Below are 72089 nucleotides of genomic sequence, written 5' to 3'. Positions count from 1 at the left end.
ATTTTGTCATAGAATTACTTGTAGTGGATAATATTGAAAGACCACTCAAATTATTTTGTAACAATAAATCAGCAGTCTTATATTCCAATAACAATAGGAGTTCAACAAAACCTAAACATATAGATATCAAATTCCTGACTGTTAAAGAAAAAGTGCAGAGTGGACAGTTATGGATAGAGTATATTGGAACAAACTCTATGGTTGTAGATTCGCTTACTAAGGGACTGCCACTCAAAGTGTTTCATAAGCATACTGCTCGTATGGATGTCATGTTATTAAGTGATGTACAGTTTTAATGGGAGTTTGTTATTTTAAATATTTTTACAATATTTTTTTATTATTCAAGTTTTAAGAATATTTTATGCATAAATAAAATTTGTATTTATTTACACTCTAATTTTTGTATGGTTTGATCTCATGAATGTTTAAGGTGAATCAGTTAGAAATAGGCATGTTATGATCATATTACATGAAATTTTCATGTTACACATACACATCATGATTCATATCATTCAATTGTATCAATATATATTGATGTGATCTACACTTGACATGCGATCTAAACAACGAACACCAACGGTTTGGCAGCGAAAATTTGACCCAATATAATCCCCGAAATAGCGAATAATATTGATACTATCTCAACCCACTACTTAACGAATTAGCGAACCAAACTATAGGTAGAGGAACGCCACAACCAAGGAGTTACTTGATTGATAAGTTTACTTGAATAACTTGAGAAAGATTATCAAATATTCAAAGAACCTCTCTTGGAAAGAAAAAAGTGAAAACTCACAATTTTATTGATTCAAAAACTGATTCTGAAGGTCTCTTGCCTTGACTATATATAGCCATACACTGGAAAATCTAAAGTGAATTGGATTCACTTAAACTAGACCTAAAGTGAATTGGATTCACTTAAACTAAAAATACTTTAAGCAAATTTGGCTAGGCTAGGCCTTTGGGCCGAGATAAGGACTAATAATGGACTATCTAATATTCAGCCAAGTAGAAGGCTTTTTGGCCGAATTTATTGAACAATAAATAACTAAAAGAATGACAAATAAGCCTCGGGTTTGATTAAGGCACTTTGTAAGACTATTCTTCATTTGACTCTTCAACTTGGAGTAAGATGTATATTGTTGAATTTTCATTCTCCAAGCCTTCAACGATTTTCAAATTGTCTCCAACTCTCTTTTGGATAGTACATACAAGAGTTTGAGGAGCTTCGCGCATCTTCTTGGCACAAACTCTTGTGATCGGACCACTTGAACGGAGTTGTGGGCTAGAGTGGGGGATCCGGATTATATCGTTCCCCTCCTCTTGAAAGCGATTTGTCCACAAATCGACAGTGCGCTTAAAGGACAATAAGGTTGGAAATAGATGAATAACTACGAGCCATGTTGCATGTCGTTTGGTCAGCCTTATGATGCTTTTGAACAAAGACATTTTCCAAGACAAGAAACATCTTGTATAAAGCTTGTGAAAATTCCAGGTTTCACTCCAAAGCTCTCTAATCAACCTTTTGTCATGAATGGTCGAATTTGAACCTACACAATAAATCACACAATTAGCATTTATAGGTATAAAATCACTTGACAGCTTACCATTCACATTCACAAGATAAGGATCTTTATAGTGATACGCAATCAGGTTAGAAAAGTCCCGAATATGATTGTGTAAAGTTACAAATTTCGTTGCAAGTCGTTGTTGGTATGGCTTATCTTGCACAAATGGAGCAAGATCAAGACAGGCAGCTTTTGTACCTTCAAATTGAAAAATACAATCAGGTTGTAAGGAATCAGCATTTGAAACAATGAGGAAAGGATTATCACCAACGAAATAAGAAGGAGGTTTATAACAATTTTCAAGTGGAGAAACTCCCTTTGAAACTTCATTATTCCTCCCAACAAGAAAGTCAGGCTCATGGTTGAAATTGAACATCAATGGATAACAAAGACATACAACACTTAAGACCCAAATTCCATGAAAAGTTTGATATTGACCGATGGATTTAGAAATAGAACATGCCAAGATCAACTCAATTTTTTCTTACTTAACCTGCATAAAAGTAGAAACACTAAATAAAGTAGAGTTAAGATCATTAGAAAAAACGTAAGATCTCTTATCTTTTCTCACAATCAGCTCACTCTTAGACTTTTTATCTCTTTCTCACGCTCAATAGCTGACTTTTTCCTCTCATTACTTTCAACTCCCTCGGATTTGACTTTTTCAACTCCCTCGGATTTTACCTCGTCAGTTACAATTCCCTCATCTAGCTCTTTCTTCATACTATAATGCTCATGCTCACTTTTCATGTGTACTAGATCAATACAAAGCTGGTCATAAGTAAGTGATACAAGTGCAGAACGACAACCATTAAATAAGAAGGAATACTTATTAGTATGTCCATCATATTAACTTCTCGTCTCCACATCCATGCTTTGCCCAACAATACATGTGTCACTTGAATTGAGACTACATCACACAACACCTCATCCATATATTTGCCAATTTGAATGAGTACAAGTGTGTGTTTAGTAACCCAAACATCACCATGAGCACTCGACAACTTGTACGGTTGAAGGTGATCAATGGTTAGAAGATTTAATGTCTCAACCATGATAGCACTTGCAAGATTGACTTCACAACTCCTATCAATGGCCAAGCTGCAGGTTTTATCTTTGACACCATAACGAGTATAAAACCAGCCATGTTTTTGAGCTTTGACAGTTTTCAATTGCTCAGTTATCTCACGCAAGGCCATAACATTTACTTCTTTAGGCACAAGATGGTGGATCTCTAGTTGAGCATTCGTTTGTCTCATACTTATATTACCTGCAAAACTCAACAAACATTAGTAGAAAAGGCCTCACTCACTCCCTTACATGTTTCGCTCACTCTCGTGTATCATTCAAGTGTTTAAAACACTCTAGTGTTCTCACTACTCATTTCTCAAATCCCTTGATTGCTTCCTTTGAAGAAATCAGAAATTTCCTCCAAGTAGTTCAACCAAATTTCAATCAAGTTCTCCCCAAAAGTAGTGTATGAATAGCTGGAAATTTAGAACTGAATAATGACTCAAAAGGTAGCAAAGAACACAAGAAAACATGCTGGAAATTTACTGATTTTAGTCCGCAAAAGGTAACTCAAGCTTTGGTAGTATTTGACTTTGACAAGGACTCAATTTGGAAACTAGTAACTAGGTACAAGTCAAGACTGATTTGGACTTGTTGTGGAACCCTTATACACGAATTTAAAGGTGGAAAAGACTCAAAAAAAGACACAAATTGAAATGAGACAGATTGCACAACTCGACTCAAACAAGGGTAAGAATGGTAGAATTTTTTTTTTGGAACCCTAGATGGACTCTACCCAATTGCACTAGGCTGTATTTTTGGGAGTTGTAAACAAGGTTTCTTGGGTTGTTTTTGGGTAGTTTAGGTGCTGATTTTCTGGTATCCCACGTGTGCAAAGGTGACCAATCAGAATTTGACAATTTGAGTGCAACTAGGATTTATTTTTCAAACCCAAGTCAACTTGTGAGAACCCGTACTTTTCCCATTTTCTAGGGTTTTATTTATTTAATGGCTTGTTTTCTGCGTTTTCTTTAGTAGGGAAATTTTCTAGATATTTTTAATGAGCAGATATAGTTTTTGGATGATTTTTCTAGTATCAAATAGGTTTTGAGAAATTAAGAGTGTATACCGGATGTGGGACCCATTAGGGCGAAAAGTTCGGAAAAATTCGACCAATTAGGTTAAGTTCCGGATATTGGGTGAAATTTATCGGGTGTTAAGAGATAAGTAGAGGAGGTGAAGTGATTGATGTGAGAGGGAAAAAGAAGGATAGGAATGCATTAATGAAGTGACAAGTGTCACCTTAAGAGTGGTGGTCACTTATTTGACTTATTTGACTTTTTTACCTTTCTTACCAATTGATTAAATATCTCAAAATTACCACAAAAATCACTCTTTTCTTCACCATTATGGCCGGCCCTCTCTAGCTAAGAAGAAAGAAAAACTCTCCAAGATTCTTGCTTCCATCTTGCTTGAGTGTAATCATCCAACCATTTGATCTTGTTTCTACTCCATAAAATCTCTCCATTTGGTACTAGAAAGTGATTTGGTGAAGTGTTTAAGGAAGCTAAGGTGTCCAACAACTCTCCCTCTCTTGTTTACTAGGTGAGTGGTGATTGAACTTCCTCCTACACTTAATGAAGCTTAAGTTGTGCTTAATGGTAGCTAAAGTGATGAATTTGTGGTTTATTTCTTGGTTTGAGAGGAATTGGTGAAGTTTTCAATTTATTGATGAATTTTCTGGTTTAATTGTGATCATGATGTTGTGGTTATCTATGATGGTTGGAATTGATGGCTAATGACTATAGTAGGTGTACATGATTGGTAATTGTAACCAATTTTGGGTTTGGAAGGAATTTGAGAAAGTTAGGGTTTTATATCCCCAATTCTGTCTGATTTTGTATCTCATGGTTAGGGGCCGAATTGGCCTTGGCTCAAAACATGAAAGTTGTAGGTATTGATGTTTTAAAGGTGCCTGTAAAATTTCAAGTCAATTGGAGTAGTGTAGAATGAGATAAGCCAAAATTACTATTGCTGTTCTGGGTTCATCAGGATGTTAGAACTGCGTCTGAAATGGGTTATTTTGACTGGAATTGTTTTGGATTTGGGCTTTGAGGTCTTCTGATGAAATGTAGCTTGATGTCCTAGCTACCATATGCCTTTGGAATTTCTGCATTTGGACCTGTTTAGACTGAGTTGTACTGATTACAGCATAGTGTAATTTGTAAACCTGCAATTACGGTTCTGGTTTGGTATTTGGCATATTTGACTTAGTTGTGCTGGGATTTGGACTGAGTGACCTTCTACATTGTTGTAGCCCTGGTTCTTAGCTTCGAAATGGTGGGTCTTACACTCTAATCCGATAATCGTAGTGCAATTTGTGCCATTACCGTAAAATGAGGACAAAACTATTTTTTTTGTTAGGGCCACATTAGTTGCATTTCCGCAATTTCTGGTTGCCTATGATGCTTATACATGCTTATGAAACCCTATTGGGGTTGTGATTGGCATTGCTTTATGACTCGTTATCGAGTCTCATTGTATTTGTTTACGTGTTTTAGGACGTGACGAGGGTTCACGACGATCTTTTAACGACGGTGTATGAAACATCACTTACTTGAGTGGTGAGTGTACTACTCACTTGAATGTTAGAATGTGGCTTTGCTATATGTGATTTTGATGCCTTGAAGGCTTATTTGGCTATTGGAATTGATTGAGGTGAGGGTATACTTGACCGCCCTCACCCCTTGTGATACCGTTAATGACTGTTTACCGCTTCACTGATATACTGCACTTGCTATATGAGATATTGAATTCACTTCATGAAAAACTGATTTGGTGTCGTTTGGACGAGTATCCAACGGCCTTACTGTACTACTGAGCTCAACCCCGTTGGTAGTCAATTGAATCGAGCCGGCGAGGGCTTGGTCGTGAAAATTGACATGCCACGGGGACTGTACTGGGGCAATCTTGTAGTAATGAGACTCTTGATTCCGGTAAATTCGAATATTACCAAAAGCTACTGATTGGAGTGCGGGCCCGGTTGGGGTATGTTTGGTGGAAGGGATGAGAGTGAAGTGGGTTCTACGGTTGGTACTCATAAACGTTGACGGAGAGTCAATGAGATTGGATCAAGAATGTACGCGTGGAAATGGGTTCTTGAGAGCCGTCCGTATCCTTTTATCGACTTGTTTTATTCTTTCATTGTGTACTTGAAATGAAAGTTATGCTATATGCTCTTTGTTGCTTATGTGGTAGTAACTCACTGGGTTTAAGCTCATTCCGTTCTATTTGTTTTCCTTACAGGAAATGACCACTTTTGGAAAAGGTTGTGTTAGTTGGTTGTCAAGTTGAGCTCATGTAAATGTCTTTTGAATAGCTCTTTGAATGAAACCCTAATGTGTATTGGGTTCAATTTCTTTTGATTGGCAAACCGAACATGTATATCCATGATGAATCGTTTTGATATGCCGCTTTGGCTTTTGGCTTGTAAATGTTACATTTCAATGTTTGGTTGACATTTGGTTGGATTTCGGATTAACTCGTATTTCAAACGGCAAAAGAAAAATTTGGCTACTCTCGGCCTGGTATCCGGATTCTGACGTGGACGGTACTGTTCATCATCGGCTTCGATTTTCATTTTTTTTTTATTTTGTGATTTTGACTTGTTTTATTAGATCGACGTGAACTGATCCGTAGTCCTAGCGAGAGTTTGGCAGGCAGCCCACTAACCCCTTTGGTTCGCCTTAGGGGAAAGTGGGGCTGTTACACAACTTGATTTCCAAATTCAAGTTAGTTTTCTTTTTCCTTATGAATCCAACTTTCTTTTTTTCTTGCGTTCTCCTTTTTTTTTAAACGCAATCAGATTTCTTTTTCTTTTTTGTCAATTCGAATCACAACAAGGAACAAGAATTTCGTTTGTGATTTTTGCACAAGATCAGTCCCAACTTCAAGAAACAAGAATTAAGTTTTGATTTGGTCAATCTTGGCTTCAAGAATTTCAAGAACCAAACCACTACTTCAAGATAGATGTCAAGAATCCCAAGAAACAAGGTAAATTTGTCAAGAGGTTCAAGCAATAATATAACAGTCTCTTTTAGTGCAAGACACGACAAAATTCCCAACCCTCTTTGTTAAAAAAAAAAAACCCTACTTTTGATTTCGGCTTTCAAGAACAAAACTAGTGACCAGATTTTTTTTTTTTTTTTAACTCTAAACCAGCACAAGACTTCAAGAACAATATAACAAGACACCAAAACAAGAAAGAAACACAAGTTATGCAAAACAAAAATTTTTTTCGGATGAACAGTGTCGCTACAATATTTCGGATGAACAAAAAGACGCGGTGAATAGTATCACTACAGTAGCGATGAACAGTAACGATGCTACAGTACTTTTTTTTTTTGAATTGACACGTGAACTGATTTGGAACAAGAGTATGTGACTCAAAACACAAAAGAAAAGAAGGATATAACCTGGTGGTTGTCGACTAACTCTGATTACCAACTGATGTGATCTACACTTGACACGCGATCTAGACAACGAACACCAATGGTTTGGCAACGGAAATTTGACCCAATATAATCCCCGAAATAGCGAATAATATTGATACTATCTCAACCCACTACTTAACGAATTAGCGAACCAAACTATAGGTAGACGAACGCCACAACTAAGGAGTTACTTGATTGATAAGTTTACTTGAATAACTTGAGAAAGACTATCAAATATTCAAAGACCTCTCTTGGAAAGAGAAAAGTGAAAACTCACAATTTTATTGATTCAAAAACTGATTATGAAGGTCTCTTGCCTTGGATTTTATATAGCCATACACTGGACAACCTAAAGTGAATTGGATTCACTTAAACTAGATTTAAGGTGAATTGGATTCATTTAAATTAAAAATACTTTAAGCAAATTAGGCTAGGTTAGGGCTTTGGGCCGTGATAAGGACTAACAATGGACTATCTAATATTTGGCCAAGTAGAAGGCTGTTTGGCCGAATTTATTGAACAATAAATAACTAAAAGAATGACAAATAAGCCTCGGCTTTGATTAAGGCACTTTGTAAGACTATTCTTCATTTGACTCTTCAACATGGAGTTAGGTGTATATTGTTGAATTTTCATTCTTCAAGCCTTCAATGATCTTCAAATTGTCTCCAACTCTCTCTTAGATAGTGCATACAAGAGCTTGAGGAGCTTCGCGCATCTTCTTGGCACGAGTTCTTGTGATCGGACCACTTGAACGGAGTTGTGGGCTAGAGTGGGGGATCCAGATCATATCATATGTGACTATTGATGGGTCAAGTTATGAAAGTATAACAAAGGCCGTTTTGATCCTATGTTGGTGTAATTGATAGATCAAATTGGTTGTAGATGCATTTTGATAATGAAAGTAAAGTTGAACTCATACGGTTAATTGCAAAACATAATTATAAGGTTACACATATAGTCCAACTGAAAATTGTTGGATCTTTAATCCAACGTTGGATTTATATGTGAATAATTATATGTTGCAGACTGTCAAATAAGATTAAATCCAATTAAAGTGATCAAATATGGTTTGCACTTTAATATATCTAATAGGATGTGAGTTTTTAATGTGTAGAGACTTAAGAGTGTTTTCTATTTCTATGATGGGTTGAAATAGGAATCTAAAAGATAACAGAAAAGTTATCTATAAATAGGGTTATGGTCCCCAAGTCATACGTATCTTATTGTCATATTTTCTAGTACCACAAAATAGCCTTTCTCGATATTCCATCCTCAAGAGAGATACCAGAGAGAAACTAAAGTGCTCTCTTAAGAATTAGCGAATACATGTTAACCTGAAAGGCCACCCCAAAAATATCTTCAAGGATTCAAGTGTCAGTTTGTCAACATGAATCCAGATACGCTTTCGTAATTTTACTATTAATTTATTTCTTAATAATCGCCATAAAAATTTTGGATTTAATAGGTGATGTTTTTCACCAAAAACTAATATAAACTACTACCCAACAGTTTTAGAACAAGCCCTTAGTGTATTGGAATATATATGAATGCTAGAGAAAATACTATGAATAATCAATGTGTGACCATTGGCAAGTCCCTGCAGAGAAATATTTGTTCAATCCTTCTCTCTCGTGTGTGTGTGTATTTAAAGCTGACTGGGAATACATTATTAATTTTCAAATTCAAGCAATTTTAGAACAAGCCTTTAGTAGATTGGAATGTCTGAATGCGACATTAAATACTAAGAATATTTAATATGTGACCACTAGCAAGTCCCTGCAAAGAACTGATATGAGAAGCCATGAAACTGTCAATATAGGAAGGGATTCCATGAGCTTGTTGTATCTACTAATTGAAAAGCCTGAACTGCAGAGCATAGGATGTTCGTCTAGTTTATCCACCGTTGCTTTTGAGCATTTAATTCTTTTTACCCCACTTGCAGTTTTATATTCTAGAAAGAAATATTTTAATCTTTTTTTTCAGTGAAAAGAAGAACGGATTATACTACATCGATCTCTAACTTATATATATATTCCTATCGTTTTGAAAAAAAAAAGATCTCTAACTTAACCAAAGTCGAGAGATCAAGTTGATCATACACTCACATGGCTTGTATAATGACTCCAGAGGCTTGGCCCTGGCCTAGTTGAGCCTGGATTTTCTTCCAAATCCTTCATTGCAGGCCCTACTCTTTCCCACTCAAAGCATTAAATAAAAGTGCCCAATGGCAACACGGTTAGCAATATCGGCCGATTACGATGTGAATTAGTCGAGTGGTAATCAGAACGGAGGAGACTAATACGATACCGATTGTCGAATCGTGGATAATACTATATTCGTGATGCATGGTATCGGCCAATATATCTGAATCCATTCGGATATTTTTGTAGATTGTGTTTTTTTTTATTTTTTCTAATTTTAGTAATTTTTTCAGATTTTTTGAAAATTTTTATGTGCTATAATGTGTATATCACCCGCTATTCAACCGATATGCCGTGACAGATGTGAAACAACCACGACCGCGACCCGTGACGGCAAACCATGAATGACAAGGCAACTAACTTCATAGCCAAAGCAGCTCCTGAACAAGCTCTCTTCCCTTTTCCAAATGGAAGAAATTGTACCCTTCATTGCATCCCCCTTGATCATAAATCCCTTCAAAATTTTCCGGCTTAAACTTGTTTGCTTCTTCCCAAACATTAGGGTCACCATGGATCCCAGTTTTCTCCAGTCATTGTTACGTGCAACTCTTATTCTTTGACTTTTGCAATCAGGGCAAACTAAGATATTCAATTTAAAAGCAGTGCAATTACTACTGTACTGGTATAATGATTATTTTGTTTTGGTTCTTCACACCGTTTCCAGGCTCCCTGGTGTTCAATTAGATTGGTGAATAAATAAGATGCCTAATTAGGCTTGTGGGATTGTGTTTTCCATCTCCTTCTCCACAATGTAGAATTGGAATCATTTAAGGTCTGTTTGGTTGGGAGTAAAATGTTTTCCATGGGAAAATATTTTCCATGGAAGTATTTTTTCAAGAAAATAATTTCTTTTTCATCATTTTTGGGTGTTTGGTTAGCCTATTGAAAATATTTTCTAACTTCATTTTCTGGTGTTTGTTTAACATTTGAAAATATTTTCCAACTTTGGAATATGATCTTGCTTACCTCTACCTTTAGTTTTTACAAATTCTAACCACACATTCCTTCTACAGAGAATTGAAAAATCCATTCCATTGTTTAGCTTTAGTAAAAATCTTAGGAAATTGCATATATGAATAAAAAATTTCCTTAGTAGCAATACTAGTGGAAATTGATTTTTCCACTCAATGTATGTAGACATCAAATTTTTGTCAATTTTTTATGTGATGAGTCATTTATTTTCTTTCATTTTAATGTATATTTTTCTCATTTTTTTGTAGGTTTATTTTAAGAAAAGAAAATTATGAAAAGAAAAAATCAATCAAAATCAAAAGAAAAAAAAAAGAGATCAAAATCAAATCATGACTAAACTTACATATTTTCATCATTTTCCTACCAAATACACTTAACCCATTTCTACACTCAATTTTTTGACCTTTCTTTTCAGTTGGAAATTTCATCATTTTATCTCATGGTTCTTTCTTGTCTTTGATAAAAAAAAAAAACTATCATTTGGCCCAACCTAACACTCCAACTCTTCCCTCTATTGACTCTCTCGGCTGTTTCTTGTTCCTCCCAATAGAAAAGACACCATCAGACACCTAGAAGAAGGGGACTCAATCTCCCTCACTCTGCTCTCGGCTCTCTCTCAATTCTCCCTCTCATTTGGTTAACAGCAACACAAACAAATCTCACTCATTCTCGGCTCTCTGTTTTCTCTCAACTACACCAACAAACACCAACACAAAACCTCATTCTCTCCCTCTCGGTTCCTTTTCTCCCAACACACTCACACACAACAAAAAGAAAGAGGGGCAGCTACCAGTTGGACAATCAAAGCTTGGAATTTCCTCCAAACTCTAGCCGACGGACCGTAATTCTAGTTGAGGTATTTTTCCTTTTCTTTTTTCAATTTCTTTTTCTTTTTCTTTCCCTTTTTTTACTAGTTATATTTGAAGCATGTTTAGTTGCTGATTTGTCCCTTCCTCTTGTTGGTTTTATTGTTGTGGTGTTGTTGGGCAAGTCCAAGACTAGATTGAGGAAAAGAAAGATGATTTTTGTGCATGCATGCTAAACGTTTGATAAAATGCCAAAACAAAAAAAGAATTAAAGTAGTGAATTTCTATGCATATTTTTTAGTGAAATAGATGGTTATAACTAATGTGTGGCCTGAAGGACATTCGGTTATTCAAAATTTTGGAATTTTGAGCCTTAGAAGCATTGAAGTTTTTTTTTTATTTTTGAACTGTTTTGATTTAATTCATCATATTGTTGTTGTTTTTCTATTGATCTGAGTTTGTAGTTGTAATGTAGAGGTTATAAGGAGTGTTTTGGCATAAATTTTATAGTTTTTAGTGGTGATTATGGTGTTTTAAAAAAATAAAAAATCGGGCTGTTTTTTTTAACATTTTGGCCACTTTCGGGTCATTTTTTGTAAAAATTAACTTCAAAAATGGAATCTACGTGAAAAATCGAGTTGGGTGTGTATTTTGATAATTTTATGTGATCGGAAAAAATTCGCCCGCGACCGACGGCGGCGCCGCCTGCAGCCAGCACGGCTGCCATGGCCGCCAGAAGCGTCACCCTGCTGGAGAAGGAGAAAGAAGAAATGAGAGAAAGAAGAAATGAGAGAAAGAAGAAGAGAAGGAAAAAGAAAGGAAAGAAAAGAAAAATGGAATGGGCTAAAGTTTTTTTTTTTTTCTTATGGGCTTGTGGTTATTTTAGTTAGGTTTTTGGGAATGGGTTTCGGTTTATTTTTTTTGGGTTTCGGTTTGGGCTAGGAGTTCAGAGTTCATGTATTTTTGGTTGGGCTTGAGTGATAAAATGATGGGCTGGCTTGCTCGTTTGTCTTGGACTTTCGGCTAGGCTTAGGTAGTGTTCGGCCCAAAGAAAAAAATGATGGCCCGATAGCCTTTTTCTTGCCCAAATCAGAAACCGAAATTTGTACTTTAGCCCCTGATCTTTGGAGTAGTTTTACAGTGGCCCAAAACATTTTAAATTCCTTTCACTTAGGTCCTTAAATTAATTGTACTTAGGTTCCTGAACTTTATCTTTTGTTTAATTTGGACCCTAAACTTTAGAAAATTATATTTTTACCCCCAAAAGTTTTTCAATTTTGTGCAATTCAGTCCCTGGTGAATTTTGACTCTCTTTGTTATGATTGTTTCTTTTCTTTAATAGTTAATTATGTTACTTTTGAATATATTTAACTTGTAATTTTTAGATGTTCTTAAATTTCTTTACATTTGACATATTAGTGTGAATTTAGTATTTTTATCATTATTATTATTTTCAATTAAATTGGTGCCATGATTCTTTTGTTCATTTTGAGTATAAATAGGGCAATTTAACTTCCATTTAGTCACCACTTCAAAAGGAAGGTATCCCTATTATTATTCAAATGTCAATTACGTGCTCCTATGTGTTTATATTTTTTTGCATGCTTTGTTATTTATTTAATTCAAATGTTCATTCAAATTTTCTTATATTTGTTTAGTTAATTTTTATAATTATTTAAATACCTCAAAAATATAATAGATAGGATAATTAAATTTATTTTATTTTATTTTCCCATTTTAGACTGTAGTTAGGGTCCCCGATGTAATAGGTAGGTAGTGTGTTTATGTGGCTTATGTGTTATATGCTTTATCCATTTTCCTTAGGATTTTTGTATCTAGATATTATGTTTACGTGTTACGTGCTATGTGCTCTTATGTGTTTATTTGTTTTTAATTTATGCCTTATTTCTTTTATTATGTATTATTAATGCATGACGTCACCACACTAGTCCAACGCTAGTTGTGGTTTCTCCCTCCGTTTACTTGCTAGTCCAACACTAGTAAGGACTTTTAGAAATGGGTTAGTCCAACGCTAGACCCTTAGATTGTTCATGCGTTAGATTCATCTTTGTGTGATATTCATTATATTTTCATACATATTTTCATTTTTAGGATCTTTTCTCATTTGCATGATATTTCCTATTATATTATCCCCTATCCTCTATATGTGTTAATCATATCATTTAGAATTGCATTTCATTTAAGAAATTGTGGAATAAGTTAGTTCATTTACTTGTTAATATTAGGAGAATTATTCTTTGAACATGGATATGGGTGATTATAACTCTTTAGTTTAAATACCCCATCGATGCCTGTATAAGAAAATTATGTCACAAGTTTTTGTCTCCTCTACCCATTATATTGCATTCCTATTCTTTGGCCACTTGTATCTAGATATATAATTTAAGTTTCTTTTCTTTTCTTTTGTTTGAATTTCATTCATGCATATTCGTAACCCCTTCAAAGAATTATTTTAGCCTTCGTAATCAATGTGATTGGTATCAATTAAACCCTTGAATAGATATTTTGACCCTTTTGACATTTTTATAAATTTAAATTTGCATCCATGTAGGAAACATTCAAACGTGATGAATTTAAGGGTTAAATTGAGAAAATTTTTTACTAAACCTCGCAACTAGCTTAGATTAGGTTGAAAGGGTACCTTAGGTTTGAATTAATCGAACCTTTGCCTTTCCTTTCTTCAACCGTGATTCCCGAACACATTTTCTCTTGATTTTCAAAGACCCGGAGTTGTCGAAAAGGGTTTTATTTTATTTTATTTTGTCAAAAAACACTTTTTGGTAACTTGATACACCCAAATTCAATACCAAGTGGCGACTCTTCTTTTTTTTAAAAATCCTTTTAGATTAAATTTTGGACCTAAACTGTCGCATTCTTTAAAGTTCCATTCTAGGTCCTTTTTCACTTATTTTTAAATAAAAATCACATTTTTTGTAAACATCTTTTATTTTCATCGCAAAAAATGAGGCGCGACAATGTAAATATATGGGCAACACCTTTCTTCTCCTACCAAACCATCTATTGTCTATCTATTGTCAAGTGGTTCAACCATTCTTATTGGTTCCTGCATAAATACAACGAGTCTGAAAAGCCACCCCTTTTGCGCTTCAACGAGTCTTGTTGCTCTGCTTCATCAACTATGCCTTTCCAGTATCGAGTGAGCGAGAATTCTCTTGCGCTTCATGATTTCATGTCTGCTTTTGATTTCATCCCTACTTTTCCAATGCCAAAGTTTGTAACTATAATAGTATCCTCCCTGCTCAATCCACACCTTCTTGTACCATTCCAGATAAGTCATATCTATTTTTATGTCATTCAGTTTCTTTGTACGATCAAAGATATTCCTCCTCCATATTAGATAATCTTCCGTCCTACTTGCCACATTTGCTATCAGAGAGGTAGTCGTATGGTTGCCCTGTTGCTGTCTTGTTGAAATAAATACCCTTTAAAGAAAGCAGAAGAAAAATGAGAAAAATGACTTTCATCACGTGTTATGGTAAAGTAACTTGTAGTCTCTTGACTCCAATAGCTTCCAACTGTGTCATAGTTTCTGCTTAAGCAGTTTTCCACTAATGAACGCAAGCTTATTGGTCCTTATCCTAGACTATGGAGTGCAAGCAGCTAAACATGTCAAGATACCCTGTACATGAGTTTAAAACCTTTCAGCTGCTCCCTGAATTAGTAGATCCCTGAATTAGATGATCCAATAAGCATGAAAACCATTAGAATTGCTCTTACTAGATTACATACAACATCTTTTTTCGTCAAAAGAATCTCATATATTAAAAATCTGCATTAACGTTTTACAATGGAAGCAAAAAATATAATTTGCAGCATTTCAGATCCCTCAACAAAGATACGATGAACAGAAGTGTTCATATTAAGTCCTTTAGTTGCTTGTCTAGAATGAACTCCTTTTTAAAACTAACCACTATGACTTAGAGCAAAAACTGCATTAGAAGCTCTAAGTCACAGATATATACCAACAGTAATTGTAAATTGAGTTTCCTAAGAGTCACCACAAAATTCCATTCAAATGAAAAGCCAGGAAGATGTACAACAACTGTTGCATACAAATCACAAAACTCATCTGTTTCTCATCATCTAACCCTCATCATTTTTATCATTATACTGCCAGATGCCTTGTAGATGATATATGACTTGTTGATTATTGTATTAAAACGAAATTAAATAAGCCTACATTTCTCTGTTATACATGGATGGACATCAGAACTACGGGAAGCTTGGCCATTAGATGCTAATTGTTAATGACATGATCCAATTCATAGGCCGAACTACTACTCTTGGAACTGTACACATCATGTAATAAGACAACGACGACTTTGTACAAAAATATGAAGAAAGATTTCACCTTTCTTGTTTGAGTCATTCGTCAATCTCTGTGAACTACGCCAGTTGCTAGAAATTAAAAAAAAAATAAATAAACAATAAGCGTTGAATTGACATCACTCAGACCAAAAAACCCATTATATCCATCTGTAGCTGTCATTCAAATTCATCAGGATACTCAAAATTGGCCTCATACTGCTTCCTGTGCAATGGTAAATTTGAGTGCACTATTATTTACGCCTAGGTGAAGTTGATACAAAGTAAAGCATGACTTCTAAGTTGCAAAATCTTATACAAATCTCTCACAAAAATATGAGAAAAATTGGATTAGAGATAAAATGAAAGCGAAAGATACACAAAATTGGGGAAAAAAGGCTGCCAAGTGGAATCTCTCAAACATCAACTTGGTAAAATACATTCAATTTGATAGTGCAAATGGAAGTATAATCTGAAGTTCTTGAAATCAAGAGGAAGTCTCACCTGTCCCAAACAACTCATTCATCACCCAATTGTTGTCAACAGGGACAGCAGATTCCATGACCTTGTGAAGCATGCCAGTGCACCGTCTCTATCAGTTTCAAGAACAAGGCAACTTCCTAATTTACTCCCGCAGGCAATCCTCTCTTTTCCACATAATTTCTTAAGTTAATGACAATAAATTGGATCGGATTCTCCTCAACCTTTGAATTTTCTTGAATCCTATCACATGAAATCGTTAAAACCCCATACTGGAGAACCAAATTAACCATAAAGTTAAAAAAAAAAAGAAAAAAAAAGAGAGACTTGCATGTCACTGGAACCTGACCTGAAACATCGAACATGGTGCCTTTGTCGTTGCTTGTCGCCGGAGATGGAAACGAAGCCCATTGTGAATCGCTCAGACTCTCTGTCCTTTTAATTGTCGGGTCTTTCAAATTGGTTTCGTTAAATTGTGGGAACAATCGACTTCAGATCTGGGCACAAATTCGCGATAGCCTTGGGTTTGAAAAAGAGAATGGAGCCTTATTGTTATCTATAATATTTAAGGGATCGTACATGAAGATGAACTTCAACAAAAAATTTGAACCGATGATTTTTTCTCTCAAAAACTAAACCTACAACTCACGTGATAGTTATTCCGTTTGTCTTAATAGTCAAATTAGACGGAATGATGCAAAACATGCAATTTGGTTAATTGACTGATATTTTTTGCTAAGAAACTAGTTTAGTGACCTAAACTACTGCACAAGTGTATAGTTCAGTGACATTTGGCGTCATTTGCTCAAAAAGCAATGATGCGTGGCTGAGAAGTGTCCATAATGCGATACTTTTGATCAAAGTATTGTGAAAAGTTTAGAATTGTGACAAAAGTATGATAATTTAGAAAGGACAAGCAAAACTAATGTACTTTTGATCTTAATGTTTGGCTTTTATGTTAAATGGGTCCTCAATATCTCAATCAAAGTAAATTTGGTCCCAAACCTCTAAATTTTTTATACATTTAGGGCAATTGATATTGGCACAATACCATCGTTTAACCTAAAATGTTGCTCTTTATTAAACAAGTAAAGATTGGATATATATATATATATATACATTTGATATACAAATACAAAATTAGTATTAGAAAAAGCAAAATATATTATAGTTTAATATATATATATATATATATAACTTTATTAATTACTATTACAGAATTCTTGCATTACCAGTGGATGCAAGTTCCAAATGGTTGTAATTGTGATTATAACAACCATTGATTGTAAAGTACCAATTGAAATGTTTTTATGAATTTTTGAAAAAAAAATTCTTCAGTTTTATTGTTTTCCTACCTATTAAGTTTAATGTTCCAATAATAATGCTACAAAATAATTATTTTAAGTTTTATTCTCTCTCTTTCTCTCTCTCTCTCTCTCTCTATATATATATATATATATATATATTTCATAGGCTCTAGGACCATACGAGTCCTAATATTTTCTAAACCTTAAAAGAGTAGTATGTGACTTTAGGTTCCGGAATAGCAATACATTGTACTGTGAATTTGCTGAATTCAAGAACATATAGAGACAGAGAGATTTGCCTTTGCAATACAGCAGCAGTTCTTTGTCGTAACTAAATTGATTCCTTAGTGTTCTTTATACAACCTACATCAGCTTGAAGAGAGTTTGAACAGCATTTGTACTCTGATTGATATCAGGGACCCTCACTCAAATATTGATGCAATGATATTTGTTTAAAAGGAGCAAGGAGTTAACGTCTACTCTATCTCGATAACCACTACCAGTGATTTTTTGTTCAAGTCAAATAAACAGGAACCTCAGAGAAACAAAAGCTAACTGTTACAACATAATCTATCTACTTCATGATGTGCACCTCGTAATGAATAATCTCACAGGCTCATATCCAAAGCTAAGTTATAAGAAGCCATTTGCAGGCTAGCAGCAACGTCCCACACTCTTTTATCCAATTGAGCTGTCCTTTTGTACCTTCGGCCTTTCATTATGCTAGCCTTCAACCACAACCTACTTAGATCATGGATTAGCCAGTAGCCCCTTTCTCTTTGTAACTAGGAAGGGAACTTTGTGCTGTTGAAATGAGAATATCCACACCAGGAAGAAGTTCTTAACAGGCAACTCATGTAGGTGATAATACCGCCTCGAACGGTTAAAGAAGCAGAGCGGCAGATCTTTGCTTCAACTTTCATATTTAAGGTAACTTCTGTTAATCCACTGATACATGGTAGCAGTATACCAATTTACCTGCCAAGTGTAGAATACTTATTTAACATTAAAGACAAACAAACTACACAAGAACCTGGCCCCTGAACATTCAATTTTTAAGAAAAGAAATTGCACGCATTGAGCTGACTAAGAATGTTTAGGTACCGTACGACTTACCGCATGTTCGAACTATAGGAGGGAATATCTTCTTCAATGTTCTTAATGCCACTAAGACAGGGTGGCATTGCTGCTCCAAAGTAAAAGAATGCCATCATTCTTGGCAACTCATCTGCCGTTCGAATTGCTGAAGAAGCAAAAGGAAATAAAGTTAAATCACAATGATAGTTTCTTTTGAAGGCAATCATGAACTTCTTAACACATGAACTTTACATTTCTCGCGATGTAAGATTTTCCCTGCTTTAATAAATATGAACTCTGGGAAAACAGAGACTTGTAGAGCAGAGACCAAACCAAGCTCGTTAACACCATCAATTGCTACACACTATTTTGAAATACACGTATCAATATGCCGAACATGGTAAACTACCAAATAACCTAATAACTCAAAGCCTTCACTTACTCTTGGAGATGGTAGCCTGCAGTTCCATATGATATGCACAGCGTTCTCCAATTCATTCCTAATCTTTTCATTTTCCTTTGGTCTGCATAGATCATAAAGCTATGAGGAATAATGAAGAAATCCTTACAGAAGCAACCAATTATAGATCTTTTAAAATTCTTTCCTTTGGATTGCATTCTTGAGGATTTTTTCAGAAAAATCAGCACTTTCTCGTGGATGAAAAGGTGGTCGGCAAACTATAATGGGCATTGTAAAACGTGTTAGCAAAATGCTCCAAAAAATGTTTTGTCAATGACTATTTTGCTCAATATAACCCAGCTCAGAAAAAGTAGCTGCAAAGGGTGTCAGCAAAAGCCTTCCATCTGCATTTTCATATTACTATATTTTTCCAGATAACAGCTCTGCAAATATATATGTAGACAAATGCCACAAAGTTATCCAAAACCCAGAAAATTAGGATCAACAAGCAAGGGGAAGAGCACAAGAGGGGAGGTAGAGGATCATATCAATTCTTTCAAAATTTTGCTGTTCAGTAACTTTGCCAAGTCAAGCAACCAAGCATGCCTATGTAGGTGAATCAAATCAAATAACGCCAATTGCAATCAGTAAATTCTTGTTGGCATATTACCAGGACCTCAGTTCTATGTTTGCAAGTTATTCGATGCAAGGTAGAATATATAAGCAAGCCAGAGTTCAAAAACTGAGAAGACATAGTCACATAATACTGCGACCTTAAGATAAATCGACAAACACTTAGCTGGCAATAGCCTGCTATAAAGGTCAAAGTAACTCAACAAAGGCTATGCATATGCAATATCAATAGCATTTCTGGACAAACGTTCCTAAATGTTTAACCCAGGGAGGGACATATCACAGCAGAAGAATAAGAACTCAAAGAGATCACCTAGCTAAGAAATTGATAGCCAGAAATTATCCCAAAATGATTCAGGCACAGCAAATAGTCAGGCATCAGCACTAATCTACAACACTAAGCATCATATTAAAAGACAGGCAATTTGAGGTAACTAATCCCAGCAACATTTTAAAAAGAAAAACATGGACATTAAAACCAATTAACTTGCACTAAAAGAGTGCCAATGACAAAAACAAAGTAAAGCAAACAAACCTTTTATAACGGTTATGTACAAGAACAGCTAAAGGACTGATGTCCTTGAACACTGCCTCTTCCCATTCTGCAGATGTTATGTCCTTAATTGGACGGATATAATCATCATCTTGCCACACAATTTCATTTTCACTATCATAGTTGTCATCATCATCCTTCTTGACATTTTTAATGGTAATCTTGTTGAAGAATTGACCTAAGCTGAAACCCCAACCATCAGCATCTTCTGGCCAATCGGGGTCATCTTCCTCAACAACAAGAGGATAATCCGCCAAAAGCTTTTGCATCTTTTTTCTACGTTCATCAGGATCTACCTCTTCATCAATGGCAGGGTTCGTACTGATCACTTCCCTAATTTTTTTCCTCCATGCCTGCCTCTCTTCATCATCCATATCAAAGGCATCATCAGGTATAGAATTTTCACCAGATTTTTTGCTTCCTTTCTCCCTCCCATCCTCTGCCTCTGATACACCCACTGCTTTAGTAGTCTTTAACCTATATTCTCTGAACCCATGAACCTGATCAAAAACCCCTACCACTAAGACCTCCACAATGATATGAATTGACACACAAATGAATATTATGAAGTAGAAATAGACATTAGACACGGAAGGGAAATGAGAATCAGATGCACATACCCATGAAGGCGATCTGGATAGGCTGTTCATAGACATCCAGGTTGATGATATAAGAGTTTGGTTCTGTTTCTTTCTCCTCATAGAGAGATCACCATAGCATGAAGAAGAATCTTTTCTGCCTTTTATTTTAATAGGTGAGAACCAAGACTGCAGCCTCAATGCATCCATTTGTTGTAACCACGACTGCCTTTTATCTTAGTAGCTGAAGAACAACCTTTACTGCAAGGTCCTCTTATTGCAACCAGTGCTGCAAAATAACAGTGAAAACATTTTCAACTTGAGTAGCAGCAATAGTGGCCTCAATAGACAAGAAAAGACGCGTGTGCAATACAAATGCAGAAAAGAACCCAAAACAAATCCAATCTCAATATCCACGTAAAGGTAGAAGCTTTACTCCTAAATTACAATGGCAAATGTCAATGGTTAAACAGGCTATCTTATCTTTATTCCACGGAAACACAGTTAGCAATTCCTTCTTTCCAGTCTTCCAGGAAAAAAAACGAAAATAAGAATATATTTCACGAAACTTTTCGTCTGTACTTGACTTTGTGCGATCGCGTTCTTCTCAACCATCAGGGCAGAAGCATGAGATAAAGAAAGTATGATATATGAAAGGGCAGGACACTAAAAGATCCTTCGAAAAAAATAATCAGAATTTAGCAAACACCAACAGCAGTGGAGTGCTGAAAAATGAGATTCGAGCTAAATACACACTACTCATTCAACAGCCAACCCAGCAGCCTCAGAATGTGGAATTAACAAACAAAGCCCCATAGAGCAACCCCTTCCTTTGTAGCAGAAAAATGGAAATGTGCAATTTTCCAATGATTAAAAGAAAAGAAAAGGACAAATAGATAACAATAGAGAAGCTTTAAATTACAATTACATGAGAAGATGTCTCAAGGTTATCTCCATAGGAAAACTCCCACAACCCCTCACTCCCCAGTGGAAAAGATGCTGTCCACTTTTCAATTGAAATCACAGAGAAAGATTCAAACTTTGATTTGGGGAAAAAAAAAACGAAAAAAGGCAACATGCAGCAGGGAGGACTCGCATATATTTGTACTACTACTAACTCCCGATGGCATAGAAGGTACAAAAGTTTAGTAGTAACCAAGAAAGGGATTTGAAGGCGGGCTTCTTACCACTTACAATAGTATTTTGTTTTGGTACTGTGAAAAGCTTGAATCCAGAGAAGGAGAGATACAGAGGTGGAGTGCTGAAGTTCTTTGCTTTGCGGATGGAAACCGGTCTCCTCAATTCTTTCTTAGTTCTTCTTGCTGGTATTTAGTATTACGGACTACAAAAGATAGCAAACTTGGTATCCTGCTAATGTTTTCTACTCTAGCAGTGGCATGGCGAATTTCTGGAGCAAGGGATGATACAATAATAGGGATAATTTCAGAAACCGCCCGTGTGAACTTTTATAGCTGTTGCACTTGCACGACACACTTCAAAGTATGTTTATAGGTAATTTGCATCCAAAATCCACTGAAAAGTAACTAATTTTTATGTATCGTTCACTTTATCACTGAAATGATAACTGTATTCTCAAATAATAATTGAACAGATAAAAGCATCCTTCATGTCCGATTGGCCATTGTGTTGCATAGAGTGGGATGTGATGGTCCATAAAGTATCTAAATAATTTTGGAATATGATGTATGTAAAAAAAAACTATTGTTTGGAATATTATTTATATATCAATTATTTTTGGTACTTTTTTCTTTACTCTTTACCTTGTTCCATTTTACATTTTTCTTATTCTTTTCTGTCTTGTGTGACTAGTTATTTCAATTTTTTACTATCATTATTTATCTATTATTTTTAATGAACTTCAACTTATTCTCTTTTCATCTCTTTTTTATGTTCAGTTATTACTAGTAATAATAATTGCAAATATATGTTAGTTATGTGCAAAGCATATTTTGTATAGTATTCAAATTATTTAGATACATCAAAAACAAATGAGCCCATAATAAATCTAATTATTAATAGTAAAGTGACAAATAATAAGATTAAAATAAAAAAGAAAATATTAGTAGTAGTATATTATTGGTTAATGACTTTTTTTTAGAAATTTTTTACTCATTTGAGAAGATAAAATTTTCGTACTTTTTGTTTTCTTTTTGGATAACAAAATTATTTCGAATAATATTTTACTTGCATCACAAATACAATTTGCAATCAACTTTTTATCTTTCGAACCATCTTTTTTTTTTTTTTTTTTTTTGCATAGATCACATCCCAAAAAATACTACATTAGTTATTCCAATTAATTTTCTTCTTGAATTGTGAATAGTCCATGAAGTGCATAGAGGTGCCATTCTTCCACACCTGCATCTTGAGTTGAAGTTTGTTGCTTCATATGCATCGCTTGAGCTGCAATTATTAGGACTATGCTCAATGTAGAAATTGTGCAGCATTTGTGAAAAAGAGGAAATAAAAGGGGAAAAACTATGATGAAAATGATAATAAATGAGTAGAATGAACAAGTAACGATAGCTGGAGATAGCCATTTATATTTGTTTGAAAGGACGACAATTATATCAAGAAATTTCAATGGACAGAGCTTGCAAGACACGCGCTTTGTATGGTCATGAAATCTGTGAACGATAGTTTTCTTAGGGTGCAAAGTGCCTATAAACATACTTTGGAGTATATTGTGCAACAGCTATAAAAGTTCATGAGAATTTTCTATATTTAACCCTATATATCTAGGGATGGCAACAGGGACGCGTACCCGCGCTCATCCCGGGGGGAAGTAATAGGGCGGGATGAGGGGAATTTTTTTCCCTCGTTTTAACCCCATCATGAAACATCAAGCACAAAGAAAAGAATTAATCCCTGAAGTCATCATCGGGACAAGCATATCCACCACCCTTGCAAGTCTAGACGGGCAATAAATTAATCCCGCTCTACCCAATGCTTGTGTAGACCAATTTTCAGTAATGAGACAAAATTTTCCCTATTTTGTGGAAGTAAAAGATATGACAAATTAATGGTCCTTGTATGAACGGTAACTTTTGAACCTAATACTACGCATATAGACTTAATTATAGGCACAAAGATTGAGAAATCAACTTGACGAAAAGAGCCATACTCATGGAAGCGGACAAAACAATTTTAGACCAAACATCCGATCCCATCTTTCAGCGAATTCAACGAGCCTCCGTTCACAAAACAAGCAAGAGAGGAATACATGAATGTGGGTTGGATCCTCATAACTAGGCTGGTTATAGACAAAGCTTTCTAACCAAATTCTGGTAGCAGCAAAGTTGCCGTCGCAAGCCAGTGTTTGATCACATATGCTTCCACAGCAGTTTCAAATCCGGGGCAGTGGGCAGTAGACAGTAAATACCCTCCAGCATGCAACCCCCCCTCTCCTGTCATTTTCTTGTTCAATGAATAGCTAGAATGCCTCCATTTTACCTGCCCTTGAGCTCATCCATTCTCCCTTACAGGTGAATTGCAAAGGAGATCTTGGGTCAGACAAAATCAACAATTGGTGCAGAGCATCTCCAGAAATTGTCAACAACCAATGGGCATGAAAAGAAAGTGTCCATCCATAAAATAAGGAAAGGTGGTCCAAAGTTCAATCAGTCAGATCTAAGAATCTAATGAATAATAGGCCGCGTGTTAGACCTATAATTCGCGAAGTGCAGCCACATCGTCGGGCACTAAATTTGGTAAAGTTTCAACCGCGCTCCTTCACCACCGATTTGTTACGTTTTATCTTTGAACTTAGTCTGCCACAACCTTAAAAACAAGGGAAGTTCCGTGTTCAAAAAATGACAATAAATTTAACAGAAGAACTCCAAAAGATAATGGCAACCATCTTTGAGCTATAGTTAATAAATGGACCAAATGAATTTGAGTCAAAGGGGCAAACTAAACCTTGGCAAAGGTAACCAACCAAAGGATAGTTTGCCTTTTTAGATTAGCATTAAGAAAATGCTTGGAGGAGACACCACACTTAGTCACAATTCGACCATTTGATCACATCTCTAAAAGAAGATAGCAGGACTAGAATACAGTTTGTTCTTCACTTTTAGGAAACCCCTTTTGAAATAACACTGCACAAATAGCAGTCAATCGTGTACTTTTTCTAGTTTGGCCTTGAAGAAGCTGACTACAAGTGCATGTGGATATACATGAGAATTGTGCAGGTAAGTGCAATAGGAATTGGGACCCAGAAGTGAAGAACAAATTATGATGGAGGGAGCAAGTGTCTGAATACAAAGAAATACTCCAACGATCATCCTTTTTTAAGGCCACATACTCAAAGCTGACAAAGTAACCAAGACCACTTGTCCTTCACTTATTTTTGTGTTCCAAAAACAGAAATCCATTATTCAGCAGAAAAACAATAAAAAAAGAGAAAAAATCTCATATACATTCAAATCAATGTACTTTATTTTGCTTTCCTGGTACTCCTCATAACACCCGTATAGAGACCTGAAACAACATTAGTATCAGATATATCCACTTGCCGACTGAACTGAAAATTCAGATAAGAATCAACAGCACTCATTAGATTTGATTGATGAAGTTACAATATGCATAATCACTCCCAAAGTTTATAGCTTCTCTTCCACAAGCTTCGAGATTGTAGATCCAACCCCCCCTCTCTCTCTCTCTCTCTCTCTCTCTTTAAGTTGCCACTATCCTACACTTTCAAGGTTTGACTGTGATCCGACCACGATGACTGAAGTGCACAGATCAAAATAAGAGATGGAGACATGAAACTGTAAGTAGTAGTAGGTCGTCAACTTCTTATGCATTATAATCCTTCCTTGTTATGTTAAATTAAGCACACACATGCGGTACACTAAGTGTATTCTCCTTCATGCTTTCTGATCTACACGCTTAATTACAAACTCAAAGGCCAGCTTTACACCAGGAAAATGTTGTCATAGAAAAGCTAAATTGAAGAAAGACTAAGTCTTGACACAGTTAACAAAACAGCCCAAAGAAACTTCAGACCCATAGGAACCTTGTGACCATCAGTTTCAAAGAAAAAAAAAAATCATCAGTTTTCAATAAGGTTGCCCAAGCCGGTTGGTCCTTGATATGAACAAAAAGGGCCCATAGAACATTGCTGGTAATATGGCAGGGAAAAGGTGTCAGTTTGCAAGGACAAGCAAGAGTGCAAGAATAGCAGAGTAGTTAATAATGAAGGGGTATGCACAATTGATGATGATGCTGATTGATGGAATGATAACATACGCAAATAAATGATGAAAGTTGATCGCTGGGAGATATGTGGCACCTCTATTAGCAGCAGGAAATAAAGAAAAGAAAGCGCAAGAAAGCAGAGCAGCAATCAACTCCTGTTGTGAAATAAAACAAGCACAACAACCATCAATGTTAACCAGAAATGCAAATTGTAAAGTAGGAGCAGAAGAAAAGAAGTTTCCATGAATCAAAATGCCTAGAGAAAGAACAATCAATCCAAAATTGAACAGAATAAACGCATTCTGGCATTTAATTGGTTAAAGTAGCAACATTTGGTGCTATACTAATCGTAGGAACAAACGGCCAATAGAAACAAGCATAAAAAGAAGTCCGTAAAGAGTGAAGGAATTTGCTTCTTATTCTTACTTGAGAGAGAAGCACAAGGCCAGGCTGCTGGGAGTCCAACAAGCGGAGGCAAGTTGTATTACTATCAAGGGGCTGCTGCTGCTGGCGCCGATAGTGGGTCTCATTTTTAGTTGAAATATTAAGGACCAATTTAGCACACATGCTAAATATTGAGAACTAAACTTGCATTTCTCCTATAGTCGAAGTAGGACAACTAAGCAATGAGCATGGGTACGATTTGCAATTTGGTACCAACAATTTTCCATAGTTTGGCAATTGCCAGGATAAGTTTTACCTTGACCAGTACTAATTTTACCCTTTTAAGTGTGTTGCTGCATGCAAGTTTTGTAAAACAGTGCAGAAATCAACTCCTGTTGTCGTATAAAACAAACAAACAGATGTAAATGGTAAAGCAGGAGCAGAACAAAAGAAGTTTTCATGAATCAATGCATTGTCAAAGAACAGTATGTAATCAAATGGAGTAGCTGTATTCTCACACATAATTGATTAAACCGTCTATAAGTGCTTATAAACTAGTACTAGGTACAAATAATTAATAGTAGTAAGTATTAATAGTACTCCATAAAGAGTTGACATTCTTACTTGAGAGTGTCTAACAAGCAGAGGCAACAGTAGGCATACTCTTAAGCAGCTGCTGCTGCTGCTGCTGATAGTTGGTCTCCAAAAGGGACCGCAAATTCAAGAGCAAATCAGCCATCGTTGGAAGACCTAGTCAAACCACCTCACACTTTCTTTTTTTTTTTTTTGGGGAGGAGAGGGGGGGGGGGGCTTGAGGTGTCTTAAGTCCAGACATAGTAGACATATCGGGAAAGATTTGTAGTAACATTTCAGACCATTAAGCTTTTTTGTTTCTTGCTATCAATACTAGGAAATATGTCTTCAGAGGAATTATAAGAACTTTTTTGAAGCATGTTAATTTAGCATTCGAACCTTTACCATTGAAGAACTAGCAACTAATATTCATAACAAATTTTTATCCTTCAACTGAGAATCAGCTGACTCACATCATTTCAACAATCATCCGGGAGCATAAATTCAGATAATAACTAAAAGAAACTTGCTTCTCTGTTCCCACCAAATGATGCTGCCAAAATAGGGCACCAATCTTTTGTCCTTAAAGGGAGTGGAGAATATTGAATGTTTACCATTACATGACACATATTGTACCATCAAGAATGAAAACTTCTATTTGTTTTATGTCATTTAAACAGACAAACCAACAAGACAAGCCAAAGCCATTGCTATGCGGGGCAAATTGGTAGGTAAAGGGGATTTACAGCAGTTCCATACCTTCCCACAACCCCCAAATTCTCAATAGCTTTCAAAATCAAAACTTCCCTTTGACAACAAAAGCTAATGTAGCCCAAAACAAATTAAAAATTTCTCCGCAGCTTGGGAAAGTTTAGGTTTGTATAAGTTGAATTATCAAGTCACCCCTTCTGAAGAACTGCAAGGCATGGCTATAGATTTTAACTCCTTTACCCAGCACATGCTTCGTTCCATCTCTTATTATCTTTGAGAATATTTGCTGTAGAAAAGAGGTATTCTGTGATCGACATCAGTCTCCACTGAATTAAACAATTTAGTGTAGTGAACCAAGAAGTCCAGAAAGTTGCAAATTTTATTAACAATAGATGATATATTATACATTATGAAGTATAATTTTTTTTTCCAGAAACGATAAGATATATATATATATTGATCAGGTAAAAGTGTACAATTGTTGGGCAACGGCCCAAATTTCGCTTTACAAAAATGTACCTAACACTGAGGATTATCCCATTCCTCATCTTGAGCTATGCTTAGTGCATAATTACAGACTATGTTGATTCTATATCTATTTTCTTGAGATAACAAACAAAATGAGAATTTCAAAAACAAGAGACTTAAGCGATCTCAGTAGTTGAGAATGCCTTCGAAAGGTACTTCCACTATAAATGATTAATAGTGAAAAAATTCAGATCAGAGTGAAGCTGCTGAAATGATAAGTAATATCTATAATAGAATACAATAATCACGGAAAAGAGGAACAAAAGATATTCCAAATAGCATTAACTCCACCAAAATCTAAGTCCATATGTTTAATCTAGACAAATCCAAAACTTGCAATGATGAACGTTCTGCGATGTAAAATAAATGAAAAATAATCCAAGGCAAAGGCAATCAAGAAACTCTTACAACCATCTTATTCTTCTTTCCAGCAGATAAAAGGATAACTTTTCCGTCTATAATATCATTTGCCTCAATCTTTTTCGCCTCACTGTCAACCCTACCGTTGTTCAGATAAAGCCCTCCTTGCTTGAGTAGACGCCGTGCTGTTGATTTACTCTCAAGCAATCCACTTGAAACGGAGAGATCCAACAGAGACAGACTCAGGACCTGATCGTAAGGCAGCGAACAAGAAGGAACATCCTCTCCAATCCCCTCAATGGTTTTAGCATCCAACTTGGTAGCTGCCCCAGGCCTCAGAGCCTCAGTGGCCTTGAGAGCCTCGTCCAGACCCTCTTGGCCATGTACAAAGCGAGTAACCTCCTCAGCCAGCCTACGCTGGGCAGTGTTGGGAACATAGCCGGGGGTATCCATGTCCCTTTCCAGCCGTGCAATCTCCTCCAAGCTCAAGAAAGTAAGTATCTTGAGGAACCTAACAACATCATCATCAGGAACTGAAAAGAAATACTGGTAAAAGTTATAAGGGGTCAACTTGGAAGGGGAAAGCCAAATGGCACCATCCTCTGATTTTCCAAATTTAGTACCATCACTCTTGAGGAGGAGAGGGAATGTGAGTCCATGGGCTGCCCCTTCAACGCGAAGAATTCTGCGGATAAGGTCAGTCCCGGCAGTGATGTTGCCCCATTGATCGCTGCCACCGATCTGAACAGAGACTCCTTCTTGGCGAAAGAGATGGACAAAGTCGTAGCCCTGCAGGATCTGGTAGGTGAACTCAGTGTAGCTCATGCCCTGATCAGATTCAAGCCTCTTGCGGACGCTTTCCTTGGACATCATGGTGCCCACCCTCGCATACCTCCCAACATCCTTGAGGAAATCCAGCAGCCTAACATCTTTCCACCACTCATAATTATTCAGGATAGAAACAGAATCAGGGATAGGAGCAGCCCTGCTAAGAATGTGGCAAATGGTGGCGGAAATCCCAGAAATGTTCTTATGGAGGGTTTCAAGGTCAAGCTCAGGCCTTTCGGAACTCTTGCCAGAAGGGTCGCCTACGCGGCCGGTGGCTCCCCCAATGAGGGCGACAGCACGATGACCGCAGCGGAGGAACCAAGAGAGGACAATAATGCCAAGGAGATTGCCGAGGTGGAGGCTATCAGCGGTGGGGTCAAAACCACAGTAGACTCGAAGAGGTGCTTGGTTAGGGGCAGAGGAGGAGCAGACCGACCTGAGACTATCGCTGGTGAGAGATTCCAGCAGGCCTCTCTGTTCAAGAATTTCCACCACATTGGAGGAGGTATTGGCGGCGTGTGAGCGTGGAAGTTGGGAAGCAACAGCTGCTGCTTCTTGTGAAAGCAAAGAAGAAGTAGAATAAGAAGCGAAGTGGTATCGGTATGGAAATGGTGCAAAAGCTCGGAGTCCTTTGAGAAGAAGACAAGAGCAGGAGGAGGTGGAGGGGGAAGAAGGCAACCTGTTTAGTCTGAACAAGGCGACCGCCCCAGCCCCAACAGCAGCAGCAGCAGCCGAAGCCGCCACAGACATCTCTTCTGCTGCTAGATATATATAAAAGGGCATGAAACTAAAAGATCCTTTTGAAAAAAAATCAGAATTTAGCAAACGCCAACAGCAGTGGAGTGCTGAAAAATGGGATACCAGCTAAATACAGACTACTTATTTCAACAGCCAACCCAAGAGCCTCAAAATGTGGAATTAACAAACAAAGCCCCATAGAGCAACCCCTTCCTTTGTAGCAGAAAAATGGAAATGTGCAATTCTCCAAGGATTAAAAGAAAAGAAAAGGACAAATAGATAACAATAGAGAAGCTTTAAATTACAATTACATGAGAAGATGTCTCAAGGTTATCTCCATAGGAAAACTCCCACAACCCCTCACTCCCCAGTGGAAAAGATGCTGTCCACTTTTCAATTGAAATCACAGAGAAAGATTCAAACTTTGATTTGGGGAAAAAAAAAACGAAAAAAGGCAACATGCAGCAGGGAGGACTTGCATATATTTGTACTACTACTAACTCCAGAAGGACTCACATAGAAGGTACAAAAGTTTAGTGGTAACCAAGAAAGGGATTTGAATGCGGGCTTCTTACCACTTACAATAGTATTTTGTTTTGGTACTGTGAAAAGCTTGAATCCAGAGAAGGAGAGATAGAGAGGTGGAGTGCTGAAGTTCTTTGCTTTGCCGATGGAAACCGGTCTCCTCAATTCTTTCTTAGTTCTTACGGACCACAAAAGACAGCAAACTTGGGGGTTAATTCCACTTTGTCCCCCCAAACTTTGGACGGTTATTCACTTTAGTCCCTAAACTTTAGAATAGGACAAGTAAATCCCTAAACTTATAAATACCTCCCAATTAAGGAAAATTGTTAACAAAATCCTGAATGCCATGGTGGTCGAAGTGTCCCATTTTATAAGAGTTTAGGGATTTAAGTGTCCGATTTTATAAGTTTAGGGAGTTAAGTGTCCAAATTTATAAGTTTTAGTGACTTAAGTGTCCCATTTTGAAGTTTAGGGACTAAAGTGAGTAATCGTCCAAAGTTTGGGGGGACAAAGTGAAATTAACCCGAAAACTTGGTATCCTGCGACTGTTTTCTACTCCAGCACTAGCAGTGGAAAGGCAGGTTTCCGAAGCAAGGATGATACAATAATAGGGATAATAGGGGAGGTTTCTAATAGTTTCACTGCCCCTCCCCTGAGGTTCTAAAAATATTACTAACCTCCCTTAAAACTAATTTTCTTGTAACAATTTAATCCAATTCAAAAAAGCAACAATAAGAAAATAATTTCAGATGTGAGAAGATTTTTTTATGCCAAAATTGCCCCTCAATTATTATACTAGTTACATTAAATATTTGATCTAACTTGTTAATTTACTTATGGGGCCATTACTATACAGGGTCAATAAAATATAGGGTTAATTACATTTACCTCCCCTGAGGTTTGACCATATTACCAATCAATCCTTGTAATTTGTCCAAATAACGGTCTCACCCTTTGAATGATCAAACATTTAACAAAAACCCCCTTAATGGCGAAAATACCCTTATTGAGGCCATGTTGCATTAAAAAAAGAACATATTTTTATTTTATTAACCCTGAAGCAATCCAAAAAAATAGAAAAAAGTTTTTGCTTATTATTTTATAAAAACCATATCTTTGCTTCCATAAATAGTTTTGAATCAATAATTATTTTAAATCTTAAAAATGAATATTAAAAATTAGATAAATTGAAAGAAAAATAAAAAAAAGAAGAAATTATTTTAATTCCTGGAGTATGGTTCAAATTGAGGAAAACATGCCTTGTGCTCTCCGCAACATGCCTTGAACCACAAATTCGAACCATACTTGAGGATTTAAAATAATTGCTTCTTTTTTATTTTTCTTTCAATTTATATAATTTTTAATATTCATTTTTAAGATTTAAAATAATTATTGATTCAAAACTATTTATGGAAGTAAAGATGTGATTTTTATAAAATAATAAGCAAAAACTTTTTCTATTTTTTTGGATTACTTGAAGGTTAATAAATAAAAATATATTCTTTTTTTAATGCAATTTGGCCTCAATAAGGGCATTTTCGGCATTAAGGGGGTTTTTGTTAAATGTTTGATCATTCAAAGGGTGAGACCGTTATTTGGACAAATTACAGGGATTGATTGGTAATATGGTCAAACCTCAGGGGAGGTAAATGTAATTAACCCTAAAATATATCCATTATTCATACAAAAAATAACAACTTCCAAAATTTAACAAAACATTTTTTTTTCATACCTTAAGATTCTTGCTGTCACCACAATTATAAGAAAATTTAGCTCAACTAAAATCTTTTTATATTTGGTTCCTTTTATTTATCAAGTGCATAAATTGGAAAAAAGATGCCTAATATTGGATCCTCTTTTAGATGCCAAATTAGATTTTTTTTTTAATTTCAAATTATGGGATAGTTAGCACGAGAGCATCTGGCCTACTAAGAGCATTGAAAAAGAAAAAAAAAAGGATATAAGTAGGTAAAATAATCCCTGGAATGGGAAAATTACAATAAGCTAATCATTGGAACGGTAAAAAATATTTTCAAACTCGAACTCTCAAAACCACCCCAAACAAAAAAATTGATGTTCATCATGAAACATCAAGCACAAAGAAAGAATTAATCCCCTAAAGTCATTATCAGGGCAAGTTTATCCACCACCCTCTTACAAGTCTAGACATGCATTAAATTAATCCCGCTCTACCCAATGCTTGTGTTTGTGTTAAGGGTGCAAACGAATCGAGTCGAATTGAGTTTTGATCTAATCGAACCGAACCTCTAGTTAATTTTACAAAACTGGAACTCGAGCTCGAGCTCGAGCTCAACGAACTCAAATTTGAGTCGAGCTCGAGGTTAAAAAATAAAAATAATTATTTTATTTTTAAAAAATAAAAAATAATTATTTTATTTTTAAAAAATAAAAAATAATTATTTTATTTTTAAAAAATAAAAAATAATTATTTTATTTTAAAAATAAATAAAATAATAATTTTTCTTAACAAATAATAAAATATTAAGAATATATATGTAATTTTACTATTAAAATAAAAAATAAAAGATACATACATATAATCGAACTCGCGAGCCAACGATCTTAATGTTTTTGAGCTCAAGCTCGACTCGAGCTTGATATTGACCGAGCTCGAGTCGAGCTCGTATTCGAGGCGCTCGCAATCCAATTCGTGAACAGCCCTAGTTTGTGTAGACCAATTTTCAGTAATGAGAATTTTTTTCCCCTATTTTATTTTGTGGAAGTAAAAGATATGTCAAATTAATGGTCCTTGTATGAATGGTAACTTTTGAACCTCATCCTAACGTGTATAGACTTAATTATAGGTACAAAAGGAGACGTACCAAACAGCTGATCCTATCTTTCAGCGAATTCTACGAGCCTCCGTTCACTAAACAAGAAAGAAAGGTATTACATGAATGCGGGTTAGATCCTCATAACTAGGTTGGTTATGGACAAAGCTTTCTAACCAACAAATTCTGATAGCAGCAGAGTTGCTGTCGCAAGCCAGAGTTTGATCGCATATGCTTCCACAGCAGTTTCAAATCCGGGGCAGTGGGCAGCAGATAGTAAATACCCTCCATCTCCGTGCATGCAACCCCCCCTCTCCTGTCATTTTCTTGTTCAATGAATAGCTAGAATGCCTTCATTTTACCTGCCCTTGAGCTCATCCATTCTCCCTTACAGGTGAATTGCAAAGGAGATCTTGGGTCAGACAAAATCAACCATTGGCGCAGAGCAACTCCAGATGCACTTCTTTTTTGTCACTAACGAACAATAAAATGTCCCTCAGATACACAGACCACGCACCCCTATAGGGAAAAATTATGCCGAGTATTCTATATTTCCACAGTGCAACTAACAGTGAAAGCATTTACACTATGCTAGTCTTCCATAGTGAATCAAATATGAGCCGCACCAAGCCAAGAAAGTGCCCACCAAAGAAGAAATTTTGGTCAATGCTCAGTAAATCTCATGAAGATTGAGGTGATGCCCAACAGCTCATGCATCATTGGAATCTACCAAGGGAAGGAGCCAACTGAAAAAGCCAACTCTGGCTTCACCTTTTAATCTCTTGGATCCGTACTCAACCATCATATTCCAAAGTTCTCCAACAGTCCACTCATGGGATATAATCCAGCGAGTCACCTAAAAGAGAAATTGTCAACAACCAATGGGCATGAAAAGAAAGTGTCCATCCATAAAATAATGAAAGGTGGTCCAAAGTTCAATCAGTCAGATCTAAGAATCTAATGAATAATAGGCCGCGTGTTAGACCTATAATTCGCAAAGTGCAGGAGACACAGTATCCAGCAGCATAAACAATTGACAAGAAATTATTTCAGTATTTGAAATGCAACAGCCACATCATCGAGCACTAAATTTGGTAAAGTTTCAACCGTGCTCCTTCACCACCGATTTGTTACTTTTTGAATTTGAACTTAGTCTGCCACAACCTTAAAAACAAGGGAAGTTCCTTGTTCAAGAAATGATAATAAATTTAACAGAAGAACTCCAAAAGATAATGGCAACCATCTTTGAGCTATAGTTAATAAATGGACCAAATGAATTTGAGTCAAAGGGGCAAACTAAACCTTGGCAAAGGTAACCAACCAAAGGATAGTTTGCCTTTTAAGATTAGCATTAAGAAAATGCTTGGAGGAGACACCACACTTAGTCACAATTTGACCATTTGATCACATCTCTAAAAGAAGATTGCAGGACTAGAATACAGTTTGTTCTTCACTTTTAGGAAACCCCTTTCGAAATAACAATGCACAAATAGTGGTCAATCGTGTACTTTTTATAGCTTGGCCTTGAAGAAGCTGACTACAAGTGCATGTGGATATACATGAGAATTGTGCAGGTAAGTGCAATAGGAATTGGGACCCAGAAGTGAAGAACAAATTATGATGGAGGGGGTAAGTGTCTGAATACAAAGAAATACTCCAAAGATCATCCTTTTTTAAGGCCACATACTTAAAGCTGACAAAGTAACCAAGACCACTTGTCCTTTACTTATTTTGGTGCTCCTAAAACAGAAATCCATTATTCAGCAGAAAAACAATAAAAAAAAAAGAGAAAAAATCTCATATACATTCAAATCAATACGTTAAACATCATTTACAGCTGGCAGAAGTTAAGTACCTGATCTAGCACCTCCAATGTCTCCAAACCAAATGTGTGGTACAAGATGAAAGGTCTTAATGCCTGGAACATAGGACAATATCAGAAAAATCATAGAAGAACTGAAAGGAGAAGACTAAATAAAACCAGTTGATAACAAAATGCACGAAATCTATGAACTGATGTCTTCGGAAAGAGAAAGAATGTCCATATTGTATGTCAAATAATTATGGTATTACACAAATAGGATACGGGCCAAGCATCCATTCCTAAACCAGATTCCATTACAACAGCAGTAGAAAGGATTTAGTAAGTCACATGTTTGCAATTCTTTCAAGAATTCAATCATGATGACAGAAACGAAGACGTAAGTAAAGAGCAGCATATATCAAGAAGCAATCTCAGAATAAATTTGGACTAAACACAACATCATGACAGATCCATTTTTTCCGCAAGGCAATACATTAGCTCAAAATAGCTCAGCAACTTTCTCAGTATTATCAAATAACATATAGAAATGGTTCACCTGACAATTAACATGGATATCTAATATTTACTAGGAATATAAGACTGAGAAAGAAGAATTAGAACAGAAAACAGAACACAGTAAATAAATCTTTCCAGACTAGCAAAATGTCATAATGTCCAATATGGAATCAGTTAATCACACTTGGTGCATTGCACCACATAAAGAAGCTGAAAATGAAGCCCGTAGAAGGCATCACCTGAGAAGCAGCAAGCCACTGAATAATAGCTTTAAGTTGAGGATCTCCACCAAAAGCACCGCAACCCCAATTCCCTGTGACAATCCCAATTTCCTCTTGATGCTGCGAAGACTGAAATGCTTTTTTATGAAGGCACTGATTCAGCTGATTTTCTGGGAGTACTTAGATGTATTGACTGAGGAAAAGGTGCAGCTTTTCTGCTTTCATTCGTTCCTCATCTTGCGGAAGACACAATATATGTACGACCGTCCAGAAGATGATCAATTATCACAAAAGTACGTCAAAGGTAAAACATAAAAATCTATTGCATCAGAATCTACATAAAAACATTACATAAGTGTGTAATGTCAGTGTAATGTCAATTTAAAAGATCATGCTCACTCAACCAGGCTTCCAATAACACCTTAGAATCAAAACCAGTACTAGAACGGATTGCGAGAAATGTTCAGCAAATTGAAAGGTTAGACAGCCTTCGAGGAATTGCAGAATTCTAATAAAACTTCAATTTCATCAGCAGAAAGTACAGGCTAGAGATAGCAACTTCAATCCTCTTTGAAAGATGTTCTACGTAGCATTTCAGAATTTACATCGACATAAAAGCACTGGAGTCTAGGACTAATCTTCACTGTCAGAGCTACCAACATCACTGCTATAATCACTACTGTCATCGTCAATGTCAAGCTGCACATGCCGAACTTGTATAGGCTCGGGTGCCTTTGTAAGCATTGGAGGGGGGATATGCTGAGGTTGTTGCTCTTCAATTCTAGGAGGTATAGGAAGAGAATCCAATGGGGGCAGTGCCACTGGATCACCAGGTTTCCAACCAGGTGGAGGAAGAATAGGTAGATCACTGGGCAACTCCACGGGCATTCCAGGTTTCCATCCTGATGGCATAGCAATATTAGGTGGAAGTAGACCCTGCATTCCAGCAAGATTGGCCAGTGGATTTGGCTCTGCTGGTTGCCCAACAGGAGTTTCGATCAATGGCTCTATAGTTTTCTTCTTATCCTCATCTGTTTTTGGTAAACCAACATCATGATCAGCAAAAGCGTACAGTTGGGATGCCCGCATTTGCTCCTCCTGTGGAGCAGGTGGGAGTGCCCCACGGAGAGGAGCCTGTCCAGCACCAAATTCTGGTGGTGCAAAAGTAGTGTAGCTTATCCTATGGGCATATGACAATATATCAGAAAGCTTCAGCTGAGATGCCACAGTGGTGGTTGAAGAATCTTCTGCAACATCTTCTGACTTGGACCGTTTTGAACGGCGATAATCCGAGTAATCATCCACAAGGTTGTCAAGAACCTGCTCAGCTTCTTTGAGCTTGCTTGCAAGTGCAAGAATTGCAGCATCTTTTGACCTGATTTCGTGCGAGAGTTTCTGTTTTCCATCTTGAAGATCAAGAATTTCTTGGAGCTCTGCAACAGCTTCAAATAGCTGAGTTTGAAGGTTTGTGAAAAGAGCGAGAATTTCTTTGGAGGAAGAAGGGTAGGAATCTGGTGCAGTTGATGTCAAAGGTTGGGATTGGGAAGACAAGAAGGAGGGTAGGGAACCTCGAAATGCGCTAATCCAATGCGACCTATTAGGTGAGACATCAAAAAGTCTTGAGGCAAGTGAGGACATTTGCAGAAGAATAGACTGAGCTCTTGGCAGAGGGGGAAGGAGAGGAAGAAGTGTTGAAGAAGTTGGAATAATGCTTGATGCATATGGCTGTTGATTGGGTGGATGAGATTGCTGGGCTTGGGAGGCAAACTTAGCCGGAGTAGTGTTTTGAAGAGAAGGTGAATTTGGATTTGGTAACCCTAGCCTAGCTGGAGATTGCACAATCTGATGTGGAACATTCTGGAGCATTTTGCACTTAGTTTCACCTTCAGCAAAACCTAAATCATCCCAAAAAGAAAAAAGATTTACAAGTGAATTCAATTAAGCACAATCTAACCACAAGTAGAATCCAAATAGAACAAGGCACCACACTGGCTTTGTTAGAGGGGAAAAAAACAAAGAGGATAAATAGATTGATCCTGATAGAACCAGATCGTTCAAGGCAAAAGAATGCTTGTTTCAGTTGATTTGATCAACAATTTGCCATATAGAAGAGCTAAGACAAAAGGGGAAGAGAATGCAACTTGAAAGGACTTGTATCCATCAACAATTTTATACAAAACTTAAGTTCTTCAAGTGCTGCACCGTCTTCTCCAAAACCCAAAACTTAGCAAGCTGTGCAATATTCTCTCCAAATCAACCTTTATTTATGCTGTATAAACTAGAATCCATAAATAATTTTTGCCACAAAATGTGCATCCAGGTCATCAACCAACTTGATATTTGGTATCAGGTAACTAAAATTAATTATCATCTTCTTTAAGGACCAACTTAAGCAACAAGCCAAGCAGAATACCACAAAACATGCAGTCATTTAAGACACAAAATTGAAGAAAGAATAATTCATCTTTGATGTAAGCAGATGATCAACTTAAGCAACAAGCCAAGCAGAATACCTCAGTACAACCATTACCAATACCTACACCCTTTGAATCAGAAAATAATCACAACTGAAACCTTTATCCTAGGAATTTACATCAATACACAACTTGCCAACATTATGCAGTCAGGTCTGCAACATTGATTCTAACAACTATGTCTTCTTTTGACAACTATGGCTCTAGACAGAAGAAACAGAGCACTCTCCAAGGGTCAGTTTCCACCAAAAGAAAATTGCTTAGTGTCTTTAAATAGTCACAATCAACATCTTGTTCATCTGATCATACTACAAGCAATAACCACTGATTACAACAAAAAACAAGAATGTAAGCATAATGAAACAGTCCAAGTTCCCATGTCCATTGTGCAGCTTCACAAAATCATTAAAGGACATTGCTCTAAACAAACTAGTATACAACACTAGAACACCAGCAAATGCCAACAATTGAAATCGACAAGAAGCTTAGGAGGAAAAAATGATAATCCATCAACAACAGCAACAAACATATTCAATTACAACTTCCTGGATAGTCCATATCCGAAAGAACAAACTCTGCTCCAAATGAACAAACTGAAAGCCTAAGTCAAGCAACTCTCCACCACAAATCTTTAAAGATAGTCAGAATTGCAAGTGCAAGTTCCCAATGGATAAAAGCAGTCAAGCAACTCTCCACCCCCAAATCTTTAAAGATAGTCAGAATTGCAAGTGCAAGTTCCCAATGGATAAAAGCCACTGAAATTAATAATCAGATTCCAAGAAGGTAGCTTTTGACTATATTATTTCTGTAAAAATAAAGAACTAGTAAGTGTATGAATTCGTGATGGCAATATATTTGTTGAAGTTCAATGGTAGTGCAATGCACTATCATTGAGGTCTTTTTTAGGGCCAAATACTTTTAGAAAAGGACGAGAAGTCTTTTAGAAGGAAGTCATTCAAAGAGTGCAATCCAAGTAAGTTGAAAGGGCAAGGATGCATGAATCTCAACTTATTATTCAATGAATATCTCATATATCAATGTTTATCAATGTTTTAAAACCCGGACTGTTAATCGAACCGGTGAAATGAAAGGGTCGAGGTTCAACCGGTCGGACCGGCTCAACCCCGGTTCAATAAATAAATAAATAAATATATATATGTATATATATATATATATATATATATATATATATAGACACACACACACACCTATGCACAAAATAAGATATAAATGATAAACCACAATTAAAATAAGAGCAATATCATAGTTATCCAACTTATATGTCCAATTGTCTAAATATTAGAATTAACAAAAAAACTGAAACTGTCACCAATGATGCAATGCAATATAAGATATAAATTTTGATGCAATGCAATAATTTTAGTAGAATCAATGATGCTTAAGACTATTTGTATTTGGGAACTGAAACTGTCACCAAAGATCTGAAGTGGTTAATGGAGACAATGAAACAACCGTTTAGGGAGAGTGAAGTTAAGTGCCTCATGCTTCAGCTTCTTGAGGGTGTTAAGTATCTTCATGATAACTGGGTTTTGCACAGAGATTTAAAGACATCAAATATACTTTTAAATAATTGTGGTGAGTTGAAGATCTGTGACTTTGGATTAGCACGTCAATATGGAAGCCCTTTGAAACCATATACTCAGCTCACGTCCAACAGAAGACAAAACAGACTCATCTACATTAGGTTAAGTAAAATCTCATCTACATTAATTAAGTTAAAACCATTGTTTTATCTTCATCCTTCCAACATTTTGTCAGTAGCACCTCCATTCTAAGCCAATCAGTAGCTGTTGGACCTAAGAAGATATGCTACAACTGCCCAAATTTAACCATACGAATTCCATATAATGTAACCTAATACTCATCAGACAACCATCAAATTGTTTATCAAAAACCATTTGACCTTAGAAAAGGCATCAAATTAGAGATGCAATTATTTCCACAGAATCCCACAAGTTTACAACTCAATCGCTGCATTATATCATCAGCAAGAAACTTGAAATTTTAACACAAAGGAAACAATTAAAATTACTTTCAAATCTTTTTTACGGCAATTCATTAAACACCACCAAGGACTCAGAACCCCACAAATTTTTTTAAATTAAGACTAAAAACCAAAAACAAAATCACGTAAAGAAATGCAAGATTTCTAAACTTACCAGTGACAAGCAGCAATCCAGAGGTAAGTTGCTTACCTCTAAACTTACCTCTAAAAGTTTCTAAACTTTTATAACCAAGCAGTTTATCCATCTAACAGAAAACTCTATATAATGGAACCAAAACGAGGATGAGATTAAAGTTTGAGCAAGCTTACACTAAATTTAAGCCGCTATTCTTTGACAGTGAGGTAGGTCAGTGAACTGGTTATCGCCCAAATTCCTGGAGGAAAATCTAACGGGAAGAAATTGGGTATTGATCGATGAGCAAGTGTGGAAATAGCACTGGATCAAAGATTGGAGTTTGGATAAGGGATTAGGGACGGCAGGCAATTTTGGCAATTGCAGGGGAAGTGGGAAGACCGAAGCGGCGAAGCGGCGCAGCGGCGCAGCGAAGAAGAAGACTGAATGAAGATTGAAGAGTGAACCGGAGATTAGGTTTAGATAAATCGGTCAAAATTCGAGTAAATTCCCAAAAAGAGGGATTTTTTAATCTAACTTCCTAAAGGCCGGTAATTTTTTAGTCTCTCCCCGAATGGTTTTCAAATAAAAACGTAATTTTTAAATACGTTATTTTAATTTTCATAAATTTATTTAAATAGAAAAAATTAGTTAAAAAATGCATTAGTGGGATGCGCTGTTTTAAAAAGTCTCATTTAATGAATGCATTTTTTGGCCTAAAACCCATTTTGGAAATGCGTTTATTAATAAAAAAAAAACTGATTGCTAAATGAGTTTTTAGCATATCTAGGAGTCTATTCTAATCCCCGGTACTTGTCTTGTTATAAGAATTCTTATTGTATAAGAAAATTTGGATTGAAAACCAAGTAAACATAGTATATAAAATTAGATGTGACATTATATCCCCTTATGACATATTTGAATATGCAAGTTTTTGCTTAACATGTGATATAAATAGTTGAAAATGAGGAAAAATGAGAGGAGTTTCGCAATTTTCCCTTTGATTAAAGTTTTCAAGATATGTGATTATTCTAACTCATTTTGGGCCATCATATTTTTACACTAAATATTTAGGATTAACTTTTTATGAATCGTAAAATTTTCTTGAGAAAAATTGTTACGATTTTTAAGACAAATTACCAACATTTAAGATACAAAATATGTGCATGCATATGTAAAATCCAAAGTTCAAAAACCTTTAAGCCTTTGCAAACTTGAAATGAAATCTATACCAGATAAATTAATAACAACTATGAAATAAATTTTTTTTTTTATCTTGACTTGTGTTAGTGAGCTAAATTAATAATAACTTCCATAAAATAATAAGATAATATTTTTTTTTAAAAAAAAAACCTTACATAACCCAAGTCAAGATCAAAGAAATGGAAAAAAGTGGTACATATTGATAAACGAAAACCGCATTCATCTAATGGGTTTCTTAAACAATAGCGCATTAGCGAAATGCGTTTTCTATCAAACAATGCATTCCACTAATGCGTTTTTAACCAATTTTTTCTATTTAAATAAATTTATGAAAATTAAAATAACGTATTTGAAAATTACGTTTTTATTTGAAAAAACGCATTCCTTGAATGCATTTTTCACCCTTTGAGAAGAGACTCAAAAATCGCCACCCTTTGGGAAGTTAGATTAAAAAATCCCTCTTTTTGGGAATTTACTCGTCAAAATTCAGTCAATTTTGCCAAAAATTAAAAAACCGCGGTTCACGGTTCATTCCGATTTAAACGGTTTTTACGAGTTTGACCGGTTCTTGGACCAAGTCACCATAGGCTATGAACCGGACCGGACACATGGCCGGGTCGCGGTCGAACCGGCCAGTCCGGCCGAGTTTGAAACCATTGATGTTTATACATACCTCACTTGCATATTGAAGTAAAACTTTAATAATTCCCCTTAATTACTGTATATTATAATTCAGTAAAACTTTAGTGTAATCAAGTACAAACTTTCTTTTTTAAAGCAAGTGATTCAGGCATTATCAAAATTCTGGTAGTCAACTTCTGTTTGCTTCAACTTTGTCCTACAGCATGAAAACATTCTATTCAAACTTCAAAAAGGTTGGTCATAGAAAGATCAACGAAGCTGAACCTCAATGACATCTATGGCTAGCATTTAGATTCTTTTTCAAATAAGGCTTGTGGTGGGGATTTATTGAGGGCCGTATATTGTGCCCATTGCACCCAACTCTAGACTTCCATGGAAAATGGCCACCAACAACTTGTAACTTTGATATGAAAATTAAATGTCTATTTCCTTTCCTAATCCATCATCCATAAGTTTTAGGCTAATGCAACACAAAGAAATAGATAGCAGAAGATTTGAGCTTTTTGGCAATTTACGAATTTAAGTGCTGAAAAAGCCATATTGATGGAAGTACACAAGTCTGTTACTCCTATACAACTGAAGTTTGAGAATGCAATGACCAGTCTGGTTTTACACAAAATCCATCCAATGAGTAATTTTTATATCTGAAATTGAGATTAAAAAAAAGGTTATGAAATTTACTTCTTTGCTACTAGTCTGTCCTTGTCAACCATTACTATTTGGAAATCCTAGTAAACGACCAACTTGAGGAAATTACAATCCTTTGCACTTCATTAAATATGTTAAAAGATCAACAAATGCTACATAGCTCCATCTTTAAAGAGTTGCTATAACATCTTGTAGAAACTGGGCAAGGCAAGGATGCATGAATCTTTTAAGTTCCTTGAGTAATCAATGTTGGTACATTACAGGCTTATTCGACTGTTGGTACACCTGGCTATATTGTGCTCATCCAATAAAAAACTTTACAATGCTAAGATTTGATGTTGTCGTTTTACTAGAGAGTATGTTAATCTGGGGAAACACTAACTCAAGCATGGGTTTCAATTGACAGATATCTTAAACATGGGAGGAACCAAATTGTAAGATTAATTTGAAAGAAAATGGGCAATCAGGTGCTCTCCCTCATTGTTTGTCCTGGTCTAAAAGTTCTAGGCTTATTATTTTAAATGTCTAAACAATGTGACTTTAGATTTACATGCTTCTAAAATTAGGGACATAACCTCAGCTAAATGTGTACAAGTATTACTCCTTAGAAAAACAAAAGCTTCTAACTTGAAAATGCCAAAATGGGACCAGAATAAGGTTTTTTTCTTGATATTCAACAAGTTGGAACTTGGCACTTGGAAATAAAGTCAAGTGATGAAGCAAGCAGAATACATGTGATAAATGATAAGATTAAATGATTTAGGGCAGATAGAGATATCATCAGAAACAGGGAAAGATGCTGCAACATTTCCAAATAATCTTGACGTTTTAGAGAACTACGAAGTCTAACCTTGACAGGGAATGAAGACTTTGAAATTTGCCAACAAACAAGAACTCCATCAATATATTCGTTGCTCGAGAAAAGGACCAAAGGAATTCATGAGTCTATCCGAAATTAAACGCTGATAAGTACTGCTATAAATAAAAGATTTGTGCAGCCCTTATAGAAGCTAGCATTGCTTAACAACCCAACAAGATAAACCCAGCAAGTACCTTTTTCTATTTTAGTGATTTTGTCCCCAGTTCCCCGATGATGTCTATGGACTATGTCCTGTGTAAGTCCGGTTTTACTTCTGGCCGCATCTTCTTTAGTAGAATACTTATTTGTGGTTTCTTGTATTTGCCAAGATGACAAACCTCAGTGATCATTTTACGACAGAGTCGTCATTGCCATTGGGTGATTCGCTTGTTGCTATGTCAAAACATTCACTGATTTGGGAATATATCCAAAGCATTCTGTGTTTCCACGGTTATATTAAGTTAATGGAACTGAAAAGTTTAAGGCTGCTCCGATAGACTTGGGGGAAGGATCTTTTTTTTTTTTTTGGTTTCAAAGTTTTGACTTATATTATTAAATAACTCCTTTTTCAATCAAGCACCTATGGCAAGAATCCGCCCGTGGCTTCACAAACTCAATGAATGCACTAAAACTTTTACAAATGGTCTCACCAGATTGTAAGAAAAACACTACCCTACCCTACCTGGATTCGGAGCAAGTTAGAGAGTCGAGACAAGAGCACCAAGATTAATAATCAGATTCCAAGAATCATAAAATGCCCAAAATTCAGCAGCCAAATTAATTCATTAGCATCAATCAAATCAAATGTAACCCTAATCAGGTAAGAGCAAACTAAAACAAAAGCAACCCACAAAAATTCATTCCAATCCAACTTCAAGAACCTACACCAGTAATTCTAGACAATTTTTCAAAGGAAAATGGCGGAAAAAAACTAATAAGAGATCATCATACCTCTGGAAATAGTTAAGGAGTCTTCACCCCTGTTGGAAATGCTGTTGCAGGAACAGGGATGAGATATCGCCCCCAGAGTGGGGATGAGCCTTGATATTGGCTGCTTTTAAAGAAAAAAAATGAGAGAGAGAGAGATGATAATTGTAGCTGATTTTTAAAAGGAGAATAACCTTATTGGAGGAGTAGCTTACCTCTGAAAGTGGGTCTCCGCCGGAGCTGGAGATGCTGTCGGCGAAGAAGGGATTGGTTTGCCGATGAGATGTCGCTGCCGATGGTCTTTTATGGATAGTCTTCAATCATCTTTTTCAGTTACAGACTGTGAAAAGAAAAGGGTGTGATTTCTGGAGATGCCGTCAGAAATCATATCTCAACAGTAGAAACTTTGGAAAATGTTTTCTGTCCAATCGAACAGACCCTTAGAGTTATGAGTTTATTATTGTATCAGTGAATCAAAATTTGCAGCCAAATCGCACTAGGACCACAAAAAAAAAACATATTCATAAGCAAAATCCATGGAACAAAATCAATGTAAGGAAAACCCAAGAATGAAAGAATAGGAAACTAATTCCATACCTGATCTTTAGGCCAAACTTGTTTCGAAGAAGGAACAGCAGCAATTGTGCAGGAGAAGGTAAAAGAAGGGACGACTGAGCAGCAATTGATCCAGATGCAAAAAGTGCACTGAAAACTTAGTAAGAGCTTGATGGTACAACATGAAATTAAAATTTAGCAAGTAATTGAGAGTGATCCACTAGTAAAATGATATTGAAGCCTTAAGATTTGTTATACTGCATGTTAACCAAGAGCAGGAAGTATGCAGGTACACAGCTGAATCTGAACAAGCATGATTTGTTGGGCTTGCATTACATCCCAGCTTAGAGAAAAATATGGCAGGCCTGCAAAAAGAAACGGTATGGATGAATTACAAATTCATGCAATAGCTGATAGATAAGGTTATCACGAGAAATTTATTATCATGCTGCAATCTGATCCAACAAATTGTTGATTTGGATTAAGTGTCAAAGCAAGCTGATTTGCAGGTTTCTCTGAATATGTTTGTTGATGATCATCTAACCAGAATCTGGCAAGGACCAAGGAGAAAACTCAATCTTGAGTCTTGACCATGGTTCAAAGTTGTGGTTGCGGTCGCGATTCTGACCGTTTCACATCATCGGTCTCGATATATATATCACCGTGTCGACGAAACACAAATTTTGAACCATTTAATATTCTAAAAGTTGTTTGTAATAATATTAAAAAAATATGCTAAACAAAAATAATAAAAAATTAGCAAAAGCAACAAAATAATATAGACAAAATATGCTGAACTCAGGATGACACGGTGTCGGAGACTTCTTGGCCAAATTCTCGGTGATTAATGTATTTCGGAGTCATTTCGCCTCTGTATCGGAACGAAGAGTTCTGTTCTGGTGATGGCTCGACCGAGTCTTTGAATCATGGTCTTGACTACATGAAGGTCAGATGACCATCAACAAACACATTCACGCCTGTACTGGTACCAAGATGCTAGAGTTTCAAGTTTGAGTGATATTGAATGAAAGCTGTGTTAATGTTGTTCAAATTCACTGCAGCCCTCCATACACTCATTTAAAGGGAGGCATATGCGATGGGATATTCCTCTCTTCAAGAGCCCAGAAATACTTGATCACGCGACTCTTCTTATTGGTTGGTAGTAGGAAATGTTAGTTTTGATTTCGAATAGCAGGATGGACATGTCTATCACTAGTTCAAACATGATAAAAGTACTTAATAGACAAAGTAGGGACATACGTATGCAAGTTGAAATGGACTGTCATAATTAAAGGGATAAACTCGAAGGTTAATCAGTTTCTACTTTCTACAGTCCCTAGCATCTGCAGGCAGGCAGGCGTACATTAGAGTTGAGATGAATCATGATTGATACGGGCTTGAGAAATTGAGAATCTTAAAGCCTGTGCTGAGTTTGTTGTTGGTCTTTTATTCAACTCCAGCAATTGGGTTTTTTGGGATGACTTGCAAAGGTGTAAAAGAAAAGAAAAGCAACCTAAAACGATTGTGTTATTGTTTGCCTGATAGAACAAATGAATTGCAACTGCTTCCAAACTGCTTCAAGGTTGTTAGTTAACTACGGTGACATTTCAGATATTAGCGAAAGCTGACTCTTTCAGTATTGAAAATTTGATCTTCTTTAAGTTTAGCTAGTTAACTCCGTATTCATTGAATAGAGTTGAAACGACCAAGGAACAATGGCCAAATTATATATTACTTGGTGATCAATCCGGGAATTCAGACAGACTTTTATATTACTTGCGATCAATCTGAGACTTCGGATAGAATTTTAGACAAGAGCAGGGTAGGACACATTACAAGCACCTGGAACATAGATATTAGAAGCAGCTTTTATGGTTTGTTGCTGCCTCTGATGGTTATTGGTGCTGAAAGTGTAGTAGGGCTAGAGAGTCATCTCCTCTGCAGTGAGTGTTCAGAATGTGATACAACCATGGTTCAAAGTCATGGTTGCGGTTGCGGTCGCGGTTCGTACCGTTCCACATCTGTCTCGACTTATCCGTCACGGTCTCGGCGAGACACAAATTTTTGAAATATTTAATATTCTAAAAATTGTAAAAAATTATGATAAAAAAATAATTAAAAATTTAGCAAAAATAATAAAATATCGAGCTGACTCGGGATGATTCGGGCGCGACTCGGCCGTTTCCATCCGTCTCGGCCGATTTCTCGACGATTCATTATATCAGAGTCATCTCGTCCCAATATCGGATCGGGAAGCCCCGTTCCAGTGACGACTCGGCCGAGTCTTTGAACCATGGATACAACCAAGTAAGTGTCCTCTTAGCAAAACATATCTCCATATGACTGCCTACGACAATTCTTTCATTGCTGGTGCCCTTCAATCTAAAGACATATGTGTCTGTTCTGTACCAGACATCAAAGGTGGAGAATCTTCAAAGTTTAATGCTTTCTCTGAAATTGGAACATTTTAGGCTCATGCATGGCTCGCCATCGCGGGTCGCGGTAGCATCGCGGTATCGATTGTTCCACATCCATCGCGGCATAACGGATGAATATCGGGTGATACGCACATTATAACACATGAAAGTTTCCAAAAATTTTGAAAAAATTAATAAAATTAGAAAATACCAAAAAGGACACAATTTAAAAAAATATCCAAATCGACTCCAAGTTGACTCGGATGTATCGGCCGATATCATGCATCACGGATTCGAATCGTTCAATAGAGCGAGTCGTTGCGGATGTGGTAATATTCGCGATTATTAAGTTAGATTTCTTTAGGCTGCTGCTCGGTGCCATGTAAAATTGTACATATCATCTTCTTCATCATCATTAATAATACATTCTTATTTCAGTCAAATTAGCTTAGATGTCAGATTAGTAGTGAGGATTGGATTGCATGTATCAGAGGATTTGTACTTCTCTCACGTCACGTAAAGATTTGACTATGACAACATATAATAGGGATTCATTCATTCATAAACCTTGCTGTCAGAAACATCAGAGCATTCAGGGCACAAGCAACAACCAACACCAGAAGAGCAATGCCTATACTAAAATCTAATGAATTTGTCATGGCAGAGAAGAAAACTTCTATTGCAGCCAACCCTTGAATTTTTTTCCATTGCCAAAACTGTAATTTCTGTACTGCATCAATCTGTAACTTGGATTTTCATTTCTTAGATGATTCTGCTATAATGTCCGCGACCTCACAAGGGCTGACAAGTATCTGAAAATTTTGTGAATTTTTTTCCTCCTCAACTTGTTTTCCTATTTGTCCTGTGATCTTTGCAGGGAATTATGCTTCAGTTTCCCTTTAAAACAAGCAATTTTTTTTTCTCTTTTGCCAACACCTGCTACTTCAACATTTCTTACATCAGTTGATTTAATTCTTTACAACATATTCATTGATAACTTTACATCTCATTTAACAAACGTTTGTCAATCATCAAGCATTAAGATTCTAGAGCGACTGCGATGAAAAATGCTTTTATGTTTACAGCTACACAAATCGGTACCCTTATACAGCGTGTTACGAACCTGAGTACAATATTCCTATGTTAGGATGTCTGGAGTAACCTAAGTAAATTCCCACCTATCAGCCCAAATAGGAAGTACTTAGATGTATTGACTGAGGAAAAGGTACAGCTTTTCTGCTTTCATTCGTTCCTCATCTTGCGGAAGACACAATATATGTACGACTGTCCAGAAGATGATCAACTATCACAAAAGTATGTCAAAGGTAAAACATTAAAATCTATTGCCTCAGAATCTACATAAAAACATTACATAAGTGTGTAATATCAGTGTACTGGTCCATATTGTCACAAATTTAAAAGATCATGCTCACTCAACTAGGCTTCCAATAACACCTTAGAATCAAAACCAGTACTAGAACGGATTGCGAGAAATGTTCAGCAAATTGAAAGAATATTCTAGGTATGCAAACACAGTTAGACAATCTTTGAGGAATTGCAGAATTCTAGTAAAACTTCAATTTCATCAGCAGAAAGTACAGGCTAGAGATAGCAACTTCAATCCTCTTTGAAAGATGCTCTACGTAGCATTTCAGAATTTACATCGACATAAAAGCACTGGAGTCTAGGACTAATCTTCACTGTCAGAGCTACCAACATCACTGCTATAATCACTACTATCATCGTCAATGTCAAGCTGCACATGCCGAACTTGTATAGGCTCGGGTGTCTTTGTAAGCATTGGAGGGGAGATATGCTGAGGTTGTTGCTCTTCAATTCCAGGATGTATAGGAAGAGAATCCAATGGGGGCAGTGCCATTGGATCACCGGGCTTCCAACCAGGTGGAGGAAGAATAGGTAGATCATTGGGCAACTCCACGGGCATTCCAGGTTTCCATCTTGGTGGCACAGCAATATTAGGTGGAAGTAGACCCTGCATTCCAGCAAGATTGGCCAATGGATTTGGCTCTGCTGGTTGCCCAACAGGAGTTTCGATCAATGGCTCTATAGTTTTCTTCTTATCCTCATCTGTTTTTGGTAAACCAACATCATGATCAGCAAAAGCGTACAGTTGGGATGCCCCGCATTTGCTCCTCCTGTGGAGCAGGTGGGAGTGCCCCACGGAGAGGAGCCTGTCCAGCACCAAATTCTGGTGGTGCAAAAGTAGTGTAGCTTATCCTATGGGCATATGACAATATATCAGAAAGCTTCAGCTGAGATGCCACAGTGGTGGTTGAAGAATCTTCTGCAACATCTTCTGACTTGGACCGTTTTGAACGGCGATAATCCGAGTGATCATCCACAAGGTTGTCAAGAACCTGCTCAGCTTCTTTGAGCTTGCTTGCAAGTGCAAGAATTGCAGCATCTTTTGACCTGATTTCGTGCGAGAGTTTCTGTTTTCCATCTTGAAGATCAAGAATTTCTTGGAGCTCTGCAACAGCTTCAAATAGCTGAGTTTGAAGGTTTGTGAAAAGAGCGAGAATTTCTTTGGAGGAAGAAGGGTAGGAATCTGGTGCAGTTGATGTCAAAGGTTGGGATTGGGAAGACAAGAAGGAGGGTAGGGAACCTCGAAATGCGCTAATCCAATGCGACCTATTAGGTGAGACATAAAAAAGTCTTGAGGCAAGTGAGGACATTTGCAGAAGAATAGACTGAGCTCTTGGCAGAGGGGGAAGGAGACGAAGCAGTGTTGAAGAAGTTGAAATAATGCTTGATGCATTTGACTGTTGATTTGGCGGATGAGATTGCTGGGCTTGGGAGGCAAACTTAGCCGGAGTAGTGTTTTGAAGAGAAGGTGAATTTGGATTTGGTAACCCTAGCCGAGCTGGAGATTGCACAATCTGATGTGGAACATTCTAGAGCATTTTGCACTTAGTTTCACCTTCAGCAAAACCTAAATCATCCCAAAATGAAAAAAGAATTAGAAGTGAATTCAACTAAGCACAATCTAACCACAAGTAGAATCCAAATAGAACAAGGCACCACACTGGCTTTGTTAGAGGGGAAAAAAACAAAGAGGATAAATAGATTGATCCTGATAGAACCAGATCGTTCAAGGCAAAAGAATGCTTGTTTCAGTAGATTTGATCAACAATTTGCCATATAGAAGAGCTAAGACAAAAGGGGAAGAGATTGCAACTTGAAAGGACTTGTATCCATCAACAATTTTATGCATCTATGCCTCCTGGCTACTTTGTTCATCAATTCCACATCCAGAGTAATAGCAACTCATTAAATATCAACTTGAGGAAACATATTTACTAACATTTGATTTTTTCCCATTTCTATAACCCAATTGTTTCCTCTTTCCATAGTGTATTTTAAGAAGAAAAACCAAAGAAAACAAATAAGATGTCAACCTGTAGTTGTTCAAGGTAATTTTAACTGGTGCTACAGTCTACAAGCAAAATCGCCAACTGATCTCTCTTAGTTTGAGTTATGTAAAGCATGGAAAAATCAGATAGCTTAGAGTCCGTTTGGTTGGACGGAAAATAAATATTTTCCATCGAAGTCATTTTCCTGGAAAATCACTTCCTTCTCCATAATTTTCCGGTGTTCGGTTATTTAGTGAAAATAGTTTCCAAATTCCTTTTTTCATAATTTTTTGGTGTTTGGTTTGTCAGTGAAAATATTTTCTGACTTCCTTTTTTAGTGTTTGTTGGCAATGTTGCAAATATTTTCCCATTCTCAAAAGCTTTATCTCTGGATATGTAAAGACTAATCCAAGAAATTTAGAAGGCGACTTTCATGGTCCAAGTATACAAAACTTAAGTTCTTCAAGTGCTGCACCGTCTTCTCCTAAATCCAAAACTTAGCAAGCTGTGCAATTTTATCTCCGAATCAACCTTTTTTTATGCTGTACAAACTAGAATCCATAAATAATTTTTGCTACAAAATGTGCATCCAGGTCATCAACCAACTTGATATTTGGTATCAGGTAACTAAAATTAATTATCATCTTCTTTAAGGACCAACTTAAGCAACAAGCCAAGCAGAATGCCACAAAACATGCAGTCATTTAAGACACAAAATTGAAGAAAGAATAATTGTTCTTTGTTGTAAGCAGATGATCAACTTAATCAACAAGCCAAGCAGAATACCTCAGTACAACCATTACCAATACCTACACCCTTTGAATTAGAAAATAATCACAACTGAAACCTTTATCCTAGGAATTTACATCAATACACAACTTGCCAACATTATGCAGTCAGGTCTGCAACATTGATTCTAACAACTATGTCTTCTTTTGACAACTATGGCTCTAGACAGAAGAAACAGAGCACTCTCCAAGGGTCAGTTTCCACCAAAAGAAAATTGCTTAGTGTCTTTAAATAGTCACAATCAACATCTTGTTCATCTGATCATACTACAAGCAATAATCACTGATTACAACGAAAAACAAGAATGTAAGCGTAATGAAACAGTCCAAGTTCCCATGTCCATTGTGCAGCTTCGCAAAATCATTAAAGGACATTGCTCTAAACAAACTAGTATACAATACTAGAACACCAGCAAATGCCAACAATTGAAATCCACAAGAAGCTTAGGAGGAAAAAATGATAATCCATCAACAACAGCAACAAACATATTCAATTACAACTTCCTGGATAGTCCATATCCGAAAGGACAAACTCTGCTCCAAATGAACAAACTGAACGCCTAAGTCAAGTAACTCTCCACCCCAAATCTTTAAAGATAGTTAGAATTGCAAGTGCAAGTTCCCAATGGATAAAAGCCACTGCAATTAATAATCAGATTCCAAGAAGGTAGCTTTTGACTATATTATTTATGTAAAAATAAAGAACTAGTAAGTGTATGAATTTATGATGGCAATATATTTGTTGAAGTTCAATGGCAGTGCAATGCACAATCATTGAGGTCTTTTTTAGTGCCAAATACTTTCAGAAAAGGACGAGAAGTCTTTTAGAAGGAAGTCATTCAAAGAGTGCAATCCAAGTAAGTTGAAAGGGCAAGGATGCATGAATCTCAACTTATTATTCAATGAATATCTCATATATCAATGTTTATACATACCTCACTTGCATATTGAAGTAAAACTTTAATAATTCCCCTTAATTACTGTATATTATAATTCAGTAAAACTTTAGTGTAATCAAGTACAAACTTTCTTTTTTAAAGTAAGTGATTCAGGCATTATCAAAATTCTGGTAGTCAACTTCTGTTTGCTTCAACTTTGTCCTGCAGCATGAAAACATTCTATTCAAATTTCAAAAAGGTTGGTCATAGAAAGATCAACGAAGCTGAACCTCAATGACATCTATGGCTAGCATTTAGATTCTTTTTCAAATAAGGCTTGTGGTGGGGATTTATTGAGGGCCGTATATTGTGCCCATTGCACCCAATTCTAGACTTCCATGGAAAATGGCCACCAACAACCTGTAACTTTGATATGAAAATTAAATGTCTATTTCCTTTCCTAATCCATCATCCATAAGTTTTAGGCTAATGCAACACAAAGAAATAGATAGCAGAAGATTTGAGCTTTTTGGCAATTTACGAATTTTAGTGCTGAAAAAGCCATATTGATGGAAGTGCACAAGTCTGTTACTCCTATACAACTGAAGTTTGAGAATGCAATGACTAGTCTGGTTTTACACAAAATCCATCCAATGAGTAATTTTTATATCTGGAATTGAGATTAAAAAAAAGGTTATGAAATTTACTTCTTTGCTACTAGTCTGTCATTGTCAACCATTATTATTTGGAAATCCTAGTAAACGACCAACTTGAGTAAATTATAATCCTTTGCACTTCATTAAATATGTTAAAAGATCAACAAATGCTACATAGCTCCATCTTTAAAGAGTTGCTATAACATCTTGTAGAAACTGGGCAAGGCAAGGATGCATGAATCTTTTAAGTTCCTTGAGTAATCAATGTTGGTACCGTACAGGCTTATTCGACTGTTGGTACACCTGGCTATATTGAGCTCATCCAATAAAAAACTTTACAATGCTAAGATATGATGTTGTCGTTTTACTAGAGAGTATGTTAATCTGGGGAAACACTAACTCTAGCATGGGTTTCAATTGACAGATATCTTAATCATGGGAGGAACCAAATTGTAAGATTAATTTGAAAGAAAATGGGCAATCAGGTGCTCTCCCTCATTGTTTGTCCTGGTCTAAAAGTTCTAGGCTTATTATGTTAAATGTCTAAACAATGTGACTTTAGATTTACATGCTTCTAAAATTAGGGACATAACCTCAGCTAAATGTGTACAAGTATTACTCCTTAGAAAAAGAAAAGCTTCTAACTTGAAAATGCCAAAATGGGACCAGAATAAGGTTTTTTTCTTGATATTCTACAAGTTGGAACTTGGCACTTGGAAATAAAGTCAAGTGATGAAGCAAGCAGAATACATGTGATAAATGATAAGATTAAATGATTTAGGGCAGATAGAGATATCATCAGAAACAGGGAATGGTGCTGCAATATTTCCAAATAATCTTGACGTTTTAGAGAACTACGAAGTCTAACCTTGACAGGGAATGAAGACTTTGAAATTTGCCAACAAACAAGAACTCCATCAATATATTCGTTGCTCGAGAAAAGGACCAAAGGAATTCATGAGTCTATCCGAAATTAAACGCTGATAAGTACTGCTATAAATAAAAGATTTGTGCAGCCCTTATAGAAGTTAGCATTGCTTAACAACCCAACAAGATAAACCCAGCAAGTACCTTTTTCTCTTTTAGTGATTTTGTCCCCAGTTTCCCGATGATGTCTATGGACTGTCCTGTGTAAGTCCGGTTTTACTTCTGGCCGCATCTTCTTTAGTAGAGTACTTATTTGTGGTTTCCTGTATTTGCCAAGATGACAAACCTCAGTGATCATTTTACGACAGAGTCGTCATTGCCATTGGGTGATTTGCTTGCTGCTATGTCAAAACATTCACTGATTTGGGAATATATCCAAAGCGTTATGTTTTTCCACGGTTATATTAAGTTAATGGAACTGAAAAGTTTAAGGTTGCTGAGATAGACTTGGTGGCAAGATCTTTTTTTTTTTGGTTTCAAAGTTTTGACTTATATTATTAATTAACCCCTTTTCAATCAAGCACCTATGGCAAGAATCAGCCCGTGGCTTCACAAACTCAATGAATGCACTAAAGCTTTTACAAATGATCTCACCAGATTGTAAGAAAAGCACTACCGTCCCCTACCTGGATTCGGAGCAAGTTAGAGGGTCGAGACAAGGGCACCAAGATTAATAATCAGATTCCAAGAATCATAAATTGCCCAAAATTCAGCAGCCAAATTAATTCATTAGCATCAATCAAATCAAATGTAACCCTAATCAGGTAAGAGCAAACTAAAACAAAAGCAACCCACAAAAATTCATTCCAATCCAACTTAAAGAACCTACACCAGAAATTCTAGACAATTTTTCAAAGGAAAAAGGCGGAAAAAAAACTAATTAGAGATCATCATACCTCTAGAAATAGTTAAGGAGTCTTCACCCCTGTTGGAGATGCTGTTGCAGGAACAGGGATGAGATATCGCCCCCAGAGTGGGGATGAGCCTTGATATTGGCTGCTTTTAAAGGAAAAAAATGAGAGAGAGAGAGAGATAATAATTGTAGCTGATTTTTAAAAGAAGAATAACCTTATTGGAGGAGTAGCTTAGCTTTGAAAGTGGGTCTCCGCCGGAGCTGGAGATGCAGTCGGCGAAGAAGGGATTGGTTTGCCGATGAGATGTCGCTGCCGATGGTCTTTTATGGATAGTCTTCAATCGTCTTTTTCAGTTACAGACTGTGAAAAGAAAAGGGTGTGATTTCTGGAGATGCCGTCAGAAATCATATCTCAACAGTAGAAACTTTGGAAAATGTTTTCTGTCCAACCAAACAGACCCTTAGAGTTATGAGTTTATTATTGTATCAGTGAATCAAAATTTGCAGCCAAATCGCCCTCGGACCACAAAAAAAAAACATATTCATAAGCAAAATCCATGGAACAAAATCAATGTAAGGAAAACCCAAGAATGAAAGAATAGGAAACTAATTCCATACCTGATCTTTAGGCCAAACTTGTTTCGAAGAAGGAACAGCAGCAATTGTGCAAGAGAAGGTGAAAGAAAGGACGACTGAGCAGCAATTGATCCAGATGCAAAAAATGCACTGAAAACTTAGTAAGAGCTTGATGGTACCGCATGAAATTAAAATTTAGCAAGTAATTGAGTGATCCACTAGTAAAATGATATTGAAGCTTTAAGATTTGTTATACTGCATGTTAACCAAGAGCTGGAAGTATGCAGGTACACATTTGAATCTGAACAAGCATGATTTGTTGGGCTTGCGTTACATCCCAACTTAGAGAAAAATATGGCAGGCCTGCAAAAAGAAACGGTATGGATGAATTACAAATTCATGCAATAGCTGATAGATAAGGTTATCACGAGAAATTTATTATCGTGCTGCAATCTGATCCAACAAATTGTTGATTTGGATTAAGTGTCAAAGCAAGCTGATTTGCAGGTTGCTCTGAATATGTTTGTTGATGATCATCTAACCAGAATCTGGCAAGGACCAAGGACACAACTCAGTCTTGAGTCTTGACCATGGTTCAAAGTTACGGTTGCAGTTGCGGTCGCGGTTCTGACTGTTTTACATCATTGGTCTCGATGTATCGATTACCGTCTCGACGAAACACAAGTTTTGAACCATTTAATATTCTAAAAGTTGTTTGTAATAATATTAAAAAAATATGCTAAACAAAAATAATAAAAAATTAGCAAAAGAAACAAAATAATATAGACAAAATATGCTGAACTCAGGTTGACACAGTGTCGGAGACTTTTCGGCCAAATTCTCGGTGATTAATGTATTTCGGAGTCATTTCGCCTCTGTATCGGAACGAAGAGTTCTGTTCTGGTGATGGCTCGACCGAGTCTTTGAATCATGGTCTTGACTACATGAAGGTCAGATGACCATCAACAAACACATTCACGCCTGTACTGGTACCAAGATGCTAGAGTTTCAAGTTTGAGTGATATTGAATGAAAGCTGTGTTAATGTTGTTCAAATTCACTGCAGCCCTCCATACACTCATTTAAAGGGAGGCATATGCGATGGGATATTCCTCTCTTCAAGAGCCCAGAAATATTTGATCACGCGACTCTTCTTATTGGTTGGTAGTAGGAAATGTTAGTTTTGATTTCGAATAGCAGGATGGACATGTCTATCACTAGTTCAAACATGATAAAAGTACTTAATAGACAAAGTAGGGACATACGTATGCAAGTTGAAATGGACTGTCATAATTAAAGGGATAAACTCGAAGGTTAATCAGTTTCTACTTTCTACAGTCCCTAGCATCTGCAGGCAGGCAGGCGTACATTAGAGTTGAGATGAATCATGATTGATACGGGCTTGAGAAATTGAGAATCTTAAAGCCTGTGCTGAGTTTGTTGTTGGTCTTTTATTCAACTCCAGCAATTGGGTTTTTTGGGATGACTTGCAAAGGTGTAAAAGAAAAGAAAAGCAACCTAAAACGATTGTGTTATTGTTTGCCTGATAGAACAAATGAATTGCAACTGCTTCCAAACTGCTTCAAGGTTGTTAGTTAACTACGGTGACATTTCAGATATTAGCGAAAGCTGACTCTTTCAGTATTGAAAATTTGATCTTCTTTAAGTTTAGCTAGTTAACTCCGTATTCATTGAATAGAGTTGAAACGACCAAGGAACAATGGCCAAATTATATATTACTTGGTGATCAATCCGGGAATTCAGACAGACTTTTATATTACTTGCGATCAATCTGAGACTTCGGATAGATTTTTAGACAAGAGCAGGGTAGGACACATTACAAGCACCTGGAACATGGATATTAGAAGCAGCTTTTATGGTTTGCTGCTGCCTCTGATGGTTATTGGTGTTGAAGGTGTAGTAGGGCTAGATAGCCATCTCCTCTACAGTGAGTGTTCAGAATGTGATACAACCATGGTTCAAAGTCATGGTTGCGGTTGCGGTCGCGATCCGGACCGTTCCACATCGGTCTCGACTTATCCGTCACGGTCTCTGCGAGACACAAATTTTTGAAATATTTAATATTCTAAAATTTGTAAAAAATTATGATAAAAAAATAATTAAAAATTTAGCAAAAATAATAAAATATCGAGCTGACTCGAGATGATTTGGGCGCGACTCGGCCGCTTCTATCCGTCTCGGAGACGTCTCGGCCGAGTTCTCGACGATTCATTATTTCAAAGTCATCTCGTCCCAGTATCGGATCGGAAAGCCCCGTTCCAGTGACGACTCGGCCGAGTCTTTGAACCATGGCTACAACCAAGTAAGTGTCCTGGTAGCAAAACATATCTCCATATGACTGCTTACGAAAATTCTTTCATTGCTGGTGCCCTTCAATCTAATGACATATGTGTCTGTTCTGTTCTAGACATCAAAGGTGGAGAATCTTCAAAGTTTAATGCTTTCTCTGAAATTGGAACATTTTAGGCTCATGCATGGTTCGCCATCGTGGGTGGCGGTCGCGTCGCGGTATCGATTGTTCCACATCCGTCGCGGCATAACGGATGAATATCGGGTGATACGCATATTATAACACATGAAAGTTTCCAAAAATTTTGAAAAAATTAATAAAATTAGAAAATACCAAAAAAGACATAATGTAAAAAAATATCCGAATCGACTCCGAGTTGACTCGGATATATTGGCCGATATCGTGTATCACGGATTCGAATCATTCAATATCAGCCGAATCAGAGCGAGTCGTCGCGGATATGGTAATATTCGTGATTCGGCCCTCCGTTCCAGTTACGACTCGGTCGATATGACGAACCATGGGCTCATGCACTGGCTATTGGAATGCTTGCATACCATCAGACAAGCATCAGATGCATTGAAAGTTTGGCAACCAGAGGTAGTTCGAGGTATGCAAAAGCAGACGGTTGAGCAATATGATGTACCTGTTGAGTCTCGGATTAGTGCACTTGAGATGGAGCTCAGGCTTTGCAAGCAACAAATTGCTAATTATGATAATAAGGCCCTTGTGGGTGCAGATTCTAGTGAATTATTTGGTGAATTATGGGATAAGTGTCTGAAGAACTTAATGCTCTTGTCTATGTATCATTGTAGAGAGTTGAAAATCGGAAGGTTGACAGAGCAAAAGAACAGCTGGAATCAGTAAAATATCACCGACCCTCTACATGACTTTAGCAGGAAAGGCAGCAGGAGTGATGAACATGGCATCAGAAGAAAGAAGTCGAAACATGTATGAAGATGAAGTTCCCCATTTTAAGGTCTAAAAACAGAGAATTCCACAAATCGACTTAGAAGATAAAACTGTAAGCTAATAAAAATGGTGGAGATAGGAAACTCTTTCAGTCATTTCTCCATGAGTAATGCAATGAATGGGCCTTAATAACCTAATAGGGGAGATTTCTGATATTTTAAAAACCTCGAGGGAGGATAGTAGGAATGTCAAAAACCTTGAGGGAGACATCTAGATCTCGCAGAATTTTAGTTGCCCTCAAATTGTTCCCATGTTTTCTCTTGTCCTGTCGTTACAACAGTATCATAAAATGTCATCCAACATTACTTTTTTTCAGTTCAATTGTTTGATTTTCGAAATATACATATCATTATACACATGTTAATTGATATGTATCAATAGGCTAGTAGTTATATACATATACAGATCGAGCAAAAATACCAACAATTATGGATTTCTATTTCAATATAATGTCAAGGTTCTATAACTCGTAATCATTATTCCAATTCTTCTACTCTTTCCATCTCATTTTGATAGTTTTGATTTTTTTTTCACACAGTTTAGGAAAAATTACTAGTTAACCTTGTTGGAAGAGTAAATTTAGCCTATTATTTTTCTAAAATACCCTTACATTGATATTAGGAGTATGACTAATCACTATACCTTTATCTTAATTACAACAACAATCTATGGAAAAATGTACTAGTCAAGGTATGAATCCAAGGGTATTTTAGAGAAGTTACAAGTTAACTATATTTTTGAATTAAAAAAATAGATTATAATTTGAGACGGATAAAAAATAAATAAAATAAAACTATCAAAGTGTGATAGAAGGAGTCCAAGTTACTGAACAGAATGCAAGAAATGCAAGAAAATAGTATAAAACCCACCCTCAAAGGGCTTGTTTCAAATACGCCAAAGCATAAGACTGGTGGTTGATTTATCTCAAAAAGCTTTACTCTCTTTTCAATATATTTTTTGAAAGTTTCCATTAAATCCAACTTATATGTTTCACAACTATGGAGGGCTTTTTCTATAGGTTGAATTAACCACAGGGGGCATTTCTGTAAGGGGTAGAATAGGTATATTAAATGAAAATTAATCATAAAAAACTGTTATCAGGTATCACTAGTTGTAAAACACAAGTGTGTGTGCTTCAAATACATTCGTTTTGACGATTTCCATTGCCTTTTCAATTTAGTTCAAATTACAAGGTGTCGGATTGTGTATTTTGAAATCACGGGGGTTATTCTGTATGTTCACTTAACCAAAAATGGCTTTTTTGTTTTTTTACCCTATATTAAATAAGGGTAGTTTAGAGAAATTAAAGTTAACTATATTCTTCAATTGAAAAAAATGAACTATAATTTAGGATGGATGAAAAAGGAAAACAAAACTATCAAAGTGAAATGAAGGAAGCATAAGTTGTTATTGAACAGAATGCAAGAAAACCCACCCTAGAGGGGCTTGTTTCGAATATGCCAAAGCTCACGGAGGCTCTTGTAAATTATTACGATCATGAGACTGCTATACTAAAAAAAAAACTGGACCGGCCGTTGAAATTCAAGTCGGGCCCATTTTGATCCTTGCATTGTGGGCAGGGCAGAGGACCTTTTTTTTTTTTTTTTTTTTTTAACTTTCTTCAAAACTTTCGGACATCTCAGCGTCACAAACGGGCATTTTATTAAGTCCAAAGAAGCGCCGTCCGATTTCTCCTAACCAACGACCATAATCAGTCGACCGTTACATGGAAATCCATATCTGTCTAAACCCCACAAAATTTCAAATTTATACCATAGCTTCCCTACCCAGAGTTCAGACCTTCCTTCTTCTTCTTTTGCCCCTCAAAAATACCCATCAGCTTTCTCTGCTTACCATGAATTTCTGATCTTTGTTCTCATACAGCTGCCGATTTCTGTTTCCTTCTTGTCATACCCGTTTTCCCCGAAGAAAAGGAGAACAAAAAATTGGTGAAAATGGGTGTTGATTCTCCATCCTCATCTCCTATGACAATTACGGTCTCTACCTCAGGTGGTGGTGGGGGCCATGGAATCGCCTTGACTAGTCCAATCCGGCGTCATTCCTTATCAAACAATCCGAATTCACCCCTGAGTGGAAGAGGATTGAGGGCTTCCAGTGGAGGCAAAGCTTCTTCTTCCAATACTACTGCGAGGTATCTTTCTTTCTCCAAAGACAGCACCGAGGAGTTTGTCGCCTACACAGTTCACATTCCTCCCACCCCTGATAACCGGATAATCGCTGGATCTCAGAACAGCCCTCTAGACAGAAGCAAAAGCAGGGGAATTCCTAGTGCAGGCTTCATCAAAGATACCATTTTTACCGGAGGACACAATTCGGTGACTCGAGCTCACGTCAGGAAAAGCTCCGAGGAAGTTGAGCTACCAAATGTGAAGACAAAATCAAATCTGGTATGTGAAATCGAGGGCTGTGATGAGAAAGCTCTTGATAGGAATTCCAAAATGCAGTGCGAGTGTGGTTTCAGGATTTACAGGGATTGCTTCTTTGATTGCGTTGAAAATGGAGCCGGAAGATGCCCCGGTTGCAAAGAGCCTTACAGGGGAGATGTTATTGATGACGAAATTCAGGATGAGCCACGGTCCCAACCGCGAATCAGAGTGGGAGAGAATTACTCTTTGGTTCAGTCTTTCAAGAATCCAAACCATGATTTTGATCATGCACAATGGCTGTTTGAGACCAAAGGAACTTATGGGTATGGAAATGCAGTTTGGCCTAGAGATGGATACGTGTCTGGAATGGGAACTGAGCGACATCAAAATCCTCCCGATTTCACGGACCGGAGAAACAAGCCCTTAACTAGGAAAGTTGGAATTTCTACTGCAATAATCAGTCCCTACAGGTCAGAACCAAAACCAACCAGAGTTTTGTTTTCTAGTTCTTGTTTACTTGTTCTGCTCAATTGTTATACATTTTTTGGTTTTTCCATGATGAAAAAGATCTTACTTTGAAGAATTTACTAGCATGTTATCGGACAAGGATATGTTTCTCTAATCTGCGATTGATCATTGACTAATTTATGTCGTATGAGATTCAGTCCACTGTTGCTCTGACTTTTTCATCTTTGCTACGCTCTAGGACCTTGAATAGTTTAAGAAATGCAAATTCCTTTTATTCCTCCACTTGTGCATATATATATAGTTAGTAGGACATTGTTACCGAAAAATTCAAATTGACGCAAGCTTATGTTGGCTTGGCTGTGTAGATTACTGATGGCTCTTCGTCTTGCTGCACTTGCCTGTTTCCTTACATGGAGGGTGTCACATCCTAATCATGAAGCAATGTGGTTATGGATAATGTCTGTTGTCTGTGAATTTTGGTTTGCACTGTCTTGGCTTCTTGATCAGCTACCTAAGCTTTGCCCTGTGAAAAGGGTGACTGACCTGTCGGTTCTGAAGCAGAGATTTGAATCATCCGATCCAAACCTCAACAATCCCAAAACATTATCTGACCTTCCAGGGATTGATGTATTTGTCTCTACAGCTGATCCAGACAAAGAGCCACCTCTAGTTACTGCAAACACTATTCTTTCTATACTTGCAGTTGATTATCCGATGGAGAAGGTGACATGTTATCTATCTGATGATGGAAGTTCTCTGGTGACATTTGAGGCTCTTGCCGAGGCTGCAAGCTTTTCAAAATCTTGGGTTCCCTTCTGTAGGAAACACAACATTGTACCTCGCAATCCGGAGGCATACTTTAGTCAGAAGAGTGATCCTCTCAAGAACAAAGTGAAAATTGATTTTGTGAGGGACAGGAGAAGAGTGAAAAGAGAGTATGATGAATTCAAAGTCAGGATAAATGCCTTGCCGGAGTCAATAAGGAGAAGATCGAATGCATACAATGCTCAAGCAGAGCTTAAGGGCTAGGAAGAAACAGCTTGAACTTGGGGACAATCTTTCAGAAGCCGTTAAGGCCCCAAAGGCTACTTGGATGTTCAATGGCTCTCATTGGCCCGGAACTTGGACATCGGGAGAGGAAGGTCATTCAAAAGGTGATCATGAGGGCATTATTCAGGTAAATTGCATTTTTACTTCTTGGCTTTGGTGCAATTTTCCTCCTTTAGTCTGATGTGATTCTTCATTGCTAATATCTTGTTTCGCTCTTTCAGATGATGTTGATGCCGCCTAATTCAGAGCCAGTTTTTGGGACTGAAGCTGATAAGGACAACTTGATTGATACAGCAGAAGTTGATATCCGGCTGCCAATGCTGGTTTATGTCTCTCGTGAGAAGCGGCGTGGTTTTGAACACAACAAGAAAGCTAGAGCCATGAATGCTCTAGTCCGTGCCAGGGCAATTATGTCCAACGGCCCTTTCATTCTTAATTTGGACTGTGACCACTATATCTATAACTCTTGGCATTGAGGGAGGGAATGTGTTTTATGCTAGACCGAGGTGGTGACAGAATTTGTTACGTACAATTCCCTCAACGATTCGAGGGGATTGATCCAAATGATCGGTATGCAAACCACAACACCGTATTTTTTGATGTGAGTATGAGGGCTTTTGATGGATTACAAGGTCCAATGTATGTCGGAACAGGCTGTATTTTCAGGAGAATTGCTCTGTATGGTTTTAGTCCACCTAGAGCGACGGAACATCATGGATGGTTTGGAACAAAGAAAATAAAAACGCTCCTCAGGAGGAAATCGATTCGAGAATACAATAAACTTGGAAAATTGGAGACTTGTACATTAGTCCTAAAATAGGTATTTTTATGTATAAGTGTTCAAAGGTTAGTTAGTTATATTACTGTTATAAGAACTTCTTATAAATTTCACTATCTCGCGCTTAAATTAGACATATGCGTTTTTACGCGCGCGAGTAATTGAGGAGCTTTAGACCATTATTTTGGGACTATTAAGAGTGAATAATAATAATATGAATGTAAGTGCATTAGAGGTTTAGTGCACTAGTGCAATAAACTCGAGAGGAATCGAGCACGAAACGCACGCGCACGTGCATTATTTTAGTGGACAACTTTGAGCAAATTTGAGCCACCAGTTTTAAGCCTACCTTAGAAGCTAATAACATCAGAATTTCCTTCCTCACATACACTCAAACAGCCGAGCAACAAAGGAAGAACAAGACCAGAAAATTCCTCCACTTTTTCTCCTCAATTCCTTGCTCAAATTACCTCCAAATTTTACACACAACACTCAAATCACTTGGTGATCAAGATAAGCTAGGAAAAGAGCTGCCTCTCACAGTTTTTCTCCAGCTCAAAGTGACCAAAATTTCTATCTTGGCTCTCTAAGAAAGTAATAATGATCAACCACTTAATTCTTGATTTATGGAAGATAGATTACACTCATGAGCTCTTGGATTCTCATGGGCAGCTTTAAATTGTTAGAAAATTGGTGAGTGGGCTCTATGAAATCCCACAATGACTTTGATGATCTGATTTGATAAGATTGGATGTTAATTGTGTTGATTAAGTGTTAATTTAGTAGAGTTAAGTGATAAAAGTGAAAAGGAAGTCAAATGAAGGGTTGCATGTGAAGGTGCCGATTCTGCCCTGCCATTTTCGTGCATTTTAGTGTACTTTCTTGAAGTCCAATTGACTTCTTTCTGATGCAAATGTGTAATATATGTTGTGTAAAAAGTTTTCTCAAAATTTTACGTGATTTGGGTGAGTGCATGTTGAGATTTAGAAAATTTGCCAAAACTGGAATTGTGTCCCGTATTACTTTGGCAGTGATTTTGTTTAGACTATAACTCTTTGTCCCGATGTCGAAATCGAGTTCCATTTGCGGCACTGGAAACTAAATATTCCCAAATTTCCAACGGTATAAAATGCACGTTCTGATTCCACCTGAGTGAACCACACCAACTATTTGAACTTAGCTGCACTGTTTCGTTGGTTCACTGGAAGGCAGAACATGAACTACAACTTGATGCTTAAATGTGGGCTAGTTGTGGACAGATTTTGAAAATAGTTTCTTCTAAAAAATTGTATCTCTATGAATGTGTTTTCCAACGCCACCAACCATGCTCAATTTCGAGTTGAATTGAGTGATTTATGACCAAAATTGGAATCTGGTATTGTGAAGAAATACCATGCATTTGGACAGATTTGAAACTAACAATGATTTGGAACTTGTTATCCGAAACTTCTTAGTGTATATCACCTATCAAATGTACCTTGGACATATTTTAGACATTACCTACTGGAATGGACCAGGTTTGAAATGTTTCTTGACTAAATGCTTGGAAACGGCAAAACGGAAGTTCAAAGGCAGCTTAGCCTTAGAATTTCTTGTGATTTCAACGGTCTCGTTAACCAATTTACGAACATATTTTTCTATGAAATTTGGCAAAGGAGTGGCCCTTATATGGTAGTATATTCATACCTAATTTGGCACTCTTCCGAGTCCATTTCGATACCTAACTAAAGTCCCAAAGTTTGGAACTTAAATCTGGAAAATTGGCTTAACAGTTTCGATTTTTCACCAACTTTGAGCTATTGTATCTTGGTGCTCAAAACTCTGATTCTCGTTCCGTTTATTTTGTTTTAAACGTGGATTGCAACCCTAACAAATTTCCAAATTCGAGAGGTTAGTTCAAATCAAGTGAATTTTGCCAAATTTTCAAAGTTGACCAAAAACCAACTTAAACCTGTCTTCAATGCCCCAAAACAACAACTTTGAGCTAATTTTCGGATACCTTCCATTTAGAATCCTGGAAAGATGGCTACTAGGAACTTTTAGTACTTCCTAAGAGATTTCCAACAGTACTAAGTTTTCCAATTTTGGACTTGTAAAGAGTGAGATGTGATTTTTCAAAGATCTCGTATCAAAACTGAAATTTCCGAATCTTAAGGAAATGGAGTTTTTCGAATTCTCCTTGTAGACACCAAATTTTTATTTATTTTATTTTATTTATTTATTTATTTATTGTTAATTGTCATTTATTTTACCTTATTAATCTCATGATTTTATTTTTTCATTTTGGCATTCTAGATATTAATTTATTTATCTTTATTTGTTTTTATTTAATCCTTTTTCTCGTTAGGCATTTTTAGCATTAAAAATTAAAAAAGAGAGAAGAGGTGTCAGACCAAGCTCACGCTTGCGTGAGCTTCATGTGATCCGAGCTCTATCTCCATATTTCGTTTTTGAGCAGAAACATGAAGCGAAAATACAAGGAAATGCAACACAATCCTATTTTCTTTTTCCCACCGTTTTTTTTCATCGCCATTGGATCACTTTCTCCCTAACCACTTGGCTTTAATCCCTACACTAAGATCATCATGGACAAAACTCATCTAAGGGTTCATAAACCATCAAGGAAAGATGATTTCAGCAGCACCATTAGATGTAGGTTTAGAAGTTTTGGTAGCTATAAAGAGAGGATATAAAAGGAAAGCTAAGTGGACGGCCAAAGGGGTCTGGGGCTGGAGAGAAAAAAGGGGGAGAGGAAAAGATTAATGGCTGAGAAACAGAAGGCAGAGGGAGAGAAAAAAGAAAACAGAGGGGACGGCTGGAGGTGAGCTAGGGTATGAGAGAACCCGAGGGAAGAAATAGCAAGAGAGGCGGCGGATAAAAATCTGGGGGTGGACTGGAGATAGAAGGAAAAGCAAGAATAGAGGGCAAGCAACTAAGAAAGGAAGAAACATAGTAGATTGAAAGACGATGAGCTAGAAAAAAAAGAAGAAAAACCAGGGAGCAAGTATTCTGCTGAGGAAGCCAAAGAAGGACAGCTTGCGAGCCGGGAAGATTAGACTCTCCGGTTGAACGAAGACCCCCCTATTCCATCATCCCAGACCTTGATTTTCCCTTGAAAGGGATAAAAGGTAACATCTTCCACTGGGTCTGTTCTTAGCTCACTTCATATGGGACGTACTGAAGTTATCCTCCTTATGTTTATTTCTGTGTGAATCTGGTCGGAGGGGGGGAAGCAGAAGATTTGATGAGTTTGAATTAGGGTTTTTGAGGTAGAAATCTAGGTTATCTATGAGGTGGAATCATCGGTTCTTGCTTAAGGTTCATGGTTGTTGTGCATATGATGAACGAAACCCAGAAGGATACCACACAGTTTCGGAAAAATCTTTTCATTGATGCTTCGTCCATTGCTGTCTCATTTTTCTTTGTTTGCTTGCGTTGGTTTCTTAGCAGTAATAAGTATAATGTGTGCATGTTTGGTTGGATTGGAATTGATTTGCACCATGCGAGTGTTTGGTAATAAAGCCCGCAATTGAGAAAATGAATACACAAGCTGTAAAACAAATTTCCAGATTGGCAAGTTCCTATGCTTCGATCCTTTTGTGTTTAAATCGAAAGGTTTTACGATTGTGTAGTAGGAAGGTTGATTGAGGATTTTGTTGGCTGAACTTAAATGTTGCTTAACTGTTTTTTGCACATAAAATTTGCTGCAACAACCTCAAAGCTTTGGCTTGTTGCAGCGAGGTCAGCAAAATGGGTTGCTTTGGGAATTAAGACGCTGATTTGATTTGTTTTTGTCTGTTGGGTCTGTTTGTAGTTGGATGGCGATGCCATTGTATGCGTTTGCTGCAATTTATTTGCAGCAAAGTGTAGCATAACAGTTGGTCTCAACAATGACATTATTTGTAGCTGTCGTTATTCTTGATCTGTTTGAGATTTTGCTCGGCCGAAAGATGGGTTTGCAGAATTTGGTGTTCATAGGCAATACCAGTTTCGTGTGTTTGTAGGCTCTTTTCTTCTGCTTATTTTGGGTTCAGCTTTGGGTAAGGGGGGAAGCATTGAGATTTGCAGAATGTTGAAATGATTCTCTGTGTGTTATCCTGCTTCACGTTCTTTTTCTCAGAAGTTTGGTTGGTTAGATTTGCATGCTCTTGCTCTCTGGATTTTTGTGTTTAAAGATGAAAAGAAAGTTTGGTTGTCTTGTTGTTTAATCTGAATGTTTGGTTGGCGGAGATGTTAGTTGCGTTAGGAAGGATGGGAGATTGCATGTTGAGAAGCTCAACCTGTTGCAAATAAAAGAAACCAGCAGAAATAAAGAAAGCTTCATATGCATGCATGAAAAATTTGCACTTTGGCCCCCCAATTTCTATCTAATGCTACAAAGGCCCAATCATGTTCTGATTTCTTGCAATTAGGTCCTAGAGTAATTGCAATTTGAACCATTACTTGACCCCTTCTTTGCTCTTGGACCCGTGAATTTCCCAAAATGTGTTAATTAGGCTTGAGTGATTAGTTAATATTTGCAATTGGGTCCTTGGTAGTTTTTCTATTTTAGAAATTTGATCAATAATTTACTTTTCTTGGAAATTATGCATTATTTGATTTCATTTAAGTTGCAATTGGGAGGGATTTGGTGATTTTGTTTATACTTTACTATTTAATTGGTGCCTTGACCCTTTTATTGTTTTGAAGCTATTTTTCCCTCATTTGATTACCATTGCAAGGAAGGTATACTCTATCCCTTATTTTCACTTTATTTGACCCTATGTGTCTATGTGATTTATGTGCTTAATTGCATGCCTTTTGAATGTTTTCATTTTATTTATTTATTTATTTATCCACATTATTTGTTTTAGTTTTGTATAGTTATTTTCAATTTCGATCATTTGAAAGGCACTTGAATGCCAAAGTTGTAATAGTTAGTTATTATTTTATTTATTTTATTCCGTTTCCCCTCTTAGATTGTAGTAGGCTTCCCCCGAATGTAATAGTTAGGGCTTTATTTGCTTTATTTGCCTTATGTGTGTTTTGCATGTCTATGTGCTAGGTGTTACCGCTTTCTTAGGGTCTTGCATCTAGATATCATGCTTATGTGTTATGTGTGATTTATGTGTTTACATGCTTTTATTAGGTTTCACATGATTTATTTGATTGTAACCGATGTGTGACGTCACCACACTAGTCCAATGCTAGTTGTGGTCAATTTCTCGAATCCACACTAGTCCAACGCTAGTTGTGGTCCTTTGTTCCGACTTTTCTCACTAGTCCAATGCTATGGGGAAATTGTAGACATGGGTTAGTCCAACGCTAGACCCTTAGGAGCCCCTCGAGCGTTAGATCATGGTCGTGTGATAAAATCACTTCATCTCATGCATGTTTTTACTTTTTAGGGTTTTACCATGTTGCATGACACTTTCTTATATATGTACATCATTTATCCCGTATTCCCTTCTACTCATATCCCTTATTACGTATTTTCCCTTATATATATATTCCTTACCCCTTTGGTATGAAAACATAACATTAGAATTGCATTTTATTTTAAAATTAGGATTAGGGTAGTGCATTTGCTTGATTAGATTAGGGAATACCCCCTTGGATATGGGATATGGACGAGTTTTGCTCTTCTAGCCTTAGCACGCCCGTATTCCTTCTACTAAAAGGGAAAATTGAATCACGAACATTAGCCCCCCGTACCCGACATGATGCACTTCTTTAAGACATGCATATTTCTATAATTATTTTTTATTTCTTTTCTTAGAGTCTCATATTTTCTGCATTATTCGTGACCTCTCCAAAGAATCCGCATTGGGCATCACAATTAATGTGATTAGCATCAATTGAGTTTTGAAGAGAAATTTTGACCCCCCGATACCCTCCTAGGTCTAGGGTTGCATTCATATAGCACGTCCATATGTGATAAATCTTTTGGTTAAAATAAGAAAATCCTTAACTAAATCACGCAACTAGCCTTGGTTAGATCGAAAGGGTGCCTCGGATTTTTATCCTTGCCTTCCCTTTCTTCAAATGTGACTCTCGAATCTTTTTCTTTGATTTACGTGGATTTGGAGTCATTTAAAAAGGGTTTTTCCATTTTTTCTTTAAAATTTCATTTTAGGTGACTTGGTACACCTTAACTCTATACCAAGTGGTGACTTCATTTTTCATTCAATAAACCCTTTTTAAATTATATTTTGGGTCAAATCGTCGCATTTTCATGTCCCATTTAGACCCATGTTTTTTCATTTTCTTTTTAAATCAAAAATTCATTTTCCAACCAAAAATTGAATCAAAATTCACTTTTTAAACCATTTATTTATGTTTTCAAAAAATGGGGCGCGACAGCTGGCGACTCCACTGGGGACTTAGAGAGTCTGAGCATTTGATTTAGTCGATTCTTTTCTTCTTTTAACCTTCTTATATATTACATTTGGATGTTTAGCATTGCATTTTTTTCTTTTTAGGATTTTTGCATTTCGCGCGTATCAACTCATTTCCTCACCCATTCGCCTACGTTTGATTTGATGAATGGATAGTTTATTTTATCCCGCGTTTTGCATTGCATTGGGATGGGGGGTCATTACCCTAGAGCCTCGCATTGGTTCTCGATCCCTCCCCTCCAAAAAGGAGCACTAGCATACGTGCATACGCTTTATTATTTATCCCTCCTTTATTTTTCTTTTAGTGGCTTGTCACGTCACTCCACCCTATTAGGATTAGGTGACCCACTTGGACGTGTGATCGCGACACGATATGTGCGCAGCATGATCTGAGAGGTCATTCAATCTTCCATTTTAAGCTTGGGGTTGATAGTCTTTAACTTTTAGTCGAAAGTCGAGGATTTTTGATAGATTCACTCATGACATGTAGCCGTGACACGATGTGTGCGTAGCAATGTCTGGGGAATCGCTCGAGCCACCGACAAAGAACCTTGGGATTGATGACCCTTGATTTCCAAATCTGAAGGCTCGGGGACCTAAAACCTATCGAGTCTAGATGCATTAGTGAAACCCAACCTCATGCATCCACGATAGTTTACCTAGGGTAGAGTCTGCCTTACCCTATTAGGGACACTATTCACGAGGGGAGGGATCCAACCCCTCTTATTGCTTTATCTCTTTGTATTGCATTGCTACAATGTGTTATGTGTATTTATTGAACTAACTTTTCTTGGTTTTTGTCTTTATTGCATTCATAAGCCCTAGAAAATAAGAGTCCTGGCATGGTACTCTCTAGGAGCCTACTTTATTTGGTATGACACGTTTAAATTCAATGCTTCGTATTTGCAGCATGAATACATTTTATTTTAGGCTCACCCCGGCATACTAAAGGAGGTTCCCTTTAGGTCACGTTTCATTTGTGTACTGCATATTTATGCGCTTTGATAAAATGGCATCATGCATAAACCCTAGAAAGGGAATGCCATTTAGGGGATCCCATGTTAGGAATAAGCCACCTCGTGTCTCGAATACTTAATCCAAGGAGACTTGCACGTTTACATTTTGTACCATCCAAAGGGGTAGTGCACGAGATAAGATAGGATCCAATTTTTCCCTGATAACACAACAACTTTGGGCACATTAGGATATGGCCATTTAACAATCATCTGTTGGCCATTTTTACATATTTGGTAAAATTCCCTTGGTTAGAGGACATTAACTTGAAGAAATTCACCAATATTTTCCTCACTGTTGAGACGGTAAATAAATTGAGGCCAAATTTTGATATTAGAAGGCTAATAGACTAACGCATCGCAATAAATTTTTTGAAACTACCAATGGATAGATTGATTTTTTTTAAATAAGCTGTCAATTCCATTCAATCCATTGGACCATTTTATTCATCAATTTCATCCAGTCCATTTTATCAATTTGTTCATTTCTGGGGCAATCTAGTCGATTTTGAATAGATCACTAATTTCATTCAATTCATTTGATTAGTTTACCTATTCTTAGGCCAATCTTATCGATTTTGAATAAATCATCAATTTCGTCCGATCCATTTGACCAATTTGCCTAGTTTTAGGGCAGTTCGATCGATTTTGAATAAATCATCATTTCACTCGATCTGTTTGATCAATTGATTTCATTCAATTCATTTGATTAGTTTAATTCATTTTTAGGGTTATCCATTCAATTTTGAATAAATAATCAAATTTAATTCAATACATTTGACCATTTTACCCTTTTTAAGGTAATCTAGTCAATTTTGAATAAATCATCAACTTCATCCTATCCATTTGACCCGATTTTCCTCTCTTAGGGTTTGGTCTAAGGTTCACTGAATGACCTAATCTAAACATTGCAATCCTGTCAAGAGTAGGCTCTTTCTCACATCATTTTATGTGTCGATCAAAACAAGCAATCCATTCGGACTTCGTCCTCATTTTTTAGGACAAACGTCTCTTCTCACTCCAATTGGCCAAGTTTTTCAAATCATTTTTTTACCCAATCAGTGGATCGGATTCATCAGGTATTGTATGGTGCATACCCTAGAGGATTGCATTTTCATGCTAGGCCTACCCTTGGCATAAAAGGGTTCCCCAATAGGACATGCATACCGATTTTATAGTCTTACTTACTA

The 72089-nt window shown here is 36.7% G+C and overlaps 4 protein-coding genes, 1 long non-coding RNA gene and 2 pseudogenes across 5 annotated transcripts; 1 reads left to right on the top strand and 6 right to left on the bottom strand.

Annotated features, from left to right (window-relative positions):
- Nucleotides 1–14541: 14541 nt before the first annotated feature.
- On the bottom strand, nucleotides 14542–16467 carry LOC113748658. The gene is made up of 3 exons (XR_003464428.1): nucleotides 16231–16467; nucleotides 15906–16124; nucleotides 14542–14764 (listed from the first exon to the last, which is right to left on the bottom strand). It is a non-coding gene; the product is annotated as an uncharacterized LOC113748658 (long non-coding RNA).
- A 1506-nt stretch (nucleotides 16468–17973) lies between these two features.
- Nucleotides 17974–21877, bottom strand: LOC113767120 (thioredoxin-like fold domain-containing protein MRL7L, chloroplastic). The gene is made up of 7 exons (XM_027311301.1): nucleotides 21624–21877; nucleotides 20472–20718; nucleotides 19834–20351; nucleotides 18708–18789; nucleotides 18518–18629; nucleotides 18305–18431; nucleotides 17974–18136 (listed from the first exon to the last, which is right to left on the bottom strand). Exons 2-7 carry the CDS (start codon nucleotides 20637–20639, stop codon nucleotides 17974–17976), a joined length of 1170 nt encoding a protein of 389 aa, XP_027167102.1. The 5' UTR covers nucleotides 20640–20718; nucleotides 21624–21877.
- A 2949-nt stretch (nucleotides 21878–24826) lies between these two features.
- LOC113752204 (poly(ADP-ribose) glycohydrolase 1-like) lies at nucleotides 24827–26231 on the bottom strand. The gene is made up of 3 exons (XM_027296336.1): nucleotides 26076–26231; nucleotides 25701–25804; nucleotides 24827–24929 (listed from the first exon to the last, which is right to left on the bottom strand). The coding sequence occupies exons 1-3, from the start codon at nucleotides 26214–26216 to the stop codon at nucleotides 24827–24829; spliced, it is 348 nt and encodes a 115-aa protein (XP_027152137.1). The 5' UTR covers nucleotides 26217–26231.
- A 1818-nt stretch (nucleotides 26232–28049) lies between these two features.
- Nucleotides 28050–30426, bottom strand: LOC113760167 (tyrosine--tRNA ligase, chloroplastic/mitochondrial-like). Its single transcript, XM_027302757.1, has 2 exons — nucleotides 30347–30426; nucleotides 28050–29830 (listed from the first exon to the last, which is right to left on the bottom strand). Exon 2 carries the CDS (start codon nucleotides 29814–29816, stop codon nucleotides 28239–28241), a length of 1578 nt encoding a protein of 525 aa, XP_027158558.1. The 5' UTR covers nucleotides 29817–29830; nucleotides 30347–30426; the 3' UTR covers nucleotides 28050–28238.
- Nucleotides 30427–36127: 5701 nt separating this feature from the next.
- Nucleotides 36128–40683, bottom strand: LOC113751084 (mediator of RNA polymerase II transcription subunit 4-like). The gene is made up of 2 exons (XM_027294949.1): nucleotides 40439–40683; nucleotides 36128–37524 (listed from the first exon to the last, which is right to left on the bottom strand). The coding sequence occupies exon 2, from the start codon at nucleotides 37493–37495 to the stop codon at nucleotides 36263–36265; it is 1233 nt and encodes a 410-aa protein (XP_027150750.1). The 5' UTR covers nucleotides 37496–37524; nucleotides 40439–40683; the 3' UTR covers nucleotides 36128–36262.
- Nucleotides 40684–49100: 8417 nt separating this feature from the next.
- LOC113748876 lies at nucleotides 49101–50416 on the bottom strand (annotated as a pseudogene).
- A 10340-nt stretch (nucleotides 50417–60756) lies between these two features.
- Nucleotides 60757–64017, top strand: LOC113767112 (annotated as a pseudogene).
- The last annotated feature ends 8072 nt before the right edge of the window (nucleotides 64018–72089 follow it).

The sequence above is a fragment of the Coffea eugenioides genome, chromosome 1 (genome assembly GCF_003713205.1).
Source record: "Coffea eugenioides isolate CCC68of chromosome 1, Ceug_1.0, whole genome shotgun sequence".
NCBI classification, from domain to species: domain Eukaryota; kingdom Viridiplantae; phylum Streptophyta; class Magnoliopsida; order Gentianales; family Rubiaceae; genus Coffea; species Coffea eugenioides.
This window is presented reverse-complemented; position numbering and strand designations above follow the sequence as displayed.

Excerpts from the sequence above, each read along its gene's own strand:
- LOC113767120 (XM_027311301.1), bottom strand. The coding sequence starts at position 20,639 with ATGGATGCATTGAGGCTGCAGTCTTGGTTCTCACCTATTAAAATAAAA. Across the intron at positions 18,790-19,833 it reads GTACATAACCGTTATAAAAG|ACCAAAGGAAAATGAAAAGA; the intron begins GTTTGTTTGCTT and ends TGATCTATGCAG. Across the intron at positions 18,137-18,304 it reads TCCTATAGTTCGAACATGCG|TGGATTAACAGAAGTTACCT; the intron begins GTAAGTCGTACG and ends ACCATGTATCAG.
- LOC113752204 (XM_027296336.1), bottom strand. The coding sequence starts at position 26,216 with ATGTGTGCTAAATTGGTCCTTAATATTTCAACTAAAAATGAGACCCAC. Across the intron at positions 25,805-26,075 it reads GCCTTGTGCTTCTCTCTCAA|GAGTTGATTGCTGCTCTGCT; the intron begins GTAAGAATAAGA and ends ATTTCACAACAG. Across the intron at positions 24,930-25,700 it reads AACTTTCATCATTTATTTGC|GTCTCTATACGGGTGTTATG; the intron begins GTATGTTATCAT and ends ATGTTGTTTCAG.
- LOC113760167 (XM_027302757.1), bottom strand. The coding sequence starts at position 29,816 with ATGCCCTTTTATATATATCTAGCAGCAGAAGAGATGTCTGTGGCGGCT.
- LOC113751084 (XM_027294949.1), bottom strand. The coding sequence starts at position 37,495 with ATGCTCCAGAATGTTCCACATCAGATTGTGCAATCTCCAGCTAGGCTA.